General features: G+C 38.9%; 1 protein-coding gene across 5 annotated transcripts; it reads right to left on the bottom strand.

Moving 5' to 3' along the window:
- Window positions 1-15,912: 15,912 nt before the first annotated feature.
- Window positions 15,913-52,292, bottom strand: SPTSSB (serine palmitoyltransferase small subunit B). Of its 5 annotated transcripts, none has more exons than XM_045852110.1 (4): window positions 51,382-52,292; window positions 41,952-42,044; window positions 18,538-18,662; window positions 15,913-16,627 (listed from the first exon to the last, which is right to left on the bottom strand). In XM_045852110.1, exon 4 carries the CDS (start codon window positions 16,593-16,595, stop codon window positions 16,365-16,367), a length of 231 nt encoding a protein of 76 aa, XP_045708066.1. In that variant the 5' UTR covers window positions 16,596-16,627; window positions 18,538-18,662; window positions 41,952-42,044; window positions 51,382-52,292; the 3' UTR covers window positions 15,913-16,364. The 5 variants fall into 5 exon arrangements, with proteins under 5 accessions (XP_045708066.1, XP_045708063.1, XP_045708065.1 ...); XM_045852107.1 differs by lacking the exon at window positions 18,538-18,662 and adding an exon at window positions 35,845-35,913 and having other exon boundaries at window positions 51,382-52,291; XM_045852109.1 differs by lacking the exon at window positions 18,538-18,662 and having other exon boundaries at window positions 41,956-42,044.
- Between the last annotated feature and the right edge of the window lie 19,797 nt (window positions 52,293-72,089).

Genomic DNA, 72,089 nt, shown 5'->3' on the forward strand with positions numbered 1-72,089 from the left:
CCTTCCCAAAGCACACAGTGGGAAGATCATTTGGCTACTTCCAAAGTCAACCTGATCTCATAAAACAACTGCATTAATATTAATAGTAATAATTGGTACAATAAGAATGTGGCTTTTATCTATTTTATCTGTAGGCCAGGCATTGTGCTCATCACATTGCATACTTGATTTCATTTAATCCTAGCAATATTCACACAGCTAGTATCACTGCGGCCTTGCAATGAACAAAACTGAGGCTTAGAGCTTAGAGGAGTTAAGTGACTTGCCCAGGGTCCCACAGCTCATAAGAAGCTCCAGAGTCAGTTTTGTCCCAAGTTTTCTGAAGCCAAAGTCCATTCCCCCCCCGCCACAACTGTTTTGTTGTTCTTGTCATTTGAGTAATCTACTGACCCGTTTCATTTTTGCGTTTACTTAAAGTATTTTCTACTCAGGTGAGTATATGTGCACAACTGAAACACTACAGAAATTATAGAGTCCAATGTTCGATTTAGTCCTTCTCATTTCTGTCTCTCAAAACATTTCTGTCTTCAAAATTTGTCACTGTTAACTGTGGGTATGTCTCCTTCCAGACCCTTTTCCCTATGAATTAATAAATTTACATGTACATAAGCACATACATAGCTATTCTACTTAATGTAAGTAGGGGAATTTTATTTATAATTTTCTTTAACTTTTTTTTTTTTACTCTGGGCTTTATTTTCTACTTTGGACCCCTCCCTACCATAGTGGCTTGAATTATTTAATTATCCTATAGCATATAAACACAGGTATATAATTAGGTATAAAACTTACTTGTGCATCTAGGTGGTACACAACTATAAAACCCAAATAAATTAAGGACCAACAGAATTTCAAAATGAAAATTAAATTACCAGTGTTAATGCAGTGCAATTTAACATGAAATAAAACTGTAGGTGGTTGGATTTAATGATAGAAAGATATTTTACTTTTTATTTGACTTAATTTCTTTAAATTTTGAGCATGATGGGCCATCATTTATTTTATCATCATTATCATCATTATCATTATTATTTTTTTTCTTTTAAACAGTAAACTACCTTCTCTTTTGATTCTATGATAAATCAGTGTAATAGTGCATGCCCCCAAAACCTTAAAATTTAAACAGGACCATTTAACAAAAATATTTTTTATGTATCTCTACAAATACATGTTCTGGTAATAGACCTTTGCAGCTGATTGTTATAGGAGATACATACAAAGAATCCACTTGCCTCCTGAATGGCAATAACAATTATACCATTATCTGTGAATTGCTCTGTATAGCAGGACTCAATTCTCCAACAAAGTCTTCCTTCCTCAAACTATCGTTAAGCTTTTGAATAGCACAGGATGAGGTAATTTGGCCTCCAGTTGACCTTGAGGGCTTGTTTCCTATTTAGGTCTGCCCTAACTAAGCCTTTCCTCATTAGCTGCTGCCATATTATCACACACCGTTATTTTCACGATGCCATATCAAAATCTCAGTTTATTAAGTAACTTAAGAAACTCAAGTTTTAGTCCATGAAAATGTCTTTCGATTTTGAATATCTTTGCAAATCTTAAGATTTATCTTTATAATTGGTTACAACAAATCACCTATGTATTGGGTTAGCCAAAAAGATCATTTGGTTTTTTTCTACACAATGGCTCTAGTAGCTCTTAGTTGTCTTTAACTTCATTCAAAACAATTTTGTTAGATTCATTGTGACAGCTGTCATATCAGTGTGCATTTAAAAAGAAACATCAAAATTGGTGAATTTTTGTGTAGTCATTTTAATATTAAAGATGAAAGGAAATATGCAACATTTTCTGCATACTATGCTTTATCATTTCAAGGAAGGTAAAAATGTAACTGAGACTCAAAAAAAGATTTGTGCAGTGTATGAAGATGTATGAAGAAGGTGCTGTGACCAAATGTATCAAAAGTGGTTTGCAAATTTTTGTGCTGGAGATTTCTGCTAGATGATGCTCCCTGGTCGGGCAGACCAGTTGAAGTTGACAGCAATCAAATTGAGACATTCATTGAGGACACTCAGTGTTATACCACGTGGGAGACAGGTGACGTACTCAAAATATCCAAATCAATAAAGTTATTAATGAAAATGAACAATGTGTCTTTTATTTTATGGAAAAAAGCTAAATGGACTTTTTGGCCAACCCAATACAATAGCAAATATAAAATGCTGTCATTTGGATACGAGGACACACCAGCTCAAATGCATCCAGTTATGCCTATTAACATATAGAAGTTAAATGCTATCCCTTCAAATGATCAATTAATAATAACCTGGTTATAAACATCAGAGCAAAAATTCAGATCCTGGAATTAGGGGCTGTTTGTAGGTATTAGGTAAGGATCCAGTCTGATCCAGAATATACCCTAGTTGTTTTTTCAAGAATATCAAACATATGAACATGAAGAATTAAGATAATCGCCGGGTACTTGTGGATAGCCACCCTGACCCTGTGTAAGTGAGAATTTCCCACTCTCAGAGTCACTGTGCACTGTGTTCTACTTTCTGTCATGGGGTACCAAGGCAATCAAGATTGAGGGCAGGGAGGCGAGAACTGCTGGAGGAGAGAGAAAACAGACCTCACTGAGCTCTGACAGAGTTTCTGTCTGTTGCTGGCAAGGAAGTTAGTTTTGAGAATGGGATACTGTGGTCTGTGTGTGTTTATCCCTTCCCAGCCCCCAGGCCAAGGAGGTATTTCTCCCTTCTGCGATTAGAATTCTTTTCGGATTTTTAGACCTTGCTAGATTGATGCCAACCTTGCAAGTTACCACTCTGCTAAATTCATGCTGTGGCTTGAGGCCTTTCTTTTTCTGTTCTGAGATACACTTGCTCCCTTTAAAAGATCAGAAGGAGAGCCACAGAACACGGTGGTTGTGTGGTGTGTAATGACCTCACAAATGCATCACCTGCTGTGTAACTCACAGCTGGCATGGGTGCCAGAAATGGGTTTTGTTTCTAGACCTTTCCTTAGGATTCAATATGGGTACAGCTCATTGAAAGAAATGTGTCCCCTTAAAATATTACTTGTTTCAAATTAACTGGTAGTTGGAAAAAAGATACAAGAGGTTAATGTTTCCCTTTTCTCACCTGCCTCTCTCCTTCTGTCCCTCCCCTCCTCCCTTCCTCCATTCCTTCCTCCTTACCTTCCCCCTTTTCCTCTCCCCCCTTTCTGATCCTGCTTCTCCTCCTCTCCCTCCCTCTCCTTTTTTTGCGGAAAGATATCCTTTAGGTAGCTTTTTGGACTCAGAAGTGTAAAACAGACGTATTCCCAAGTGGATGAAACTCATTAGGGTCAGAGCTGTCACTAGACAAGGATCTCCAAGACTCCCAGGACTGTGCTCCCCATACCAGACATCTGCCGAGGAGCATACATCACCCCTATATTAAGAAACACTCAGCATTATGTAATTGCAGTTAATAAAAATAGAAGGAATGAAGGAAATAAAAAGCTTAGGCGAATACCATAGTAATAACTTTTGCATGCAAGATCTGTTGATGAATAAAGTTAGTGGGTGAAAGTTGAAGTAGAAACAGGATTATTAGCAAAATCTCAGTGTCTCCCCCAAGGCATTTCTTAATTATGAAGGGAAAACAGTAACTTGCAATGGAGAGGCCCAGCTGATGGTACAGTAACCAAGCGATCAGAGTTAATCTCCAAAGCTACAGCATTGAGACCTATCTATCAATATGGCGTAACTCTTGAAAATGAGGCACTGAGAAGGACATAGCTGTTTAATCATCAGATAAACCCAAACTGAGGGATATTGTACAAAATAACTGTCCCACATTAATTAAAAGTATCAAGGTCATGAAAGACAAGGGAAGAATGAGGAATAGATTGGAAGAGATTAGGAGACAACCAAATACAATGTGGGATCCTGGACTGATCCAGGAACAGCCAACAAACAAACAAACAAACAAACAAACAAACAAACACCTAGAGAAATTCCTATAAGATCTGTAGTTCAGTCAAGAGTATTGTACCATATTAGCCTCCTGGCTTGGATAAGTGTGCTGCGCTTACACAACACGTTCACATTAGAAGAAGCCGAGTGAAGAGAGTATATTTGGAACAGGAAACTCTGTGAACTATTTTTGCAATTTTCTGGCAAGTCTAAAATTATTTCAAAATAAAAAGTTAAAGTTAAAAAACCCAAGAAAAACTCAGGGCAGAGACTTTCTCCTCTTGACAAGGGAAGAAAAGCTTGAAATTTTTAGGACCGTCTTTGGCGGGTCAGGCAAGTGGACGGGATTAAAGACCTTTGGGAACACTTCCGTATTGGAGTTTGGGCAAGGAGTTTTATTGATTTGATTTTGTCCTCTCTTTCCCATTCTCCACCAGAATATCTTGCTTTAACTTGATAAGTGCAATTTGAAAATGGTGTTGTATTTTAAATGTTATCATTACAGAATTCTGAGCACACAATTTTCCCTATTGGGAACTCGTTTTCCACTTTAGAGGGAGAGAAAATGAGTTTTGACTTCCCTAGTTACGTGTGGTAGTCTGCTTTTAGGGACTGTATCTCATCTTTTAAGTGAGTCACAGTTGTATCTAAATCTGATAAAATTAATCAGCAAATGTCTACTCACCACTTGCTGAGAGCTCAGAACATAGTTGCAATTTTCAGAAAGCTTGCAGTTTCTCTGGAGAAACAAGGTGAATAGAGAGTAATCAGGGGATGACCCCAGATGAAGCTCCCGATGAGGTTATGGTGCAGAATCTAAGTGCTGTGGGAGGAGAGGTGCTCAGGGGTTGGAATGGTCATAATAAGTTGCCTGTATAAGAAATTATTCGAATAGCAAACCATCAAGTTGTACACCTTAAATATAGACAATTTTTATATGTCAGTAATATCTTAAAGCTGTTAAAAAAAAGAAATTGTTTGCTCTCTGTCTTGAATTGTGGGCAGAATTCCATAGATGGAAGAGAAGGAAAGGATTCCAGGTTAGGAGAGAACAAGCCACCACTGAAATGGTCAATGACAAACACGGCCTGCTGGGGTGAGCAGTGGACGTTGGCTTGATCGGATCAAGTAGCCAGTAGTAGGGGATGAGGGGAGAGTGAATGATAGACATTCCTAGCAACTAGGTCAAGTATATTAGCCTATAAACCTGCAGCAGATAACAGAGAATCTTTGTATGTTTTGGAATCGGGAGGCTGTTGTAGCAATCCAGATGGGACCTGAGGCCTTGCCAGGTTTGCACCTTCATAGTGGGGTTGGAGAATGTGATGAATATGAGGGAAATGGAGAGAAGTTACAGAGGACTTGAAGGTCTTAGTTGTGGGTGGGTGGATGCCAGCCAGTGCCACTAACAGCAGGAAATTCAGGAGGCAAAGAAATTTAGGGGGGAAAGGGCATCCTTTTGGTATAAAGTCTGATATTGTAAGAGATTCAAGTGAAAATGTTGTAGTAATAGTTTTTTAAACTCATTATTTTGTTCAACAACTACCTGTTTTGTGCCAGGATTTGTGCTGGATGCTGGAGGTACAATAACCTATGTATAGTGTGCGTGTCACCTTCAGGGAGTCTGGTGGAGACTGACATATAGGCTGTGCTTGGAGGGAGGGTGAAAAGGTTCTAGGAACACAAAGGAGGCACGGTTTCCCCAAGATGCTGGGAATATGGGACCATGGGTCAGGCAAAGTATGGTAGATCTGAACATTTCAGAGTCATGAACAAGAAGGAGAAAGTGGAAGCCCAGATTGGCTGCATTTAATTTGGATGAAAGAAAAAAGGCAGAAGGTCACGGTGTGGGTGCTGCTGGGATTAATGCTGAGAGAGAAAGGGAGAAAGGCAAGCGTCAGGGACAGAGGGAGAAGGACTGAAAAAGTTGCAGGAGAACCTGTAGAGGAGTCACAGACAGTGAAGGGACAGTTTCAAGGAGTTGAGTTTGCCGATTGTTTGAATTTTCAGTTTCGAGGGGGTTGTTTCAGTGGAATGCAACAGGCAGCAGTGTGAGAACAAGTAGAGAGGGAATGAAAACATTTGAAAGCACTCATTTGAAAGCATAGTGAAATGAGTTAAAGAAAGCCAAAAAAATAGGAAGGTTATGGTGGTGGGGGCGGGAGGAGGCACCGAGAACAAGTGATGTAAAGTCTTCTCCACTTGTTAACTCCATTCAAAACATTTGTTCCACTGCCAGACACTGTGATCAGTGCTTCGAATATAAACACTTCCTCCTTTATCCTCATAACTTTTTGAGTGAGTATTGTCTATTCAGCAAACATTTATTGGGGACCACTTGGTACCAGTGTTTCAGGGGACGAGGCAACAATGGTGGGCAAAAATAGACACAGTTTTTGCCATGTGGGTACTTACTGTCTCGGGGGGAATTGACATTGAATGAATGTGACACAGGGTGAGTAACTGTGAAAGGAAGAAAGTGTACTACCGTAGGGGACTTGTGGTCCTTCAAACTGGGCTGTGCTCCAGTCCACCTTTGTCCTGAGAACAAAAGTTCCGCTGAACACATTAGCAGAGGAGAGGCTGCGACATCTCTATGAAACATGCTCCAGTCTGCAGGGAAGTGTGCAGATGAGCACACTGGGTTTGCTGGAACTTCTGGGGCCACTCTGATTGTGGGCATCGATGTTAGGTGACTTCAGGTGGAACCTTGTCCTGCTGCCTTCTTGAATCTTTTGACTTATCTAGGGCATCTTTTCGAAGTCAAGAATGGTGCCAGGAGTGAACCCTGAAAGTGACGGAGCTGGTTTAGCACTGAGCCTGAGAAGCTGAATCGGGTTAACCAAATGTCCCCTCCTCCCCAGCCTCCCAGTGGCAGCCTGGAGTTTACAACCTGAAGACATTCCTTAGCAGCCTGACAACCATTGAGTTTCCGGCAGCATTTCCACTCCAGCCTCTGGAATTTCTCACTTGGTCTTGACACCCTATTTCTGTTCTAGCTCTTAATTATTTTCTTTTTGCTTGGATTTTGATCTCTGCTTGTAACCTCTGACTGGTTTCTTATTTTTTCTACATTGGTTTCTGTCTCTGGAGGATCAGGCTTCCCCCACCCTGATAGGTTTCATCACTTTTCCCCAACCTTTACCTACGAATATATGCCCCTTACCTGCACCATTGTATGAAAGCAGATAGACTTTTGAGCTTGGTTTGAGTGTTCTATTATGGTCATTAATCCAGGGTTATCCTGGTATGGGTTGAAGAAGTGAGAAGCCAGTCAGACATTTCTGAGCTTCTAGGTCCTTTCGGGTCTTCCAGGGAAATGTGTCTTACAAGACTGGTATCCTTGCATGACTGTGAAGTAAAGTCACCCTCATTGGGAAGTACTCATTATTATAATGCATTTGAAAAATATGACTGTTCAGTGCAAAGCATGATCACCAAACCAGAAACAAATGAAAGTAGGATTCCAATGTGGTCCCTTTGTATTTTCTGTCTGATCAGTGTGCTTTCCTGTTAGCCCAGCCATCCCTAAACTGGGCCTCAGAGTGTATAAGCGGGAACAGTCCGTATTTGTCTGAAACTCACCAGAACGTAACATCCTTTCCCTTACATGGAGTTATCGGCTCATTACCTTCGATTTATTGAAGAGTCTGAAGCTCTCCACTGTAAGAGGGAATTCTTTCCCTCACTTCCTGGTGCCATGAAATATTTTTTCCTCTCCTAAGCAAGAGTTTTATTAAACCTCTTTCTCCCTTCCAAATAACCCAAGAATATCACCTTGAAGTGACATTTTAAGCCTTTCATGTGTAAAACAGGCTACCATGGTTACAAAAAGACTGAACTTTATTCTTGCAGGCATTTAATGTTTTGAGTTTTGGGACGGGATGGTCAACTCCATTTACAAAACGATGTATTTTGGGGTCTACACAATTGGCAAGGGAGAATATTTATCAGTGAACAAACTGATTTTAATTGCTTACTTTAATGTGGCTAATTGAGATTTATCTTCTCATATGTAACTCAGGCATCACTTCACGGAGGAAGCCTTTCCTGAATGTCTCCACCCACACTCAAGAAGCCTGGGTGGGCAAAGCAGGATGCATGGTCACTAGAAAGACCTGTCTAAATCTCAAAGTGCTTACCCCATTGATTGATCCCCTGCAACCACAGAGCGTCAGTAAATGATAGAATGCAAACGCCCGCCCCCCGCCCAAAAAAAACCCCCAAATCCTAAAACCTATGGTGCAGGGTATGGTTGCTATGGATGTTTAGAAGAAGGTGCCATTTCATCCTGTGGTTAAATGCATTTTCTCTGGAGTTGATGGCCTGGGTTCAAATTCTAGCCCTCTCTCACTGAGTAACCTTGAGCAAAGCTCTTACACAAGCTACGCCTTGGCTTTTCTCATCTGTAGAATGGGGATAATAGTATTTATTGAAGTAGTGTCTTCCTAATGGGTTGCTCTGAGGATTAAATGAGTTACATATGCAAAATGCTTACAACAGTACCTGACACACAGTACAAGCTACATAATTACCATTTATTATCATGGCATGTGGTTGGCCTAGAAGAAGAGGTAGAATTTGAACTGGAGCTGCAGGATGCGTGTGGCTGGGTAAAGACAGCTGTGCACCAGTGTGTGTGCACGTTTTTATATGGCTGAAAGGATAAGCAGTTAAGGTGGGTAAGTAGTTGCTTTCATTTTATTTCTATGGTCTCCATCCATTGCACTGGGTTGGAAAAGTAATTCTCTGGTATTTGCCTTAGTGGAACCTGAACTTTACTTCCCTTCTCCCAGCCTCACAACAGATGCTTATATGCATGTTGATAATGGTATTCTTTCCAGTGAGCTAATGCAGCCTCAGAGTGCTTCTCAACATGGCCCTCAGGGAGGTCCTCTCTGTGTTTGGAGGAACCAAAAAGATAAAAACACAGATCCTTTTCCCAAGTGAGTCCCTCATTTCATAGCAGGGAAACCTGCAGCCTAGAAAGGTGAAGCAAGAACTAGAACTTGGGTCTTATTGCTTTCTGGTAATGTTTATGTTTCCATCATACATGTCAGGTATTTCTTTTTCTATCACACATATCATTTGGTTGGCTTAGTTTCTATTTAGAATGGTTTCTGCCACCAGTTACATTGGTGTAGTTTTAGATGGTTAATATATATGTCTGTGTATATATATGTGCTTGTGTACATATATATGCATATATACAGTTAAAAGTTTATAAATAACACAAGTAAAACTAATGAATCACCAAAGTAGTAGTTAGTAAAAGTGTTTTGTGCACACACCAAAAGAGAGTTTGTGAACTGAGAGCACTCAACCCGAAGCATGGAATAGGGCTCAGAGCGTGTTGTTGTAAAGCATTTATCTAGTGGGGAGGCAGTGACTGTTTTTCACAGTGACTGGTTCCTGTATTAGAATTTTCTTAAATGATAGGAAATTGGTTCGTGGTTACCTCACATCAATTTAGGGAAACAGTTCCAGAGGCACAAGCAAGAAATGACCCAAGTCCAGCTAGCCTTGCAAAATAAGTGAAATTAAGCGTGGCTTGTATGACTAAACTAATTCTCTCTGCTCAGGGAATTTTCAAGGCCAGTCTCTATTGGTTTTTGATTTCTGCACTATCATATATATGGTACATGCACATATATGTAATAAATATATCACATTAAAGTGTATAGCTGAATGTAATAAAAAACACAAGGAAGCAAGGTGTGACACAGGCACCCACCCACGAGATGCCCTATAGCACTGCAGTGAGATGCACGGCCACGAGTGCTCTGCGGCGGTGCTGGCGGCACCATCTGTCTGGCTGCTCCAAATTATTCCAACATGGTCTGGTGCTCAGGGAGCAAATGAAGGAGCCCCACCAGGTTCATCGGCCGCCGAGTGGGTGTACTCAGAGCTTCATGCCCATAAGCGTGAATTGTGATATTTTACTGCTTTTAAATGATGCATGATGAAATGTTCGAAGACATTATTACATGGAATAAAATCCAGCGGGGAGTGTGATATTCTTAATTAGTTAGTATTTCCAGTTCTTAGCAGGGTGTTCCGTATTTTTCCTGAGGAGCTGGAGGGAAGTCGTGTTTGTTGCGATTAAAACTGTATCTAGAGAAACAGTGGAGCCTTGACCGTATCACAGACATGTTCAGGGAACCCAGCGAGTGGGAGCGAGTCGTGAGTGGAGCATCCAGCTCTAAGCTGGATTTTAGAGACTTGGTTAGTGAGCATTCACTGAAACCCTAGTAAACAGCTTCTCCATCTTGGCTGAGCATTAGAATCTCTTTGGGGAGCTTTTTCAACTACCATGCAGGGGGCGGGGGGCTCCAGGGATGGCGATTTAATTGTTCTGGGCAGGGCCAGGCATTGGTGGCTTTTAAAACTGTCAGATGATGCTAATATATAACCACGGCTGAGAACACATGGTTTGATATGTGGGTAACAAATGTATCAATTAGCCTTGTTCTGACTCTCCTCCTTTTTAACACTTCCCACGTGGGGGTTGCTGTGAGAGGCAATGTAGAACAGGAGAGAAGAAGGGACAGGCAGGAGAATACAAGGAAGGGTCAGCAACAAAACCCTTGCTGCTCGTTCGGACTTTAAAAACTCTCTTTATAGGTGCATCAGCCACTTGATACAAATCCTAATGACACATCATGTCTGGAATATGACTCCAGACACCCTGAACTGGAATGGTAAATTTATTAATTTATTCATCAATCTGTTCATTTAATGAGCTCTTACAAGAATGCATGGGGCAAAAAGAAAAGAAAACATGGTCTGTGCTGGCCCGTATACCTGCGTGGGAACTGACATTGCAGCCACGCAGAATGGACTTATGTGGGCAATAGACTTCTTTCTCTCTCTCTCCTTCCTTGGAGCCGGGTTCATTCTCTGATTCAGGGAAGTGTAATTCATGGCTGGGAGAATGGTGTCCCCTTTGCATTATAAGGTGCAAGAGAGAAGCTACTCCATGGTTACATAGGACAACTGATTTTTCGGATACATTGTCTGTTGGCTAGATCAGGGCATGGACTAGTTCCCTTGTTGGGGATTCTTCTCAGAGCTGCCCCTCCTCACCCTCAATCCCTTGTGCCTCCCATCCAGTGGTGAAAATTGAATTTGCAGAAAATGACAGTAAATTTTTCTTGCACTGCATGTAAGAGGGGGCAGGGTGAGGGCCATGAAAAGGTTAAAGGCCTGTGGGACAATCAGAGGAGGGAGTTGGGACGGCCACTGAGATACAAGCTGAATGCCCCAGGGAGGCCACTCCCTTAAACCCACCACACACTGAATGAACTAGATTTTTCTCACCTGAATCTCAGGCAAAGGACCAGTTGATTGCTTTTTGGGACTTTTGTGTATTTGTTGGCTTGTTCGTTTTTATTTATGGACTGTATGACCTTTCTCCCACGCAATGGTGGTCAGTGTTAGGGCCACAAAGGCCGTGGAACGCCAGAGAAACATCAGGTTTCTATCAATAACTCAGAACAGCTTTGGGAAGCTGAAATGCTGAGTCACTAGAATTTCATAGACTGTAGACTTTTTGACTGGAAGAATCTCTGGAGAGACTTCACTCCCTAATTTTCCAATGAGGTTATTGAGCCTCGAGAAATAGTGACGGAGTGGGGTTGGGGAAGGTGTGGGGCAGAGGGATCCTCATAAACTAGGCCATGGTGGGGAGTCATAAAGGCCATGGGGGGATGGAGTGAAAATCAGTTGCCTGGTTATTCAGAAGATTTTTTTTTAACTTGGGCAAAGTGAGTTATTTTAACAAAAGAAAGTGAAACATTAATATGAACAAGATGTAATTTAGATATGGCTCATGCTAGGAAAAAATGTGTGAGATCAGGGAAGTTCTCTGAAGGATAAAGACAGAAGTGAAGTATTGTGATTTTCTTGGAAGTGAGGCCTTTCCAGTATAAACTTAGAAAACAAAAAGATAATGTTTTTTTCTTCTATTTTCCCTCTTCCCTCCTCTCGCCCAGTTTTCCTCTCTCCCCTTCCTCTTTGTAGGGGTTCCTCCCCTTTCTTCAGTCTCATCACTGAGTGGGAATTCAAGCTAAGGGACGTGGGTCTCCCCTCAGTCACTGGTCCTAGTGGTCAGGACTGAATGCCATCCAGGGAATTTACCTGCCCTCTGTGGGTGTGGCTGTGCCAGCAGAGGCTGGGAGGCTGAGGTATAGGGATCTCTCCTCTATTTTGCAGTCACCCCCTGCCCCCACAATCAAACATATAGATCAAGTGATGCCTCTGTTAGAGAGAAACAAAAATGTATAATAAAAAAGAGCAATTTGAATTTTAAATTTCATACGGAATTTCATATGGCTTAGAAGTGTGAATATTGCCAAGGGAATATGTTATTGCTGCTCACAGAAAAGCTACAGAAATAGGCTTTGTTACTACAGTAAAGTCACTATCATTTTATTTTGGAACTTCTTCTGCCTCCTATTTCCTTATAATTTCTAAGGGAATAAGTAAAATTAAACATTGTTCAGCATTGTCTTGCTAATCCACTATGAAATCTTCTTGGTGCTCTTACTTCTATTATTGTTGGCATAATAGTGTGGGAATGAATCAAAAAGAACCCAAACTCTCAAGTTTGTCCTCAAAGACTTTCTGAGATCTGAATGCATGTTGGGAAAGTGTAAGCCCTAGGAGAAGCTGTGCTATGGATATTTTGGTTAGTCAGTTTTGATGATTGAAAGTACCTAGAGAATAAACTTCTATTTCATGGGAAATATTGGAGTCCTTCCTTCCAATCAGAAGTATAAGAACTTGATGAGATATGGTGAAGCTTTAAAAGCTGGAAAAAAGTCAAAATATATAAAGCTTGTTTAATTCAACCTCTCAAAAATGTTCTATCCTTCCTTATGGAGAGCTAATCAGCTCTAGAATTAACTCCTAAAGTGAGGGAGATGTTTCCTTTGAATGGGTTAGATATTTAAAGAGAAAGATTTTGTGCATTTAATGGAATTACCACTTTGATCCAACCATTAAGACTTTTCTGTCCCCAAAATGTGCATCAAATCAGACCATGTAAGCTTGTTTCGAGGTTGCCACCTTGCTCAGCTCTCATCTGCATCAAGTCTCCCTGCTGAGACTCAGGTCCCTGTCCCATCTGCTCTCACACAATAGTCACCAATGTCATCACCTCGCAGTGTGACATCACCTCCCTCTCACACTGATGTCCTGCTTCAAGTCCTGCATTGAGAGAAATTTGCATTTTACTCTAATCCAGCCCCAAAGTGTGCCACTGTCCCCAACCCTCTGTTGCTTTCTCTCCAGCACTCTTGCTGTTTGTTTCATAAGATCTTAGCACAGTTCGCAAATATTTTGTTTGCTTATTTTTTCTTGAGTAATCTTGCCTATAGGGTTGTATGATCCATAAATTCAGGGAGTTTTCTGTTTCTGCTTGTTCATTTTTGTTTCCTAGTGGTAAGCTCAATGAATAGTGTATGGTAGGCATTTTTTAAATAAAAAATTTCAAACATACAGTAGAGAGAATTTTACAGTGAATACCTGAATACCTATTACCTAGTTTCTACTCTGCTGTCTTCATCACTTATCTATCCATCTCTCCATTTCTCTCGCTATTAATACACAGTTGACTTTAATAAATTTGTTAAATAAATGAACAACTCTTTTGGTCAATAGCTGGAAACTGTCCATTCTGAGATTGGCCATTCTGTTATGTTCCTGAGGATGTGTATCTGCTAAGCTCCATACCAGGGACTGGGGTGGACACTGGAGATTAAGAGAAAAGGTTGAATTTCCTGCCTTCCAGGAGCACACACTCTACTAGTGAGAGGAAGACAAAAGTTAGTGACAAAAGAAGAAAGAAGTAGAAAATGGACTTGTGATTTCTTTTTGCACACATGACTTAATAAAGACTGTCCAGTGTTATCTTGATGTTCAAACTGCCTTATTTCTTGGCGTTGTGTGTGTGTGTATTTGGTTACACAAGTAGATAAAAGCAATTGTTGACTTGGTTTAGTGAGTGACAAAGGTTACTGCAAGCCCATTGAAACCATGAAACTTTGGCTCTCTCTCTCTCTCCTTCCCTTCCTCCCTCCTTCTTTCCCTCCCTTCCTTCCTTCCTTCCTTCCTTCTTTCTCAGTTTTGTATAATTTCTGAAGCATGCAGATAATAGAAGCAAAGGAAAAGCATATAAAAGCTGTTTCTAATCTAGGCTAACTATGGTCAAGGTAAAGAACATTTCTGCCTAGTCTAGAAAATCGACAGAGTAGGCAGGGCAGGTAGAGCTGTCTTCTCTTCTGCAGATTGTCCCTCCCCAGCAAACTATATTTGATTATATTTTTTATACCCTGTATTTATTATTTTGATTGCTTAGAGGAAATGCTTACCTTTAAGGTGACATTCTGGGGCAGTGGTTTGCAATATCATTTATTAGGCTTGCTGTGTCTATTCACATTTATTTTAATTCTTATTTATAGAAGGAGGATTTTAAGAAGGTCAGTGCATTATCTTTGTGGTTGAATTCCAAGAATACTTAGCAGGGGTCCAGGTAGTAATAAGGGTGTTGAATCACTGTGAACTGGGAATGCATCCAAGTTCATGCTTTCACTGAGAATCCTCTGTTAAATATTTAAAAGCAAAAACAATCTTTCAAAATAGGTATGTGGGCCTGGACAGCATAGAAATGGTGAGCATAGGAACTGGGTAAGCAGCAAAAGCTGTTTCTCTGACCTCAGCTGTCTCCTAATACCTTTCTTTACCCCTTTTATTTGATAGGGTTCTACTTTCTACCATGTTGGTGACTCCCATTCCACCAGCTTTCATTTGCTCACATTTTTGTTCCATGGGCTTTTGTGTGACAAACATTTCAGGGCCCAGGTGGTCCTGACCTGGGTTTGCTTCCTTGCTTTGCCAGTAGTATCTAAAGACCTTGAACAAGAAATGTACCTTTTCCAAGGTCCAGGTTCCTTACCTGAAACTGGGAGACGTTATACCTACTTCAACATGTAAAACGTGTTCACTACAGAAAAGACCCTTGGTAAGTGTTAGGTGTATCCTACCATTTTAAGATTAATTGCCACATTGGATTAGTAAGAAATGATAATTTAGGGGAGAAATATGGACATAAGCACCTAGATAGTATAATATGAGGAATAAAGCAAATCTGGAGGTGGACATTTTATTTATAAAATTAAACCTAATTTTATTTTGCAAAAACAATAAATACATGTTCCGATCTGATTTATCTTCAAAACATGTATTTTTTTACTTTTTGTTTTTGGCAAACATGCAAGTTAATTTGGCATGCCAAACATCTTTCTCTCCAGCTCTTTTTGGAAATTCTTTTTTCATAACACAAACAAAGGTGCAAATATTGTCCAAAAACTATTTACATATTTACCCTCCAATATTATTAACATTAATATTTATTGGGAAGAAAGAAAAACTACAATGCTTGATCTTTGGCATTCACATATGATTCAGCAGCATAATTAAAAACTTATAATGTTTTTAAGATAAACACTTTGAAGGAAATTTAATAAATCTCATTTTTGCTCTACAAAGGAGCCACTATATCAAAACATTTAACTGGAGCTGTTGAGTTCCTGCTGTTAGAATATTACTTCCAGCCTATTTATTAGCTTTTCTTCCTGTAGCCCAATGGCTGCTACCCCTTTGCTGGGTGACAATACAGACAAAAAGCAATTTATTTTTTCTTTCCCCTCCCAGTGTCATGCAAGGTAAGACAACATCACGAGTTACCACATCTGAATGTACTTTGATTATATTTTTTTGTTTCCTATACTTAAAATTATTTTGTAGTATAATACTTACTGGATTATCTAAAATCAACATTGTTGATTTTAAATTGTTATAAAGCCAGGCATTTAGAGGCATTTGAAACAATTCATGAACCATGTCTGAAAGGAGGTAATTGCCTCCAGGCTCTTCTGTTGCACTTGAAGTAAAAGAATTTTAGGTATCAGTAGTTTAGTAAAAAACAATACTTTAGGGGACCCATATAATTTATTCACATCTTTATATTGTAAACAAGGGTATGACACTTTTGACAGTAGCCTATGAACAAATTTTTAAAAATATATCCTTTAGTATAGAATAGGTATCAGGGGAGCATTTTAAACATGATTCTGGTAGGTCTCTTATAAGCCTACTTTCCACAAAAATTTTATATGAAATTTCCTGATTCAAAGAAAATTTATTTAAGTTGAGAAAATATGGTATGTGAGGTAAGGCCATTGTATTATCTATGGTCTGATGCACAATGTAATGTGTACAAAAGAACCGAAAGAAACAGCTATCTCAAATTTCAGGCAGGATATAAGGGTGCATAGAGAAGTGAGAGCTTTTTAGGTCAGATAGTGAAAAAGGACACAGTATTCAGCTAGAACAAAAAAGCAGCATAAACATGTGAATGCCAATTCGGAGAATGCAAACAGGATCAATTAGAAAGTGAACTGTGATAACCACACATTTTGGAGAAAAATTCCCAAGCCAGGCGGATGTGGATTGGAATAAAAACGTAGGCAGTATACACCACCATAGCGAAAATGGTTAGTAAGATGGTATTGAACATGGATTGCTCCCAAGGCTCCAAGACAGCACAGCAACTAATGATTTGGTATTGATAGTAGAGCCAGGAGAAATAGTCTTTCACACGCTTGAAATCCATCGTTGGCTCCTTCAAGCTGCAGAAAGTCTGTCCTGTTAAAGAAAGCAACAGATTAGGAGAAAACTAAAATAAGGAACCAAAAAAGAATCTCCTTTGATTTTCATGATTCCAGTATATTAAAGCGTTTCAAAGAAGGTTAACAATCATTGAATGGGTTAATATCAATATTATATCAAAGTATGCACAATGTATCATAGAAATTAATAATATTGCCACTAATAATTAATAGTAGATAGCAACATTATTAATAGTAACATTCATCTGAAATGATAATTCCTAGTAATAATTCTAGTAATATAATATCTAAAACTTGAGACTAACCACATTTTCTTTAGCCATGTATACAGAGAGAGATAAACATGAATTTTCTATTTCTTTCAACATATAATCTGAAAAAAGATTTAAAGCACTGTGTACCCAAAAATAAATTTAAGGTGGATAAAAGACTTAAACATAAGTCATGACACAATAAAAGGCCTAGAGGAGAACATACACAGGAAAATCTCAGACATTCTACACAGCAATATTTTTACTGATATGTCCCTTAGAGCAAGGGACATAAAGGAAAGAATAAACAAATGGGACCTCATCAAAATAAAAAGCTTCTGCACGGCTAAAGGAAACATCATTAAAATGAAAAGAGAACCAACTATATGGAAAAACATATTTGCCAATGACACCTCGGACAAGGGTTTAATCTCCAAAATATATAAAGAACACACACGACTCCACTCCAGGAAGACAAACCACCCAATGAAAAAATGGGCAAAAGACCTGAACAGACACTTCTCCAAGAAGGACAGAGGGCCCAGAGACACATGAAAAGATGCTCAACATCACTAGCCATCAGAGAAATGCAAATTAAAACCACAATGAGATACCACTTCACACCAGTAAGAATGGCCATCATAAACAAATCAATAAACAACAAGTGTTGGAGAGGTTGTGGAGAAAAGGGAATCCTAGTGCACTGTTGGTGGGAATGCAGACTGGTGCAGCTACTGTGGAAAATAGTACAGAATTTCTTCAGAAAACTAAAAATGGAATTGCCTTTTGACCCAGCAATTCCACTGCTGGAATTATACCCTAAGGGCCCTAAAACACCAATGCAAAAGAATCTGTGCACCCCAATGTTCATAGCAGCACAATTTACAATAGGCAAGTGCTGGAGGCAACTTAAGTGCCCATCAGTAAATGAATGAATCAAAAAACTGTGGTACATTTACACAATGGAATACTACACAGCAGAAAGAAAGAAGTAACTCCTACCCTTTGGGACAGCATGGATGGAACTGGAGAGCATTATGCTAAATGAAATAAGCCAGGCAGTGAAAGACGAATACCATATGATCTCACCTATAAGTGGAACCTAATCAACAAAACAAACAAGCAAGGAAAATATAACCAGAGTCACTGAAATTAAGAACAACCTGACAGTAACCAGAGGGGAGAGGGGAGAGGATAGTGGGGATAAAGGGAGGAAGAGTTTTCAGGAACAGCTATAAAGGACACATGGACACAACCAAGGTGGAGGTGGGTGTGTGATCAGGGGAGAGAGGTGGGAAAATGCAGACAACTGTACCTGAACAACAAAAATTAAAAAAAAAAAAAGAATTGTGTACTGAAGAGAATATAACAAGTCCGAGACTGCTATCTTTAGAAGGGTCTACTTGCAAGTTTGGCCCTTGGCTGGCATCTGGGATCTTGGGTTCTGGAATGTTCTCTCCATCCTCTAATGGTTAAAAATGATTCACTGTGCCTAGATTGTGCAAGCACTGTAATCGATGGTGAACACCTGCTTTATTCTGGGAGTCTGAAATTTTGCCCATTGCCAGACAGAGGGTAGCTGCATAACCAATCCCAATAAAAAGCTTGGTTCTGAGTCTCCTTGGGCAGAAACATTGTACATGTTTTGCTTTTGCTGGTAGAGAAAGGGGCATACCCGGTGTGTCCACTCATGAGAGGGAGAGAGAATGGGAAGCCTGTAAATGGATTTGTTCAGACTTCACCTCTGTATTCCTTCCTTGCTGATCCTGTTGAGTATCCTTTCACTGTAATAAGCTATAGCTGTGAGTAAAAAAAATATAAATATATATATTTTATATATATAAAAGGATTTATATTATATAAATAAGATTTATATTAATTATAAATTATAAGGATTTATAATACATATAAATCCTGTCTTTCTAGTGAGTCACTGAGCATGTGGGTGGTCTTGGGGACCTCTGAAAAAAATGGGAAGCTCAAAGTATACCTTTGGAGAGTCATTTGTTTTTTTGGATACAGAAATTTTGAAAGCTACATAACATGATTTTTTAGTCTCAGATAAAAAACTTATAATCATGTGTAAATCATCCTAGAAAGAAGAGCATGCATCCTATCTTAAACTGATCCTTGGGAAGACTTTGCAGACTTTCAGAGACATTATAGGTATCTATGGGTAGGTTTCTATGGGAACACAAGGTGACCTTTGTGCCTGCTTTGTTTGCCTCTAAGAATAATGGTTGCCACATCATCTAAGTCCATTTTGATAACTTTGGCTATTCAAATAACAGCTAAAATTTTTGGAGATCATTTCTATCTTCTGATGTGAAAGTGTTTCTTACTTTCTTTGAATCTCCTTTGAGTAAAGCAAGATATTTTTGCTCCATACTGTGGACTTCTTAGCCTTTGAGGAGACTCTCACGATCCTAATGCCTGGCACAAAGATGACCATTGGTAAATACTTGATGAATGAATGAGTAAAGCAATGAATGCCAAGTAACTAACTTAAAAAAGTAATTATAGATCACTCATAGTCTCAACTTAAATAAGATATGGTTCACTATTGTTGACTTCTAATAGCTTGGTTTTGATAAGTCACACTTTCTGATAAGGATAATTTCTACAAAATCTTAAAATGGAAAGTCTGTGTTAACAGGTCATAATTATCTGTGATAATGGCCAAGATAATTCAAATAAGCAGATAACACAACTGAAGTTGTTTTACTTTCTTATGAAAACAAAAGTCAGCCTCCCATCTTTCTGCAAAGCCAGAGTGGGAACTAAGTAACTGGACTGAAATGCCTTGCCCTGGTGGGTGGAACTCGGCGTTTGTTTACTCCTGGCTCTGGTTCCACAGAAAGAGCAATGACCAATAGCATTGGTCTTGAAGGAGAGGAAAGAGAAGAGTGATCTTTTTAGTAGGAGAAATTCTACAAGCAACTGAGATTTTCCACAGAAAATTAGTTCTCACTGTTTGAGCTTTTAGGCCATCCCACTAGACAACTGTATGTTTCAAAACTGAACCTAATTTAAAAAAATCTCACTCATGGCTACCCACACTTGCTTCCTCTTTATTATCTAGAAAGGGTTTGGGGTGGTGCGAGGCAACTGACCAGGAGCATGAGAGTACCTTCCTCAGGTGTCAGGGTCCGGCTGTGCTGGGTGAGCGTGGGAGAGTGATGGCTCAGACAGGGAGAGAGCCTCCACTCAGGAAGCTTGGGCCAGTTGGGGAGACAGGTAGCAATCAAACAATCAAACAAATATATAATTATCAACTACATTATGCCCTAAAAGGAAAAAGCAATCATAAGAGGCTGTGGGAAACCTGATCCAGTCTGAGCATATCTCTGAGGAAGAGATATTTGAGATAAGCTCAGAGGGATGATTGTGAATCTAACAGGGAAATAGGTAGCCAGGTGAGGAGAATGGCCAAGAGAGAGGGATCAGCTTGTGCTTCTGCAAAGATCAGAGGTGGGAAGGAGCTCGGTAGGTGGTCAAGGGGAGCAGGTAATGGAACATGGAGATCTAGTGAGGGAGGCTGGGAGAATGAGGAAACTGAAGAGGAGGGAATGGTTAGAGTGAGGCCTAACACTGTAGGGCCTGGCTGGATAGGCTAAGTATTTGGTTTTTATCCTGTGAGTGAGGGGCACTCCAGAGGTTTTTAACAGGGGAATGCTGAGGGGATGAAGCTTTAAGTTCCTATGGACACATTGCCTCCCTACATGAGTCTAAAGCCATGCTGAAATGATTTTGAGTAATAATCGTCTAGAAAAAATCTATGCCTCCGCTCTCTTATGGATGTTACTTACTCAGAATCCACTGTGTACTGAAAATCTGTTTAAAATAGTCTTAATACTCTTTTCAACTTTATAAATAAAATAAATTAGTCATTTAGAAATAATGACTTTTTTCTCTATACATTTGAGCTTTGAAAAATGCACAAATTAATTGCCTGACCATTGCTTTCTGTTCTAAAATTAAATTTCTTGCTTGAACACCTCTGATGGACACCTTGATTGCAGCCTTGTGAGAGCGAGGACCCGAGACAGGGTGCTCAGCTAGGTTGTGCCCAGATACCTGAGCCACGGAAACATTCATTACGCCAGAGGTGGATACCTTGTAAGACCTTGGACACATACTGCTAGTGATTTAAAGAATTAAGATTAAAAAACATTCTTTTCTTGCCAGTTTCTGTAGTCCCCTGTATCATTTTCCAGCCTTCTCAGTAGCCATTTCCAACATGTAAAAAGTGCTTTAGATGGTCACATCTCACTTTAATCTCATGAAATCAAAGAGTCAGTCAATAAAAAGCATTGATTTCCCCCTTTCCTTGATTCTTTTTCCCCCTTTTTGATGACAAGCAATTGTAAGGATTATTTGTTCATTGTTTCTTATTATGAAAAGGCGTGAAGAAGTGAGTTTTGTTGTTGGTAAGCCATCTGCTACATGCTATTGTTAGAATATGAATTATATTTAGGTTCTATGTTTGCTTAAACTAGCAATTTTCAACCTTTTTCATCTCATGGCACACATAAACTAATTACTAAAATTCTGCAGCACACCAATAATTATATATTTTTTGTGGATCTGACAAGAAAATAGGTATAATTCTGATTCATTCACAATGGATGGCTATTACTCTGTTGGCTGCTGCCATTTTTTTTATTTGACAATGTAAGGGAAAAGAGGTCAGTGCTCCTGAGTAAATAATTAGGTATTACATGTTTTAAAAATTCTTGCACACACTGGTTGATAATCACAGTCTCAAGTAATATATTTTTACTGCTTTTTAAGTCTGTATAATCCCTATGGGACTACATGAAAGATTAAAAAAAACTATTTTGGACAATTTAAGATGAGTAATGTGGGCAGGAGAATTTATTAATTCATTAAACAAATGTAATTCATTAAACAAATGTATTTTGAGTATTGCTGTGTGGTTTCTTCCGAATAGTAATGGCTACAGAAGGAATCATTCTCATTGCAGACAGATTATGCTCTTCTAGGCAGCAGCAAACTGGACCACGAAAATATAGGGAAGGGAAAATAATTTTCACTTTACCTTTCTAAGTTTTTTTTCTGGCTAGCCTAATAGTTAAATTGACATGAGACAGATTAACAGGAGAAAATATCCAAATATATTATGTAGGTACATACGGGGGTTCCACAAGAGTATAGGGCCTGAGGAAAAATCAGACATTGGCTGTTTGTATGCTCTTCTGGACTAAGGAGAGGGAGGCAGGGGCCTGGGACTTCAGATGAAAGGCAGGCAATTCACAGGTAGACTAGGAAGGGCAAACATTTGGTTAACAAGTTGTTGCATGGCCACCAGACAGAATGGGACATGAAGTGGAGTCTAACAAACAGACTTTGCAGGTTCCCTGTCTTTCTTGCTTAATTTGTATTATGCCAAGTAACAGCTCCTTTCCTCTAAGAAGATTTTTCTGAGTTCCTTCAGGCTGGTAAGGGGGAAGGTCAAAGGTCCTTTCTGAGTCTTTTGTGTCTTAAAAATAACTACCTTAAAATAATCAAAAGGCAAACTCTGTTTCCCCTCATAATAGATGTGCGGTTAATGAGGGACCAAGAAGGAGCACTAAATGGGGGAAAGGACATGGAAAAATGCTAAGGAGGAAGCTAGGAAATGAGGCTGAATTTTGAGAAATAATGATGAGATGCCACAAAATCAACTGTCCATAGGTAACTAGAACTAGATGACAGCAAACATTTTAGTCCTATTTTTTCACAATGAAATGTGAAATTAATTTTCCCACTTTCTTAAACACCTAATGCTATATCCCAGCAAAGCTAAACAAAATATTAAAAATGTTTATTCAAGCATACCATAAATCTTGTTTTTGATTGTGATTTTTAAGAGATGGTTCTCCATATATGGAAAAGATAGAAATGTTTTTTATTGGTTTCTTTTTAAGTTTTCCTCTAAACTTGAAAATTTAAAAAAATGCTTTTAGATGTTTGAGGTTGTGCGTTCAAAGGTGGTGCTGCCTAAGTAGGCTGTGGTATATCTTCAGGATATACCTCACACAGGAGGCTGTGTGAGGACATCCTCAAGTAGATGGAAGGGTTAGAAACCATGAGATGCACAGAGCAGTTGAAGCTCCTGTAGGAAGCGGGGGCTTGGGCAAAGGTTGGCATTGGTACCTAGAGGAATGATTGTGAAGCCTGAGGAAAGGCTTTCTCTGAGCCATTGTTTTAAAAATGTAATCAAGTCTCCTTCTTCAGGAAACCCAGTGTAGTACCACATTCTAAGATGCTTAATGGATTTGATTTATCAAAGTTCCTGTAGTAATAAAAACAAAAAAATATTTCCATAGGATTATTTGTAGTATAGAAAGTGCTTTCATTGCATTTGCATAATGTAGAATATGAGGTTGGGAACAAAGTTAGACATTGGTTCAAGTCCTGACTCAATCACTCACTGGCTCTGTGACCTTGGTCCAGTTACTGAATTGTTCTGAGCCTCAGTTTCCTCACTTGTAAAATGGAGATAATAATCTACTGTTTAGGGTTGCTGTGAGATTAGTGCAAACAAAGCATTAATTTAAGAATTTGCATATGGAGGAGATACATAAGTAGAAAGAGAATCTAACTGGAGAAAGACATTCCTCTCTCCTCTTCTTCCCTTTATTTATCAAAAGTAATTATTAACAGGCTGATAATTGCACTAAGAATTGGAGGCTGGTGATGGGAACAGTCATGGCCATTGCCCTCAAGGACTACAATTCAGCTGAATATATCTCACCAATGTATGCTTTAGGCAATACTTCCCACATATATTAGGAAGCTAAAGTGGAATCCAGGAATGGTAGTGGCTGGATGGACTAGAGATCGCCTAGACAAAATCACGTATTTGAAAAAAATGGAGGGAGATCCAAGATGGCTAAAGAATAAGTGGAAGCTACAGTAACCTCCTCCCAGGACCAATATGGAATTACAACTAAATTGTAGAGAAATCATCTTGAATAACCAAGTAAACACTAGCTGGAGAGAAGCCTTATAACCACAGATGGACAGACAGAAGAAAACACTTCCCACAGCGAAATTGGTAGGCAGTATGGAGGAGATGTGAGAGGGCTGGCTGGGCTCCCACAGGTGGCAGCTGAAGTGCTAGAGGGATATTTCAGTGGCCAGGGTGTTACCCTGAGAAGAGTGGGGTCTAAACCCCAAACTGGGATCCCCAGCCTACAGCACCAGAGCCAGAAAGAACCCCAGATAACATTCAGCTGTGAAGAGCAGAAGGGGTTCCATCTGTCAGTGAGAGGTGGTTGGAGACACGGAGACCCTCTTAAAGGGCCGAAGCACAAACTTTCATTTGCAGTCACTTACCCTTGGTGCCAGCAAATGGAGGGAAGAATGGACTAGAGATGCTTGAGGAGAGAGTGCGGGGTTGGGGGCTCTGGGGACAGAACTGAGAGAACAGCCCCAGGATCCATATGCTGAGTCATTTCCCATGCTGTAGGAGCCATCTCTCTCAGGCATAGCACTACTCTCTGAATGGCATCAGCCTAAGGGGAAGCATTAGCCCCAACCACAGGAATTACTCTGCCCTACCCTGTGGTCCTTAAGCTATGGTGAATACAGATTGCTTAGATTAATAAACTAATCAGTTTAAATACTTGATTAGTTTAACATCTAAGGCAGAAAATACAAAGAAGCAGCCAAATGGGAAGATAATTTTCCAGGAGAACTAGATTAATGGAAGTAAGCTATTTATCAGAGAGTTTAGGGCAATGATTATAAAAGATACTCAACAATATGAAAAAAGACATAGAAACCATACAAACATCAGTAGAAGTAAAGAATGAAATATCTGAAATAAATAATACACTGGAAGGGAGAAAGAGTAGGTTAGATTAAGCAGAGGATAAAATTAGTGTTTTGGAAGACAAGGCAAAAAAAACAATCAGGCAGAGCAACGAAAACCAAAAAGAATTTTAAAAAATGAGGAGCTTAAAAACATCCTGAAAACATGAAGTATAACAACATCCTCATCATGGGAGTACCAGGAGAAGAAGAGAGTGAGTAAGGGATTGAGAACCTATTTGAAGAAATAATGACCCCAAACTCCCCTAATCTGGTAAAGGAAAATGTCACACAAATTCTGGATGCTTAGTGAGTACCGAACAAGTTGAACCCACAGAGGCCTACACCAAGACACATCATAATTAAAATGATAAGGCTTAAAGATAAGGAGAGAATCCTAACAGCTGCAAAAGAAAAGCAGGTAGTTACCTACAAGGGAGTACCAATTAGACTGTCATCTGATTACTCATCAGAAATATTTCAGGCCAGAAGGGTGATGAAAAGCAAGGAACTACTACCAAGGATAATTTTCCCAGCAAGGCTATCATTTAAAATTGAAGGCAAAATAAGGAGCTTCCCAGACAAGAAAAAGCTGATGGAGTTTGTTAACAGCAAACCAGTACTGCAACAGATGTTAAGGGGCCTGCTTTAAGAAGAAGGAAAAGAGAAATGGGAAAAAAAACAGAGGAAAACAGTCTAACAATAAAATGGCACTACATACGTATATATCAATAATCACCTTAAATGTAAATGGCTTAAATGCTTTGACCAAAAGACAGAGGGTAGCTGAATGGATAAATATACCAGACCCATTTATATGCTGCCACCAAGAGACCCATCTGAGACAGAAAGATACACACCGACTAAAAGTAAAGGGTTGGAAAAAGATATTTCATGCATATGGAAAAGAAAAAAAGCTGGGGTAGGGGTACCTATATCTGACAAAATAGACATTAAAACCAGGTCTATAGTAAGAGACAAAGAAAGACACTACATAGTGATAAAGGGAAGAATCCAACAAAAGGATATAAACCTAGTAAATATTTTCACACCCAGCATAAGAACACCTAACTATGTAAAGCAAATCTTTATGGACATAAAGGGACAGATCAACAGAAATACATAGTTGGGGATTTTAACATTCCATTGACTTCAATGGATACATCTTGCAGACAGAAAATCAACAAGGAGACAGCAGCCTTAAGTGACACACTAGATTAAATGGATGTAATAGATGTCTTTAGAGCATTTCACCCCAAAGCAGGAGAATATACATACTTTTCAAGTGTACATGGAATGTTTTCTAGGATAGACCACATTCTAGGACAAAAAACAGGTCTCAATAAATTTAAGAAGAATGAAATCATGTCAACCATCTTCTGTGACCACAATGCTATGAAACTAGAAATCAATCACAAGACAAACACTGAAAAACATGCAGAGACATGGAAACTAAATAACATGTTATTAAACAGTGAACAGGGTAACAATGAGATCAAGGAAGAAATCGAAAGACTTCTTGAAACAAAGAAAATGAGGACACAACAATCCAAAATCTGGGAGACATAAGGAAAGCAGTCCTAAGAGGGAAATTCATAGCATTACAGGCCTATCTCCGAAAAACAAGAAAAAGCTCAAATAAACAATCTAATTTCACACTTAAAGGAACTTGAAAAAGAACAACACACAAAGCCCAAAGTGTGTAGAAAGAAGGAAATAATAAAGATTAGAGCAGAAATAAACAAAATAGAGTCTAAAAAAATACAAAAGATCAGTGAATCCGAGAGCTGGTTCTTTGAAAAAATAACAAGATTGACAAACCTTTAATCAAACTCATCAAGAAAAAGAGAAAGGACCCAAATAAATAAAATGAGACACACAAGAGGAGGAATAACAACTGATACCAAAGAAATACAAAGGAGTATAAGAAAAACATTATGAGCAATTAAATGCCAACAGACTTGACAACCTGGATGAAATGGATAAGTTCCTAGAAACATACAATCTCCCAAAAATAAATCAGGAAGAATCAGAGAATCTGAATACACTGATTACATCTAATGAAATTAAAGCAGTAATCAAAAAATTCCCAACAAACAAAAGCCTTTCACCAGATGAATTTATAGGGAAATTTTTACCAAACATTCTGAAAAGAACTAACACATCTCCTTCTCAAACTATTTCATAAAATTCAAGGGGAGGGAAGCCTGCCAAACTCATTTTATGAGGCCAGCATGATCCTAATTCCAAAACCAAATAGAGACACTATGAAGAAAGAAAATTATAGGCCAATATCATTGATGAACATAGGTGCTAAAATCCTCAACAAAATATCAGCAAATTGAATATAGCAGTGCATCACAAAAATCATACAGCATGATCAAGTGGGATTTATTCTGGGAATGCAAGGATAGTACAACATGTACAACTCAATAAATGTGATTCACCACATAAGCAAAATGAAGGATAAAAACCACATGATCATATCAATTGATGCAGACAAAGCTTTTGATAAAACCCAGCACTGTTTTATGACAAAAACTCTCAGCAAAGTGGAAATTGAGAGAACATACCTAAACATAATAAAGGCCATATGTGACAAACCCACTGCCGGTATCAAATTCAATGAGCAAAAACTACAAGCATTCCTGTTAAGATTGGGAAGAAGACTGTGATGTCTGATTTCATTTATCTTATTCCACATACTACTGGAAGTCCTAGCCAAGCAATCAGACAAAAAGAAGAAATTAAAAGGCATCAAAATTGGAAAGGAAGAAGTAAAACTGTCTTTATATGCAGATGACATGATACTGACACAGAGAACCCCAAATATTCCACCAAGAAACTACTAGATCTAATAAATGAATTCAACAAAGTAGCAAGATACAAAAATAATATCCAGAAATCAGTTGTAATTTTATATGTCAATAACAAAGTAACAAAAATGGAAATTAAGAAAACAATGCCATTCACAATTTCTACAAAAAGAATAAAATACCTAGGAATAAACCTAACCAAGGATGTAAAAGACATGTACTTGGAAAATTATGAGACACTGAATTGAAGATACAGATAAATGGAAACACATACCATGTTCATAGATTGGAAAAATTAACATCATTAAAATGTTCATACTACCCAAAGCAATTTATAGATTCAGTGCAATTCCTATCAAGATTCCAATGATGTATTTCACAGAACTAGAACAAATATTTCAAAAATTTATGTGGAACCACAAAAGGCCCTGCATAGCAACAGTGATCCTGAGAAAGAGAAGAAAGTTGGAGGAATCATGCTACCTAATATCAAACTGTACTATAAGGCCATAGTAATCAAAACAGCCTGGTAGTGGCATAAAAACAAACACATACATCAATGGAACAGAATAGAGAGCCCAGAATTAAACCCACACATTTAGAGTCAATTAATATTTGACAGAGCAAATGAGCACATATAGTAGGCTAACAGTAGTTCATTCAATAAATGGTTTTGGGAAAATTGGACAGATACATGCAGAAAAATGAAACTAGACCACCCTGTTATACTACACACCAGAGTAAATTCAAAATGGATCAAAGACTTAAACGTTAGACCATAAACCATAAAAATCATAGAAGAAAACAGGCAGCAAAATTTTGGACATTGCTTGTAGAAATCTTTTATCAGCTATATCTCCATAGACAAGGGAAACAAAAGAAAAAATAAACAAATGGGACTTCATCAAACTAAGGTTGTTTTAAAGGTTTTATTTATTTATTTTTAGAGAGGGAAGGAAGGGAGAAAGAGAGAGAGAGAGAAACATCAATGTGCAGTTGCTGGGGGCCGTGGCCTGCAACCCAGGCATGTGCCCTGACTGGGAATTGAACCTGTGATGCTTTGGTTCACAGCCTGCACTCAATCCACTGAGCTATGCCAGCCAGGGCTTCAAACTAAGGTTTTTGCAAAGCAAGAAATCATCAACAGTTTAAAAAGACAACCCATAAAATGGAAGAACATATTTGCTGATCCATCTGATAAGGGGTTAATATCCAAAATTTATAAAGTACTTATAAAACTCAACACCCAACGAACAACCCAATCAGAAAATGGTCAAAGGACCCAAAGAGACACTTCTCCAAAGAGGACATCCAGAGGGCCAATAGACATATGAAAAGATGGTCAATGTCAGTGATCATCAGAGAAATGCAAATAAAAACCACAATGAGATACCATCTCACACCTGTCAGAATGGCTATAATCAATAAATTAAAAAAACAAGTGCTGGTGAGGATGTGGAGAAATGGGAGCCCTTTTGCACCATTGGTGGGGATGCAGATTGGTGCAGCCACTGTGCAAAGCAGTATGGAGATACCTCAAAAAATTAAAAATGGTTCTGCCTTTTGACCCAGTGTCCCTACTTCTGGAAGCATACCTGAAGGAACCCAAAACACTAATTTGAAAGAACCTAAGCACCCCTATGTTCATGGCATCATTATTTATAATCGCCAAGATATGGAAGCAGCCCAAATGTCCATCAATAGATGAGTGGATAAAACAAGTATGGGACATCTACACAATGGAATTGTACTCAGCTATAAAAAAGAAGAAAATTTTACCCTTTGCAACAGTATGGATGGACCTGGAAAACATTATGCTAAATGATATAAGCCACTCAGAGAAGACAAATAACACATGATTGATTTCACTCATCTGTGGTAACTAATGAACAAACTGAATTAACAAGCAAAAGAAAGACAGACTCATTGGTGTAGAACAAACATCAGCTAGCATGGGTGGGGAGGTCAGGGGGTGGAAGGATTGAGCAAAGGGAAAAAGGACTCGTGGACATGGACAACAGTGTGGTGATTGCTGCGGGGAGGGAGGTATAAGAGGACTAAATGGTAATGGAAAAAATATAATAATGATTAAATAAAAAAATAAAAAAAATGACTGAGCGTATGGGCTAACATTGAATTGGTTAATGTTAATTAAATTGGTTTTTCAAACCAAATTGAAGCAATGGGACCAAGTGGAATACATCCTGTATTTGTGAAGTGACACTGGATGAAAGATGTAGAAATTCCCATGGAGGTTTTCTGTGGTCTTTGAAGACTCAGAGTTGAGCAAAGACAATGGGATCAGGCGTGTAGAATATCTGGAAGACCTCAGCTCCACCCTCTCTGTTTCTCCAGACTCTTCTCCCCCTTTACTCCAGACTCTTTCCTGCAGTCCCACAGTCCCACAGTTCAGATTCTCCTCTAGCTGAATGTATGAAGGCTAATTTATTGCAAATGTTCCTGGGAACCAGCAAAACTAAGGTTCTTGTTAGTAATGTTCATCTTAGCATGGATAAGAGTTTTTTCAGATTAGGGGAAGAAGAAGGAGAAGGATGATGAGTTTGGGGAGCCAGAGGGATAGACCGAGTCCTAAAGGGAACCTGTGAATGGACAAGGACACTAGGACAGTGGAAAATAGCAAGGACTTGGAAGCCCACGAAGAAGTTATCTCCCAATTGATTGGAGAGTAATAGTCTATTTTTTTTTTTATTTCTGAGTCTCACTGCTCTTTTACCAACAGGTAATGATTTTTTTTTTCTCTCAGTAGATTTGTGTACAGTAGGGAAGGATACAAAATTTCATCTCCTTTCCCAGAACGAGCGGGAGAAGACCTGGGACTTATGATCCACATTAGTCAAGGGGGAGGGCTTTGTTCTGGCCTGAATGGAGACAAAAGGTAAAACAAATAGAGCAATAAAAACATCATGTGTTCGCACGAACCCATTTGTGACTCACAAAATGAGAGTGCCATAAAGGGAACATGCAGGGAAGTAATGAGAGTAGAGTCTGGGTGTGCTCAGCAGGTCCTTGGTGGTTGTTTTCTGTCCACAGTAACAGGACTGTTGGGAAGTTAGGCAACTGTAATGTATGATGAGTAGCAGATGTTTTGGTAGGGTCGCACTTACCTGGGGAATATTTCAGAAGAGTTGGTCCTATAGCCCTCTTCCACTTGAAAAAGTATTCCAAATTATTGGATTTTTCCAGTAAGGCACTTCCCTTTCTGAACTCTAGCTAAAAAGGAATGTTCCCTCCTTGGGAAAATAAAAACACCAGGAATTTCCTTCTAAAATGTCAGAATCTGGGGCTGAAGAGAAAAGGCAGAGAGACCTACAACTGATTTTGGGTTAACTTCTTCTGAACTTATTTTGTTATTCTACATCAATCACTCAGCTTTTTTTGTGCTTCATATTTGGAACCTGAAAATCTGAGAAGTGAAAAAAGTGTCCTACTGTTGCACAATGAGATGCTGTATCTAAAAAGGGACTGTGTACTCAGAAGTAGCATCCTTTGGAAAGAACTCAATATGACTTACTTAAGTTCAAACCTTCCTTAAATTATACTATTTATTTTAAAAAGAAGCAGAGGGATTTCCTTCCAAAGAGTACAGTATGGGAAGGGGGATTAAAAAAGAGTAAATTTAGAGTGGAGAAGACTGATAACCCTATGGTTACCAGCCAGCTGGTCCAGGACCACATCAACACGGACAAATCACTTTGATAGTATGTATCCATGATATCCTGCTGTGACAATGGTGCTTTATCTTGGTGGTCTTCCTCCCAATAGCCTACAACCTCTGTCTAATCATGGGGGGGAGGAAATCAGGCAAGTTCTAACAGAGGAGCATCCTACAAAAATCCTAAGCAGCGCTCCTTAAAATTCTCAAGGTCATCAAAAAGAAGCAAAGTGTGAAAAACTGTCACAGCCCAAATGAGCCTAAGGAAGCATAACTAAATGTAATGTATTATCCTGAATGGAACCCTGGAACAGAAAAAGGATAGTAGGTAAAAACTAAGGAAATCTGAGTAAAGTATTGGCTTTACTTAATGATAGTGTATCAAGACTGGTTCATTAATTGTAACACATGTCATACTAATATAAGAATGGGATATAGGGTATATTGGAACTTTCTGTACTATTTTCTCAAAATTTTCTCTGTAAATCTAAAACTATTCTAAATAATAAACTCTATTAAATTTTTTTGAAGGCAAAAAATTAGGAAAAAATTTAAAGTCCAGAGTTATCCCCGTTTCAAACTCCAGTGAACTTCGCTTATGTTGTTGTGACCTTCTGGAAAACTTTTCTTAAAAACTCTTAACAGAGTTCAATAATACCCTGCCATGAAGGACTGGCTTTCAAACATTTTTAAACACAGTAGAGAGCAAAAGTACATTTCACACTGTGAAGCAAGGCACATACACACACACGCATACACATAGCCACATAACTAAAATAAATGTCTCAAAATAATACTCTGAGGTGCATGCTGATAGTTTCTTTTCTACTCTGTTCTGTTTGAATTGTTTCTACTGTATTCTATGTTATTCTCTTTTTTCATTAAAAAATACCTCCATTGTGAGCTACCACATCAATTTTTTAATCTACAAATTGCAATCTGTAGTTAGAAAAACCTTACTTTAAGGCTTAACTCAGATGCCACACTATGATGTATCTGCACTGCCCAGTATGGCACCCCTACTCACATGTGGCTTATGGCTACCCTATGTGACAGCATGGTTATAGAATAATTCCACCATTGCAGAAAATGTCGGGCAGTGCTGTGGACTCTGTCTCTTGCTTGGACTAATGAAATAGCCTGCCAGTGTGTCTCCTTTTTACGTTACAATCTCTCATGCTGCTGCTGGAATTAGCTTTCTAAAGTTACAGACACTTCTCTGCTTGAAACCTTTCAGTGGCTCTCCATTTCCTATGAAATAAAACATTCATTCATTCATTCACTGATTCATTCATTCATGGTTCTCTACCTCTTTAGCATCATTTCTGAACTCTCCTGTTAAATGTCATTCGCTCTTAAGCTTCCATGTTTTCATTCCTTTTTCTTTTCTAGAAACATTTTCATCTCCCTTTCTCTTCCAGATAAAATCCTTAAAATACTTTTAAGAACTAGCTCCTATATTTTCCTTTCTGGAAACATTCTCAGGAGACCACCCTTCCTAAGGAAAATATATTGCTTTCTTTAATGTGTTACCACTGTAGCATTGTTTCAGAACTTATACTGTATTATAATTAGCCATGCACAAACTGTTTCTCCTCTAACAGGAGAGGCCTTTGACTACTGGGAACATGCCACAGTCATCTCTCTGTCCCCAGTGCTTGGCGTGTGCACTGACTGGTGAGCTGGCCGGCTGGTGGACTGAGTTCTCAGGTTGTTGAGGGCAGGGACCATACTTGCACTTATTTGATGTTTCCATAGTATAATCTGAGGCACATAAAGGGTGCTTATGAATTATTTTTCTCTGCTTTTAGACAATTCATTCTAGATTCTTTTCTGCACATCCAGTTACAATTTTTCTTTTTGTAAGATGAAAGGGAACTGGTACTAAATCATTTTTTAATATAACAAATGCTTTTCTACTTTCTCACACTGTGAAAAGTTCATGGACTCTGTGGGGAATTAAGGAAATAAAACACTTGTATAGTGGTTTTAAATTCTATTAAAATGGCTTTTACCAGTGCTTACTCTGTGTGAGTAATAATTTAAGACTGGTGGGTAGAAAAGTGGTTCCAATGGGAAAAAATTCCAGGATGGGAATAAGACCTGAATTCTACTGAAGCTTCTTCTTTTCTTATTCTTTCCTTTTCCTTACTTTCTCCCTCCACTTACTTTTATCTTCTCTTTATTCTTTTTTCTTTATTTCTGTTCATTCATTCATTCATTCATTCATTATACTTTGTGTCCTTGCGCAAGTTCTAAAATCTTTTTGTGTTACAGCTTTCCTGTGTAAAATGAAGACAATTGATAATTGCCTCCGAGTCTGTCTCAGTGATGTGGTAAGAAGTGTAGAGATAGGTTTTGAGCTCTTTGGAAGTAATAGTAATAGTGTTTATTGTTGTTTCTCATAAATCAGTACAACTTTAAACTATTTGCAAGACTTTACTAAATTATAAAGTAAAAAAGTCTTTGTGGACTATTCTATAATGGTTATTTCAATAATGGAGTGCTTTGTATGTTTTATAGGGAAAAAAACCTTAGCCATTTTTTATGTTTGCTAATTGAATTCCTAGTACAGTAGAAACAAAGAAACCAGTGCCTATATATAGCCATTACCACAAACACTACTTGAAAGGCCCTACAATCTCTGAAAAAATTTTCAAATGTGCCTTGGACAGGGCCACCAGATAGCACTTGTGGGCTGTGTACTGCCCACAAGGACAGTCATATGTGATGGTTCTTGTCTTGGGGAACTAATTGAAAACTGCTTCTTTATTGTGAATCAGTTCATGTGATTAATGGCAAAACCTCCTGTGAGAACTGAGCACAGTATAAGTTTATTGGCTTCAGAGTTTCCAGATATCTTGCTCTAAGTTTTCTGTGAGTGACTACAATATTTTCTGGGCTCCTAAAAGGTTCCATCCTTGTTTAACACTTTCCTGGGAATTTTCTTTCCATCTTAGAATACTCTCCAGCCATCCTTTGGTAAGCAATTTGTCATGCTGATACAGGGTGAAATTAGAAGTCAGACCAGAAGTGATGGTCTTAGAGTCCATATCTTTAGAGGGAGCTAAGAGAGCCAACTTAAAAAGTTTATAATGAGGACTTCTGGCCAAGATGGAGGTATAGGTAGACACAGTGTGCCTCCTCGCACAACCAAAATAAGGATAACAACAATCTAGAAACAAAAAACAACCAGTACTGACAGAAAATTGAACTGTATGGAAGTCCGACAACCAAGAAGTTCAAGTAGACACATTCATCAAGACCAGTGGGAGGGGTGGAGTCAGGCGGCTGGCTAAGAGGGGTTGCAGCAAAGCAGTGGCTGGCAGACCCCGGGTGTGCAAGGCAGCGGCTAGCAGGCCTAGTGAGGTGACGGATTGTGAAGGGGTGTGGAGCATAAGGCAGCTGGCAGACCTGGTGGTCCCACATTCTTGCACAGATAAGCCAGATGAAACTGGGGAGGGAGACACAACGCAACCCAGAGCCCCAGGGTGGGGAAATAAAGCCTCAAAACACCAACTGAAAACACCTGTGGGGGGTTGAGGTGTGGGAGAGACTCCCAGCCTCACAGGAGAGTGCATTGGAGAGACCCACAGGGTCCCAGGATGTACACAAGCCCACCCACCCAGGAAGCAGCAGCAGAAGGGCCCAGTTTGCTTGGGGGAAGCAGGGGGAGTGACTGAAATCTGGCAGAGAGTGGAGCACTCCCCACTGGTCCCTCTCTGACCCCGCCCCCACATACAGTGTCACAACCCAGTGACTGGGGTGCCCCGCCCTGGTGAACACCTAAGGCTCCGCCCCTCACTACCTAGCATGTGCGTCAAAACAAACAAAAATGGCCCAAATGGAAGAACAGATCAAAGTTCCAGAAAAAAAATACAGCTAAGCAACAAAGAGGTAGCCATCCTATCAGATGCACAGTTCAAAGCACTGGTAATCAGGATGCTCACAGAACTGGTTGAATTTGGTCACAAATTAGATGAAAAATGAAGGCTACACTAGGTGAAATAAAGGAAAATGTACAGGGAACCAATAGTGATGGGAAGGAAACTGGGACTCAAATCAATGGAGTAGACCAGAAGGAAGAGAGAAACATCCAATCAGAAAAGAATGAAGAAACAAGAATTCAAAAAAATTAGGAGAGGCTTAGGAACCTCCAGGACATCTGTAAATGCTCCAACATCCGAATTATAGGGGTGCCAGAAGGAGAAGAGGAAGGGCAACAAGTAGAAAACTTATTTGAACAAATAATAAAGGAGAACTTCCCCAATCTGGCACAGGAAATAGACTTCCAGGAAGTCCAGGAAGCTCAGAGAGTTCCAAAGAAGTTGGACTCAAGGAGGAACACACCAAGGCACATCATAATTACCTTAGCCAAGATTAAAGATATGGAGAGAATCTTAAAAGCAGCAAGACAAAAGGAGAGAGTTATGTACAAAGGAGTGCCCATAAGACTGTCAGCTGATTTCTCAAAAGAGAACTTACAGGCAAGAAGGGGCTGTAAAGAAGTATTTCAAGTCATGAAAGGCAAGGACCTACATCCAAGATTGCTCTATTCATCAAAGCTTTCATTTAGAATGGAAGGGCAGATAAAGTGCTTCTCAGATAAGGCCAAGTTAAAGGAGTTCATCATTACCAAGCCCTTATTATATGAAATGTTGAAGGGACTTACCTAAGAAAAAGAAGATAAAAAACATGTACAGTAAAATGACAGCAAACTCACAATTGTTCACAACCACACCTAAAACAAAAACAAAAAGAAACTAAGCAAACAACTAGAACAGGAACAGAACCACAGAAATGGAGATCACATGGAGGGTTAGCAACAGGGGAGTGGGAGGAGGAGGGAGGTGAAAAGGTACAGAGAATAAGTAGCATAGACTGTAGGTAGAAAATAGACAGGGGGAGGGTAAGAATAGTATGGGACATGTAGACGATAAAGAACCTGTAAGTATGACCCATGGACGTGAACTAAAGTGTGGGTGGGAGGGGGCGTGCAGGGTGGAGGGGTGTCAAGGGGGAAAATGGGACGACTGTGATAGCATAATCAATAAAATATATATTTTTAAAAAGATAATAATGAAACAAAGCCAGAGAAGAAAATCAAACAATCATAGGGCAGTTAAGGAACTTTATGCAATCATGAAATATTTGGACAATTCTATATACTCCTCAGAGAGGAAAAACCAAATCATTGTAAGTCAAAGCATGTTATTGCTTTTAGGTAACTAAGTTATTCTAAGTTTTATAATCTTATACATAGAAGTGAATTACTGAAATGTACTAAAAAGAAAAAGTCTCACCAACAATTTATCAATTTGTTGGTACAGTGTCGGTTTGGGTTACATGAAGAGCAGAGTGTTTTTGTGGCTCTCTGATCCCCTTACTGCCTCTCCTTTCTATTAACACTGACAAAAGCGGAACAGTGGGAAACACGTATTTCCAGTTCAGCTATCAACTGAGGCCATTGGGCAACACGGCACGTGTTGAGTAACTGTATATTCAAAGCTGTAGTTACTGTTTTGCATTTTATGACAGACTCCAGAGGGATTTATGAATGAAGGACCTCTGGCTTGGGAAAAAACTTGGAACTTGACTTGAGCAGAATTTTCATTATAATTTAAGAACTACTAAATTCAGATTAGATCCATCTCAATGTGTGGCAATCAAAAAGAAGATACATATTTTGAAACTGAAAACAGCAGCAAGTACATTAATGCTGAGTAGATGTTATAAATAGGAAGAGAAATTTGTAACGGGGGTATGATATATCTTGTCTTGTTCCTACTGATCTTTCATCTACTCAGAGAGAAACAAAGCAATGACCTCTGTTTATTTCTGCCAATATTGGAGGGGAGAGTAGGGCTGCTGGACCGAGTTTTTAAACTATAATGTCATTTCTTAGAATAAACTCTTTATTACTATTTTATTCAGAATAACAAAGAAAAGAAACCTTGCTATCCAATAAGGAAAGAGGAAAGAGTGTAACTTCTGGGTAGCCTTTTCTTTCGGAAGATATTTTCTCTGAGGATTACCAAGTTGTTTTTAGAAGTAAAAAGAAAACAGCTGTAACACTAATGGTGGCCTTCAAGTCATTCAACATTATTTTTACAAAGTCATTAAATGTACACGATGTTAAAGCAGCATTATTCACAGTAGCCAAAAAGTGGGAGCAGTCCAAATGTCCATCGGCAGATGGATGGATAAACAAAATCGAGTATATTCAGACAATGGAATATTATTCATCCTTAAAAAGTAGGGAAATTCTGATGTGGCAAACATGGAAAACCTAGAGGACATTAGGCTAAGTGAAATAAGTCCCAACAAAGATAAATGCTGTATGATTTCACTTACCTGAGATATCTAGAGTAGGCAAATGCGTAGAAACAAAGTAGGATGCTGCTTGCCAGAGGCTGGAGGACACAGGAAGTTGGGAGTTGTTGGATTGGGATTTGGCGTTTCAGTTTTGCAAGATGCAAACACTCTAGTTGCCCAACAATGTAAATATGCCTAATACTACTGAACTACATTTGACAATGGTTGAGAATAATAACCTTTTATTTTATATGTATTTTACTAGAATTAAAAAGTTAAATGTCAGTGAATAATTCTAAAAATTATGAAGGACTGAAACTGCAAAATGTACTTACAAATAGTCTGAGTGATATTTTTAAAAAGCCATTGAGATTCTTAGTTTTTAATGGGGCATTACTAGCCTAGCAAAATTTCATAGATGTATTGTCCAAAGCTGAGTAGACAACCCCAAAGATGTCCAAGTAATAATTGTGAACTCCCAACTGGGGTTCTTTCTTCTTGGGAAAGTTGAGAACTACCAAACTATAAACATCCTTCTGAGAGGAGGGTTGACATGTTTAGGTTTATTCTTGGCATCTGTGAAATTCCAGTAGCTTAATTTTCTATAGTATTTGTGGCAGTTATAAATTCTCTGATATGCCTATCTGCTTTTAATAAGGATGTGAACTAAGGGGCTCATAAGACCCCAACACCCACTGCACTTAAAAGGGAGTAAGAGTGAAAAAGTGGCTAAATCGTTCAGTTGAAATTAGTTTTCTGTCTTTACAAACCACTTTCCTAAAAACTGTGTTCTATGTGTATTGTAACAAGTTCTGCCTTTTTCTTTTCACCTCTCGCTCTTCCCCATCAAACCCACAATGTGGTAAATGAACTTACTTGCTTACTGTTTGTTTCTAAGGGCTTGGTTTTCTTAGGAGCTAGAAGCCAGACCGTGAAATAGGAAAACTTTATCTCTTCCCTACCTATTGTCATTATAATTGATGTAAAAAGTCTTCAGAAACAGAAGACATTTTTCCAAGGATGAGTTTGAGGGTGAGGAAGGTGAGTTACTACTGCAGTGCTGGTTTGTCAACGGCGTACCTGCTGAGCCCTGTTCCCAGGGTTCTGTTAAAGGTGATCTGGCTGCTTAGGCAGCTGGCCAATCAAGACTCTTCCAATAGTATTTTCTTATATTACTTCTCTGTTTTCTTTGTAATTATTTTGGTAACACTGAATGCATTTGCTCATAAAAGTTTTTGTTCGTGTATTTTTCTGTCCTTCATCTTCCTTTTCCTCTTTTTCCTCCTTCTCATTTTTCTGGCTTATTCTTTATTTCTTATGCCACTGTCCGAAAGCTTCTGGTGATGAGTTCAGTATTTTTCACATTTTGGTGGCTAGCAACATTGATCTTTCAGAGGTGTGATTTTTGTGACAATAGTAACATGGGCTGTTGCTTTTCCACTGCCCTCACTGACCTGCTTCTGTATCTTATTACTACTTTTAGGAGAATGAGTGGAGAGCTAGGCTTACTCTAAGGGTCAGCAATGGACGAAGTGTTCTTTCTACCAGCCCACAGATGTAGGGACATTTCCCTCCTTGGCTGATTAACATTCGGGGTGAGGTGGTTTCTGAGTGGTGGTGGGGGGAGGGCAGACGAGGGAGGAGAGAAGCACAAGGCAGGAGTTCATAGGGTTATGTCAAAACTTGCTTTTAGGCAATGAAATTATGTACTCTAATTAGATTTTGTAATCTTGTATTTAGAGGTGAGTTACTTAAATGATGAACTGTACTGAAAGAAAAAAGTTTACTGACAATTTAGCCAAGTAGCTTTCTCATTCTCCTGGGAAGAACCGTGTGAACATGCTGTTGGCTTCATTCTCTTTTGCCTTCTCCCAAGCACATGGCTGGCTGCATGCGTGCTTGCAGTGACAAGGGGAGAAGTGCTGAACTCCAGGCTTGTTCTTTTAGATGGGTAACAATTGTTTATTTCCTAAAAATGTTCTTGATTCTCAAGTAAATGTGCAGAAGGCTCATGGCAACTGAGCATAGTAAGAACAATATTTTCAACCAACAGATTTTGTAATCAATAGAACTACAGGCCTCCTGGGAGAGATAAAATGTTCTTTTCCTTCTTTGAGTGAATATGGGCTTGTTTATCAAGAATAACAGAAGAAATATCCTAAGACATAAAAATATTTGGATTAAAAATATTTGCCACCTGCCACCCCCCCCAAGAAAAGATATGTCCACATCCTGGAACCTGTGGATGTCATCTTCCTTGGGAAAAGGTCTTCATAGATGTAATTAAGTTACAGATCTCAGCAAGAGATCATCCTTGGATTAACCAGGTCAGTCCTAAATCCAATGGCAAGTGTCCTCAGAAGACAGACATGGGGGAAAAGTCATGCAAGGACAGAGACAGAAACTGGCATTATGTAGCTGTAAGCCAAGGACCACCGGGAGCCGAGAGAAGCCGGGACAGGCCAGGGAGGGTTTTCCCCTGGAGCCTTTGGAGGGAGTATGGCCCTGTGGAGTCTTCATTCCAGCCTTCTAGCGTCCGGGGCTGTGAGAAAGTAAATTTTTCCTTTTAAGCCACAAGAGTTGTGGCACTTTGTTACAGCAGACCTAGGAAACACATTTAGATCTCTTCCTTAAAAGCACTAGAGTCTTATAATTCAGAACCCTTCAGGGAACAGATGGAGCATTTATTAAGAACCACTGTGGCAGCACTGGCTAGCTGCTTAACTTCAATGATTCCTAATTTTTTAAAATTAATTATATTTATTGAGGTGACATTGGTTAATGGCAACATATAAATTTCAGGTATACAACATTATAATTTGGTATTGGTGTACTGTACTGAACATTCACTGGCAAAAGTTTAGTTTCCACCTGTCAGCATATATTTGAATCCCTTTACTTAATTCACCCCATGGTGAACACATGGGGAGCTGGGTGAGAATCCTGGCAAGAGGTAGCTTGGAGAGTAGTGAAGCTCTGGCTCTGGATTCGGTCTGGGTTTCACTGGCTAAGGAGCTCCACTGCTTGGACTTAATTTCCTCAGTTGGAAAATAGGAATGATAATAGAATTTCACACAGTTTCTGGGAAGATTAAAATGTATAAAGTATTTGGAATAATGCATAAGAAGGGCTAAAGGAATGTTAACTGTTATGATTATTATACACTATGCTAATACATAATTGCTAAGGCAAAGAATAAAAGAGAATGAGATTTTGTAAAGGCAGAACAAGTGAACTTTATTAGTTATTACACTAGAAGTCACTTTCAGAGAGATTTTTCTTCTGAATATTTATTCAGTTTTGGCGTGGCTGTCATAAAGGAGATAAAAATATATATTTGCTCATTACAGAGATGGGGCTCATTAAGTTTTTGTACCTTGCTATTGTCAAAGCCAAGGAGGAAATAATACTGGTATTCAGTCCTGGATTCTCTCACTCCAAAATGATCTATCACACCACACTGCCTCCTATAGCAATGCTTTCCGAATGCTAACTATCCAAGAAGTATTTTTTGAATTAATAAAATTAAGCCTTGTTATCAATAACTTTAAAGTAATATTGGAGCTGCCCAAACTATTTTGAAATGAAGAAACTGTTGTCAACCATTTCAGAACCATAAATATCTTAAAAATTATAGCAAAAGGGAAAAATTAAGAAACAATCATTCAAAAATAAATCTATATCTTTTTGTTCACACCCACTAGTCTTTTTTTCCACTTGCTGGAGATTTAATAAAAATGGGAGGGCAGCTAGTGGTAATCTAGTTTTTTAAAAAATTCTATTTCTCTTTTTCTTTCTTAAAAATAAAAGAAACAGAAAGAAAATGAACATCCTAATATGAACACTGACCATCCTCACTTTCACTGTTACCATTTTTAAAGAAAAGTTTTCATTTATTATATTTCTCTCTTAATTTGTCCCATCTGGTTAACTAATGACTTATGAACACATTACTCCTCTCTTGCATCAAAGGTCTTCCAGAATAAGATGCTGCTCCATTTAAATAAAAGATGAAGGGTGCAGAAACAGAAGCAGCCTTTAAACTAACAGACTCATAAATAAGACAGTAGCTGGTGCTATGCAATCCTGACATTGGCACTTGCACTGGAATTGGCTGGAGGTTCTTAACCTGGAGGCCAAAACTTGGGAGGTGGGGTGAGGGATGTCTAAGAACTCCTTGAAATGTTTGCAAATTTTGCATATACAGTTCTCTGGGTAAACTGCAAAGGAACCTACAATGAATGTAAGCTAAGAACCAATGTTTCAAGGCCTCATTACTAAAGCTAAAATTGCCACACTTTCCTCCTTTGTGTCACCTTAAATGCCATTACAATATCAAGTGCATAATAAATGTTTGTTGGCTGCTTAAGTGAGAACCAGAAGCTTCATCTTGTTGACGATGGTGTAATCAAAAGGGTCAGATTTCTAAAAGCAAGACTCCATGAAATAATCAGAAGAATTTACCTGCCTAGGAGGGTCCAGGTTTGAATTCTCGTCTTTGCTCTTCCACAGAATGATCCTGGGTTACTTTGCCTCTCTGACTGGCTGTTTCTTCATCTGTAAAGTACACATTTGAATAAACCCAAAGATACTTTCAAATTTAAAACATGTTCCTTGTAAAAGATTATTAAACCTATTAGATGGGTGTTCTCCCACAACATTTTAGAATGTGTAATAAATACAAGGCATGACAACCTAGCCTTATTTTAAAAATTATTTTTAGAAAAGGTAACATTTTGAGGATTGCCTAGTGACTTCCCAATGTTCAGGAAGGACCATAAGGTGTCATATTACCACCTATGGCAAGGTAGAGAGGGCGCCCCAGGTAGGGCAGAGAGATGAGGCTAAGTGCCTGCCCCTTGCTTCTATCAGAGCAGCCTGCTTTCAGTCTTGTTTTAAATAGTGGGCTTCTGGGTAATATTTTGTTTGTAGAAAATGTTTCTTGATTTTAATTAGTCTCTGTTGATATCGGTGGAGAAAACAAGAAAAAGTAGATTATGTTAATCACTGAATTTAAAAATCTGTCTTTAAAAAAGCACTTGGAAACAGTCAGAAACCCTAGGGATTGTCTCTTATTTTGTTATTTATTAGCTTGTCACATTAGGCAAGTCAGATAGTCTCTCTGAATTTCTGTCCTCAGATATAGAATGATGATAGTATCTTATTCATGAGAGAGTTGTAAGAATTAAATAAAATAATTCTTTGAAAGTGTTTTGAATTGGGAAAGCATCACAAAGATGGTGAGTGGGTCTTTAGTGGGGAGCCCGAGGGCTATGTACTTTCTCCTGATGCTTGTAGCATTTTTGTCCACCTGAGTTAAGTCGCAGAAAGTATGAGATCAAATTGCAGATATACCCAAGTTATGGAGTGGAGTTCTAAAAGACCAGATTACAGAATGACTAAGGGTAAAACTTTTGAGGAAATACAAAGTCTTGTTCTTTACTTCACTAAGTCAATTATCCAAGGGAAAGACAGGGGAAAATGTGGCCCATGAGCAGTTGAAGTAAAAAACACTAAGAAAGGAATTTTACTTGACTGCAAGTTCATTATGGGTCAACAATGTTGTGGTATGGTTGGCAAATAAACAAACAAGTGATCCAGTCATCTTAGTTCATTTGGGTTGTTATAACAAAATACCACAGACTGGGTAGCTTATAAACAACAAAAGTTTATTTCTCACATTTCTGGAGCCTGGGCAGTCCAAGATCAAGTTGCCAGCACGGTTGCATTCTGGGGAGAGCCCTCTGCCCGGTTTGTAGCCAGCACCTTCTTGCTGTGTCCTCACACGGTGGGAGGGGCAAAGATATCCCTGGAGCCTCTCTTATAAGATCACTAGCCCCATTTATGAAGGCTCCACCTCCCATCACCTCTGGAGTTAGGACTCAACATATGAACTTTAAGGGGATACATTCTGGCCATAGCACCAACATTATTTGTTTACAGAAGTACAGTTCCATAGATGAGAAAAGGGGGCTACAGCTCTTGGCTTTGATTAGCATCCTTCTCCTAGATGTTGAAGTCAGTCCTCCATCAGGTGGAGCGCATCCCTAGGGAGCTAGATGGAGAAAGTCTGGAAGGTTTCCAACGGGAAATGTTGACAGAAGATTTTGGGGGAGGAATGTGTCATGGAGGTCTTAAAAAACCTAAAAGGTTTTAAGTGGTATTATAGGCTGTTGTAGAGGGGAAGGTTTGGAATTGTTTTGTTCTCAGAGGAGAATCTCAGGAAAAACTTTAAGTAATAAGAGCTACCTAAAGGGAAAGAGGTTGCCTGGTTGAAGCAGTGAGAATTCTGTTAGGGAAACTGTTCAAGCAGATACTGGCCAACACCTTCTGAGGGTGCTTTTATCACAATTATTATTTGTTTCTCTTATTTGCTAGTGTTGACTGAACATAAATGGATCGAGAGGCTTTAGCTAGAAACAATGATGATTTATTCAAGGGTCTTAAGAGTTTGCTAACTAGGAACATGGCTAGGTAAAACCTAGAACCGTTCTGAAGAAAAAGAAAAGTTATAAGTTCTTGCTGTAAAAGTCACATCCTTGAGAGTAATCAATCTCGATTCTTGGTCCTTGTATTGATGCAGGAGAGTTATCAGCCACATGTCGGGCGGAGAGGATGCTAGACACCAGGTGGGCTGGTCAGGTGAACATTTTTTCCCTAAATCCTTTAGGGGCTGTCACAGCATTATCTTACAGGATTTATACACATACAGCTCCAGGCACAACTGGAAGGTTCAAAGGTTTAAGTTCCCAGGCTGGTAAAAGCAAGAATAAAATTGTTTTTCAAGCCTCGACTGACTTGATTTTAACAATTTAGCAGCTTGACCATAGAAACTCCCATTTTATTTCTTCACTCTGTTCTTCACTACACGCATTTTATTTCCTCTCCTTCTAAGAGATACCTTTTAGGTGACCCTATTGAGCCCTTCAGAGACTAGGATGAAGGAAGCTGAAATGGTGACCCCGTTGGTCTGGAAGACAGAATGTGCCGAAGGCCATCGGGGACCGTATCACCTGTTTTGTGTTTGCACCAGAGTTTGTTTCCTGCTCAATGGAGGAAACTTGTGGAAACAACAATTTTGTCTTATATTATAAACTAATTTTTCTGCCCATCAAAACTAGAACTAGGCCAACCTGATTGATTTTTTCTTTGTTTAAAGTTTTAGGCAATGGAACATCCTATTAAAAATGTAAGGGCCAAGCTATCCCTGTGGAGCAGATAAAGCCTTAAGGAATAAAAAGAGTTGGTAACTGAAGTATTAGGGTCAGTTACATGTTCTTTCTACGTCTATTTTTTTCTGTCAATAAAGTGACAATAAGCTAATTTTACTTAAAAATTACTTTTCAGTGGGTGAATAAAAGAGAAGCGGTTTATTATCCTTACAAGATAAAAAACACAGTATTTCCCCCATGGCTGGGGAGGAGGTAAGTGAATTCTCTCCAGCAGAAGTAGAAGGAAGTGTTAAAGTTGCCGGGTTTGCATAGGTGGGTCGCAGGTTGGCATTCGTCTCATTCAGGAGGTAATAGGTAACTAACGCATATGAGGAAGTAGTGTGATAATTCTGACTCAAGTCTTACACAAAAAGAGGGTTATTAGATTTTCAAAAGAAACAAAGATAATGTAGCATGCAAGTTTAGATAAGACTCGACTTCAAATAAAGTTTTATTTTCACTTTTCTTTCTCCTTCTGCATCAGTGAGCACTTACTGGACAGAGACGAACTGGTGCTTGGAGTGTCTGCGGGATGTGGGTGCGAGCACTGTGGAGGCATCGTACTGCCCCCGAAGAGGTGCTCTGGCTGTGCCACCTTGAACTTTTCCTTTGTTTTCTCTTTCTATTTTTTAAAAAATTTTGTTGTTCAGTAACCTACTTTTGCTCATTTCCAAATTCTCTTTTTAATCTTTTCAAGGATCTTGAACTCAAAGTGATAACTTTAGCTTGAAATTCCTAATAGACAACCTTTGATCTTATAATAGAACTGAAAGGGCAGGGATGCAATATTTGAATAGCATACTGTCACCAAGGAAACTGCTATTCTACATAGGTAATAATAGATGTTTATTGAGCAACTCTCAGAACTTCACTAACCACTTTATATGTATTACCTAATGCAGTTCACTTCATAACACTATAATGGAGGCGCTATTTCTCTACCCACTTTACAAATGAGGACACTGAGGCATTGGGAAATTTAAAAACTGATCCAAAGTCTAACAGCTAATGTATAACACACACTCTTCATTACTCTGCCAGACTGCCGCTCTATGCAAAGAACTCTGGTCATAATCTGGCAAAGCATCCATCCATCCATCTGTCCGTTCCTCTAATCAAATAGTCAACAAGCGTGTAGTAGGAGCATAAACTATGAACAAGACTGACAGGCACCCTCCTCGGGCCGCTTTCTAGAGAGGAGAAGAGACAGCTATGCAAGCATCTGCACACAGTGTGGTAAGTGCTGTAACATCACTTACTTAGCACTTACTTATGACAGGGAAGCCTAGTGCACTGGGGCACAGAAAGAGGCTCTAACCCAGTCGGGAAGGGGGTGTTAAGACAGGCAGGTCAAAGAGTTCTTGTCCTCATCACTGTGTGCTTCAACTATTTTGTAGCAAAAGGCATACAGTGTAACCTCTAGAAAGACAGGGCTTTGAAGCAAGGTCCTCCTCTGTGTTGCTCCCTTCCGGCCTTCCACATCATGGCTGCTCAATTAAAATGTGCTGAATAAATGAAAATTCTAATGCTCCATAATAACTCCACTATTATAGGGTGTCTTTTAACTTATTTCTAATGACTCCAAACATTCTTCTTCTTTTTGAAAAATTGATTTGAAATAGAGAAAGAGATCAATTTGTTGTTCCATTTATTTATGAAAATCATTGGTTGCTTCTTGTGTGTGCCCTAACCAGGGATGGAACCTACAACTTTGGTGTATCAGCACAGCTACCCCACCAGGGCTCTGACATTCTTAAATGCTTCTGCTGTAAGCCTGAAATAAATATTACCTTTCGACTTAAAAAATCAAGTCAGTGCTCCCTTTTAAGCCATTTTCTCAAAGCTCTATTCCAGGAAAGCTGCCACACCCATTATATTTGACTAGAACAATATGTCCTCAAGGATCTTTTAAAACAGGTGCCCTGACTAGAGATTTTGGGACAGCCTGGGAGAGTGGAGACTCTGGTTGCTTTTCCCCTTCTTCTTTGCCAGTTAATCTGTGGGATTCCGTGCTCTATTCTGTAGTGATGAAAGATTCATTCTCTCTTCACCTTTGCAGGATGGCTTGGAAATTTTTCTTCCCCTCAACCTCTTCCCTACCTTTTCACTCTTCAAATGGTGTTAATTTTGGGCAAGTGGTTCTTAATTACTTACTACACAATCCGCTGGCAGGCTACAAGAATCCAAGGCAAAGCAAGAAAGGCCAACAGAAAACCAAAAGCCCAGGCTAATGATTTCCCTCAACAAGAATGTTTGTTATCTTAAGGTGGTGTTTTATTTAGGTTGTAGCTCTTGGCTGTAGAGCAGGTATTACATTTATATCTTCCTTGTGCCAGCTTGAAATGTGTTGGAGCTAATGTAATATCTTCCTTAGTGAGAAACACCAAATCCAAGATAGCAAAATACTGCTGATGGGAGGGGAAACCGAAGCTCCTGAGGGGAGGAGTTACCTGGGAGCTGGTAATCCTTACCGCCCATCCCAGAGTCACATGGCCAGGTTGGTGTGCAGTCTTTATGTGACATAATCACAGAATTTGACTTTCCAGCTTGATGCCACAGTTTAACACTGTACTTCATTTGCTTCTCTGCTTAATTTTGCTCCAGATCCTTAGCTCCTTCTCATATGCTGTATCATTTACTTATTATTATGATGTTTTATGTTTTAGGTGTTTGACGTCCACTCTACAATTTAAGCTCCCACAAGAGCAGGACATTTTGCCTGTTTTGTTCATTCACCCAGGGCCTAGGATTGTCCTGGTGAAGGGTAAATGTGCAGTAAATATCTGTTGAACAAATGAATTATTAATCCTGATTAGAGCAATGTTAATAAATAATAACTCTGATCAAGTTTTTCCTAGATGTATTTAATTTCTAGACAATAGTTAGACATTTAAAATTATTCTACGGAGATCTTCTAATTGGACAAAATATGACGGTCACAGGACCATCAACTGGAACTTAGGCCAGAAACCACCCAGAACCCATGTGCATCAGCACGGTAGCCTCTCTTAAACATAGTCATGGAAAGATAAGCCTGTGCTGGTGCGAATGGAAAAGCTGGAGGTTTCCTGGTGCAGACAGACTTACTGGAATCTCTAAAGCTAAGGGTAAGGTTTGGCTCAGTGTTCTTGTAACTGGTCCTGGCATCAAGTTCAGGTGCTGCTCACCACCCCCGTGAAACTCAGTCACTAATTTTGTATTCCTATTTTTGGACAAAGCATTATCATCCCATTCCAAAATTGTTAGTACAGGATCAGACAGTTCATCAAAACTCAAAACACAAAAGGCAAATAGAGGAGTATATTAATTATTTGAGAGTTTTCTTGTACTTGACATTGTTGTAATCACAGGAGATGCTTCCCAGCAATGACATGCCAGTATGCTCCGAGGACCTTAGCGGCTGCTCCAGCACTCCCTTTTTTCCAAGACTCCTACCTCCAGGGCCAATCTAGTGGAAGTGAAACTGGGCTAATCTGAGTGTCAGATAACCTCCCTCTCTCATCCAGTGTGACCTCTCTCAACAACTGTCCTGCAGAGCTGAGAAAGGGCTATACATATTTAGAAGCAGAAGGAACAACTGACCTCACTGGGCTTAGATTAATATTCTGAGTGAGTGAGTCCAAGAAGATAGGACATTGCAAGCAAATTCTCTATAGGACTATACTAATGACATTTGACTTTTTAATTTAATTTAATTTTATTTTTTATTCTTTATTCTAGTACAGTTGTTCCAGTGTTTCCCCTTTACTCTCTTCCACCCAGTCGCACAGAAGAAAGCTTGAGCAGGCATGTAAATGTATGCAAATCATATAGCTGTGTCACATCTGTGCTACACTTAATTATTTCACATATTTCATGTGACCCTTGGGAAAAAGCCTTATATAAACTATTGATCTAGTGGTACATGGGGATTCATGAACTTCAAGTTATAAACCCAACTGTTTTTCAAAATACCTTGGATAATTTATAAAAAATACAGCTCTATTGAGATGTCATTCATATACCATAGAATTCACCCATTTAAAGTATGCGATTTAGTAGCTTTTAGTGTACTCACAGTTACGCAGCCATCACCAGTCAATTTTAGACCATTTTCATCACCAGAAAAAGACACCTCACACTCTTTAGCAGTCACTCCCCATTCTTCCTCACTCCTCCCCCTGCTCCCCGCCACCCCCCGCCCAATTCCAGCCACAGGCAAACATGAATTTGCTTTCTGACTCTTGGTTTGCCTCTTGTGGACATGTTATACATGACATTATATGACATGGAGTCATATAATATGTGGTCTTTCACTTAGCATAATCTTTTCCATCTTTATCCATGATGTAGCATGTATCAGCACTTCATTCCTTTCTACTGCTGAATACTATTCCATTGTTCCATTCCATATCACATTTTAGCTATCTATTCATCAGTCAATGGGCACTTGGGTGCTCTCACTTTTTGGCTAGTTTGAGTAGTGCTTCTGTGAACATTTGTGCACAAGTTCTTGTATGGACATAGGTTTTCAATTCTCTTGGATACACACACATATATATATACATTTACACATATATACCTAGGAGTAAAATGGCTGTGTTATATGGTACCTCTATATTCAACTTTTTTGAGGAACTACCAAACTATTTTCCATAGCAACTCAACATTTTATAATCCTACCACCCATATATGATGGTTCCAATTCTTCTACCTCCTCTCCAACAACTGTTATTATATATATTTTTTATTATAGCCATTTGGTTGTTTTTAAATGGTATCTTGTGGTTTTGATCTTCATTTCCCTAAGAAATAATGATAGTAGGCACATTTTCATGTGTTGATTAGACATCTGTACATCTCCTTTGAAGAAATTCTATTTCTAGAGAAATGTCTAAAACTCCTTGCTCATTTTTAAATGTGTTTTTTTTTGTCTATTAGTTTTTGGGTTTCCCTTTTTCTGCCTTAAGAATGAGGGATGGTTGGAAGAAGAAAGCCTCAGCCCTCTCGCCTGCTCTTGACTAGAATAGTTTCTGCAACACAAAGCTGGGGTGGGTGAGATGCTTGTGGCCTGCTTTTCCCAGATACACATTTTATATGTTACAGCCCTGGACTGGGATTAAGTTTGAGAGGGAGCCCTCTGTTCTTAGCTGTACCTACTGGAAGTGGAGTCCTATCATACCCACCTGGAGGAAGGCAGGGAACTGGGTTGTGGCTCAAATGCTACAAACTCTTGCTGTTATACTGAAGTTTAGTACACTGTCTTGAATACATTTTCTTCATTTGTTGCATTCTCTGAGGATAATATCTAGAAACTAAATATTGTTTATCCATAATTTTCACCAGTTATTGTGTTGCTAAAGAGTGGGTTCGTGTAGTTCCTCATACCAGCCTTCTGGAGGTTTAGTCCCATTTGGATACATTTTAATGAAGATTTTGCATCTTATGTACTTGGTGGTAAACAAGTTTGTGCTGACGTAGTAGATATAGAGTTAGCAAGAACAATTGTTACAGAAGTATTTGCAAATTCACAAACAGTGGGTTAAGAAAACTCTTTGAAGTTGATGACTGGTTGACTTTCAATGTAATATCCAGTGAAATTCTAGACTGCCTATGCATTTGGTTTGACAAGCCATTTGTAATTAATTGTTATTAAATAGTTGTATGGAAATATTTGAATAATGGGTATGACTGCATTGCATATGAGAATTTGTTGTTACTCAAGTAATCTATGTGCAAAGCCATCACAACCATTGAAACAGTGTTCAAAATGATGCTATTTTAAAAAGCATAGGAATAATTATAATGTGGAAAACAAGTCATTAATACCTCACTAGTTTTAGGCAATAACCCAAAAAGTTCACAAGCAAAACTGACCATGTATTTCTTAATTTTTTGTTTCATTCAAAAGAACTACTGAGCCACAAAGTCTTTTAGAAAGACAACTGTCCGAACTTCTCCGATGCATTTATTTGTAGTTTTAGGGTAAACATTTACATTTAACAGTTATTCAAAATCTTTATCTGGTTGTGGGCCGAGCTCATACGTTAATTGCCAAATGCCAACCGGTTGAATATCATGTTAGCTGAATCAGACCTGGAATCTCTGTTCATGCCTATCCATTCCTCTCTCCCCCATGGCAAAGTTAACTGTACCTCTCTGTTGGGGTTTAGAGGTCTGGTTTCTTACAAATGATCAGTTAAACAATTTTGAGAAAATATATACTGCTTAATACTTATGAGAAAATGTTAAAATGTGTTCCTTGAAAATTCATCACCCTTGGGGCAGTTGACTTGTGTGCATTATTGTCCGAAGTAGCATATGGGCAAAAAGTATTATATTGTAGAAGAGCATGAAATTAGATAAAGAGGAATACTTTAAGAATGAAACTGAATAGCTCCCAATGATATTTCTCTGAATAGTTATTAATGCACTACAAAAAGATAAGTCATGAAAGTCATTTACAAAGTAATTTTTTTTGGCTTGGAAAGTTACTATAATAAAGTTTAGTTTCTGTTGAGTGAAAGTGCATAGTTTCTAACATAAAGGCAAATGGAAAAACCCATCCAATTCTTAAAATTTTAGTGCAGTTAAATAATAAACTGATAAATTGCATTAAAGCTCAGCATTATTTTACCCTAGAAAGGCAGGAATTGTATCCTACCAAAACTACCTTTCAAGCAGATACTTTAGAAGATGCTTACCTCCTGGCTGGGTGTATCTCTCTGCAGGTTAGGTGAGCACCAACGCTTTGGCGCCTCTCCAGACGCTGCGAGCTCCCCCTGCGCTGGCCGCCTCGGAGCTTGTCAGAGTTGGGTATTCGGCCCGTGGTCCGCACTGTTGCCAAAACTCCAATTCTGCCAGACTGATCACGGCGATTAATTATTCACAAAAGGAAAACACTCCCACGAAAACTTGTGTCCAACTGCACTGCTCCAGTGACTCCTTCCAGAAGAGAATGCCGACTGCACCACTCCCCTCCCCCTTTGCTCTTCGGTCCCAACTTCCCACGCACTACCACTCAGTCCTGGGCGATCAGGCTCGTCCTCGGAGGAATGCAGCCCAGCGACTTTTACATTTTTAAATGTGCTTCTCTGCGGCTGGTTGGTACTTCTCCCCGGATCGGCCTTTCAGGAGAGGGCGCTTTCCGGATGCTGGGGAAGCTGGGGCTCTGAGAGCAACCGGGGAGGCTTAGGCGTCGCTGTCACCTCCGGCTGCTGCAGTAAAACCCCGAGCGCGGCGGGGATGGGGAGGAGGGGATAGGGAGCGCCCTACCCCCCAGCTTCGGGCTGGGAGCCCCGACACTACCAAAGGGGCACGTCCTTTGGTGGGGGTGGGGCAGATAAACTGGAGGCGCAAGTTGGATGCTTTGGGGCTGTAGCCTATCAGCCCACGTTAACGCGCCTGGGCAGAGATCTGTCCGCAGACTTGGGCAAGGGGGCGAAACCCTGCGGACACCGAGCAGGGCTGTGGAGTGAAAGTCAGCAGCAGGCTGCGAAGTGAGCCCAGGGCTCCAGGCCGGGGCAGCAGTCTGCTGAGCAGGTATCCCACTGCATTTTTGGTTAAAAACCGAAGAAAGCAAATCCTTTCAGCGCCGGTAGCTAGCCAACTTCCCCCCCCCATCCCTCCAGCCTGCCACCTTTCTTTCGCCCAGTGGCAGGGCGGGGGGGTTGGTTAATCGTTGAAAAGCTGGACTCCCCTGGTAGACAGATGGAAGGATCGTGCCCAGGGAACTTGTGTGTGCTCACTCACAAGTGGAGAGAATTAATTTGGGCTCGGACTGCAGCTAGAAGGCAAATTGGGGAAAGAGTGGCGCGGCGATGCAGACACGGCACCGGTTCCCCCGGCTCAGCGCCCCGGCGGGCGTGCTCAGCGCTCTCGCTCAATGATCTTCCCGAGGAGGTGCGGACGCGAAGATCATCTGTCCCTGAAATCCGCAACCAGAACATCATCGATCCCTTCCCCGCCGAGGGAGACAGAGTGCTTAGATCTAACGCCTTTGCTGCTTGCGGAGAGCACAGAGGCCCTTGAGGCTCTCCACCCTGAACATCTCCTTAGCCCAGACTCTTTCTGCCCAAGACCCAGGTGTGCTCAGGGGCTAAATCGTGTTTTGGGCGACACCCCACAGCCCCCACTGCCTAATGAGGAGGCACTGGACTTTCGTGGCCACGGTTGACGGGAGTAAAGCGCGAATTTTAGCTATTGGCAGGTTTCTGCTAATTTTCACAATGTTCTTCAAGCAGGCTCCAAGCTGCTGGTGCTAGTAGAGGGGGACTCACGTTATTGGGCAGGGATTTCTCCATCAGAAGGGAGGGTGTCCTCAAAGGAAGCTGAAGGTGGTTGGGGCCAGGGACGAGAACCAATAGAAACTGAGCACCTTGGAGCCGGTGTTGGCAGTTTTCCATCGTTATCTTTGCCTTCTCCTGTATCTAAGTATTAGCAACCAATGCTAGTATTTTTAAAATTTCTTTATCGCTTTTTGTTGTTTACGCTCCTTATCTCCTGGTTTCTCCTGACAAACCTGGTGATGTTGGCAGGACAAGGATGGTCGCCCCCACTCGGAGAGATGAGGAACTGAAAACCCGAAAGTGACTTGTCTAGGGTCACAAAACCTATTTTGTGGTAGGGCCGATACTGTTCACACTAATTTGTAGGTCTCATCCACTATCGAGTTTCTCACTTGATTGTGACATGTGCCCCCCCACCCCCACCGCCCCCATGTGATTGCACTTTTGCGGAAGTATGGAAACAAGTCTGACTTCCTGCCAAAGGTTTGTGGCATGGATATGAGACCTTGCAATTACCCCAACCAGAGGGTGGGAGAAACTGGTACAGGAGGCAGAAGTGTCCAAACGATTAAAACTAATCTTCAATGACAATATGTGATACAGCCATACACAGATACACCTGTATGTGTGTACCTTTGTACCCCCAAGTGGAGAATATATGCTTTTCCTATGCATATGTAGAACATCCTCAAAATTAACCAGATCACCAAATAAGGATGGACACATTTTAAAAGGCAGAAATCCTAAAGGCTACATCACTCATCAAAATGCAATAAGGATAAAATTAACAACAAAAATTTCCTCTGATATACAACTGGAAATTTTTAAATGCTTTAAATCTAGATTGAAGAGAAGCACAAATGAAAAATTATAAACTCTTTATTTTTATTCTGGCATAAACTATTATTACTTTCCTAGATTAGAACTTTTTGTACTATTCAATAGAATCCCAAAAGTATTTGAAGGGACTGTCACACATTAATGAAGTTTACATAAGGTAGTCTTCACTGAGTCACCAGTTACCTATGTACCTTCGGCTAAACCAGCTAACTTCTCCGGAAGTATATCATAGTTAAACCAAGTACTTGGATAAATTCCTGGAATGCATTAATCAATGAAAGGAATCAATATCAATTTACTTCTGGCTAGCTTAAGGAAAGCCCATTAGTAATCTTATATTTACTTTATTTTCTCAGAATAAGTGGGTAATTCTGTCTTCTGTAAAATGGAAAATATTTTTCCCCTTTCTGTTACATTGTTAAAGAGATGAAACTGGTATCCTCCATTAGTATCAATTCTTTTGTTTTGGTTTCCCTCTACCAGTGTAGAATTTTACTTTCTTCATTAGTTAGAACTGTCAAGTTAAAAATGAAACAAACCAAGAAAGTTGTATGGCTTGGATGTGTGAACTCTGTCAAGCTTCAAAAGAATACTAATAATGATAAAAATAATGACTATTATTTATCGAACTACTACCACCAAGTTTTCCTTAAACCATCTCTTTTTCTCCATATAAGTAGGACCTTTTGACAAGATGGGCACTTTTATCTAGTTTTATAGACAGTAGACCAAGAATCACAGACAATGTAACTTTTTGTGAGGTGACACAACTTCAAGATTTGGACACCAAAACTAGAACCCTATACTCTGTTGACTCGCTTTGGATGACTTCTCATGTATCATTTTCCTGAGAGAAGGTGGGTACGTTGTCCTGAGTAAGAGAACAGATGTAGGGTCAGATCTCCGTATTTAAATCCCAACTTGACCACTTAACCTGTGAAATTAAGTTGTGGACGAGGACAGCTTGCTTACACCTCCCTAAAAGCCTCAGTTTCCTCATCTGCCATAAAGGATAATAAACATGTTGAATTATTTAAGTTAATAAACAAAAAGGATGAAGAGGGTGTGGCTCTGAGTAAAATATCCCATAAGTGTAAACTACTTTTGTTGTGAGCATTCAGTGAGATTATAATGCATGTAAAGCAGTGTTAACCTTAAAATTAAAAAAAAAAGTGAGAAGAAATCAAGCATTTTTTTGTGATGTCCAAAGAATTGCAATTCTGGGAAGCACTGATTTGGGCAGAAACCTAAATCGTGTTCCAACAATGGGGTGAAAGCAGAGGGGTTTTTATGAAAAGAGGAAGGGAAATAATTTTATAAATAGAAGAGGGGAATTTATCTTGGTAGTAATAAGCTAAATTATTTGCTAGCTATACATGGCTGTTTACTGATTCTAAAGAATTAATTTGCAGTCCTTGTAGTCATGATGTCTGTTTTCCTATTAACTCTATGAAGTTGTTTGGAATGCAGTGTTGCTTTAGCCTGGTTTAAAGGTTGTTTTGCCCAGTTTCAACATTCTAAAGCATCAAGGAGTGGGCTGTGCAAGGCAGTTCCTATGCAAGGGCGCTCCAACTCCATTTGGAAAAGGCTCTGTTTACTCAGCTTTTCACAGCAATTAGCTCAGTGTCTGCCCTTAGAAAATCCTTAATACATCTATTTTACTTTTTAAAATGCTTTATTTTTTATAACATATAAAGTTTTAAACTAGTCTTTCAGGACTATGATTAGTTTCTCCTTCCTCCCTCCTTCCCCCCATCATTCTCTTTTTCATCCTCTCCCTCCCTATCTCCTCTCCTTCCTCTTTTTTTTTTTTGTGCCAAGTACCTGTGACTTACTCAGCTGTATTTTCTAGGAACCATTCCCCCCCCAAGGAGATACATTGTTTACCATAATATTCCAGACCAATATAAAACATACTTTAATTCAGTATCACATATTCAGAGACAGAACTCTTTACTTCCTCTATTTCTTTAAAGATTTTTACTCAAATAGTAGTTGATAAAAAATAGAAATATTTGGGTTATGAAAGTAGACATTAGCTTAGAGATAAAAACTTCCTATTTTATGAGAGACAGATTAATAGATTAGTAAATTGAAGATAACAATAAAACTAAGTATTTGAAATAGAGATGGGTCTAAAGTGGCTGGCTGTATTAGTCAGCATTCTTCAGAAAAACAGAGTGTGTGTGTGTGTGTGTGTGTGTGTGTGTACATTCTATGGGGAGTGGTAGAGATAGAGATAGAGAGGTAGATTTAAGGGATTGGCTCACTAGATTATGGAGGCTGAGAAGTCCCAAGATCTACAGTTAGCAAGCTGGTGACCCAGGAGAACCATTGGTATAAATTCCATTCTAAAAGCTGGCAAGCTAGAGACTCAAAAAGTATTGATTTTTCAGTTTTAGGGTAAAGTCAGGAAAAGACTGACACCCAGGTCAACATTCAGGCAGGAAGAGTTAGTTACCTCTCATTCAGAGTTTTTGTTCTATTTGAGTCTTCATCTGGATGAGGCCCACCCACATCGGAGGGTAATCTGCTTTACTCAGTCTTCTACTGATGCAAATGCCAGTTTCATCAGAAATGCCTTCACAGACACGCTCATAATAATGTTTGAACAAATTTCTGGGTGCCCCATGGCCCAGCCAAATTGCCATATAAAAGAGATTATCACTGTGGCCAAATATCTTGAATGAACCAACTGTTTTACTTTGGATTTTAACATGTAACTGCATATCTGCCCAGAACAAACTTCCTTTGTCTGTCTTTGCTACAGGATTCATTGCTTCTTTTCAGGCTTTTGATAAGCAACAATCTTCTCAGACTTCTATTCTTATCCTTAATTAGTCAGAGTAAAACTCTTCAGCTATAATGATAGCTATGTAATGAGAAAGGGACTTCCATCCACTTATTGTCTGTCCCCCACTGAGGTGTCACCATCTTCAACAAAACAATTTTCTCTGCTCTTATGTACTATGAAAATTCACAGCTGCTCTAGCATTGTTACGTTCTTCAGTGGAACATTTGGCATTCATTGTAGAGGTATTGTTTTAATTACTGTCAAATTAAACTTTTGGGTCAGGGTTGCTATTAAGGATAAAAAGAACAAACCAGAAGTAAGAAAATAAGGCAACAAGAAAATTCAGATGTCAAGAGTACGCAACAGGAAAAGAAGCTTATGGAAACACGCGGCAACCAGAAATGCAGCCACGGTCCTTCTGGTGTAGTGTGTCCCAGTCTTCAGCATCTGATCTGGTGACCTGCATTTGAAATTGATAGACAGCTTTATGGGAGACATCAGGGGCCTTATGAGAAGCATCTCACAAACCATGTAATATTCACTATTCACCTCCTTCTTAGTAGGACTGACTTTTAAAAATCAGGCAGATCACAACATGTCTTGACTGTGTGAATTAAAGCAGAATCTCACCATAAATAATGACCAAAAGTTTATATTGATCTCCATCTTTTTATTTTTTAAATGGCTGTCATATTTTTCTACTTTCCATTTTTTAAACAGCATTATGAAGATATAACTCACACACCATACAATTTACTCATTTATATGATACAGTTCGGTGATTTTCATTGTACTCACAGGGTTGTGTAAATATCATTGCTGTGTAGTTCCAGAATATTTTCCTGATCTCCCTGCCCCACCAAAATCCCATATTTTATAAGGAGTCACTTCCCACTCTCTTACCCTCACCTCTAGACCTAGGCAACCACTTATTAACTTTCTGTCACTACAGATTTGCCTATTCTGGACATTTCATATAAATGAAATCATATGATCTTTGTGACAAGTTTCTTTTATTTAGCATAATATTTTCAACATTTATTCATGTAGTGTGTCTCAGTTATTCATTCATTTTAATTGCTGAATAATATTCTATTGTGTGGCTATACCACATTTTAATTTTTTATTTATTTTTTTTTAGTTTTTTTCTTTTTTAAAAATTACTTTATTATTGTTCAATTACAGTTGTCTGCTTTTTCTCCTCACCCCTCACAACCAAACTCACTTCCCTCCCTTACTTCCATCCTCCTCCTTGGTTTTGTCCATGCGTCCTATATAGTAGTTCCTGAAAACCCTTCTTCCCACTGTCCCCTCCCCTCTACCCTCTGGCTATTGTTAGATTGTTCTTAATTTCAGTGTATCTGGTTATATTTTGTTTGCTTTTTTCTTTTGTTGGTTATGTTCCAGTTAAAGGTGAGATCATATGGTATTTGTCTCTCACTGTCTGGCTTATTTCACTTAGCATAATGCTCTCCAGTTCCATCCATGCTGTCCCAAAGGTAGAAGCTCCTCCTTTCTGCTGTGTAGAATTCCATTGTGTAAATGTACCACAGTTGTTTGATCCACTCATTTGCTGATGGGCACTTAAGTTGCTTCCAGCACTTGCCTATTGTAAATTGAACTGCTATGAACATTGGGGTGCATAGGTTCTTTTGCATTGGTGTTTTAGGGCCCTTAGGGTATAATTCCAGCAGTGGAATTGCTGGGTCAAAAGGCAATTCCATTTTTAGTTTTCTGAGGAAATTCCATACTGTTTTCCACAGTGGCTGCACCAGTCTGCCTTCCCACCAACAGTGCACTAGGGTTCCCTTTTCTCCACAACCTCTCCAACACTTGTTGTTTATTGATTTGTTTATGATGGCCATTCTTACTGGTGTGAAGTGGTATCTCATTGTGGTTTTAATTTGCATCTCTCTGATAGCTAGCGATATTGAGCATCTTTTCATGTGTCTCTGGACCCTCTGTGTGTCCTCCTTGGAGAAGTGTCTGCTCAAGTCTTTTGCCCATTTTTTAATTGGGTTTATCTTCCTGGAGTGGAGTCATGTGAGTTCTTTATATATTTTGGAGATCAAACGCTTGTCCGAGGTGTCATTGGCAAATATGTTTTCCAATATAGTTGGTTCTCTTTTCATTTTAATGCTGTTTTCTTTGGCCATGCAGAAGCTTTTTAATTGGATGAGGTCCCATTTGTTTATTCTTTCCTTTATGTCCCTTGTTCTAAGGGGCATATCAGTAAAAATATTGCTGTGTGGAATGTCTGAGATTTTCCTGCCTATGTTCTCCTCTAGGCCTTTTATGGTGTCATGACTTATATTTAAATCTTTTATCCACCTTGAATTTATTTTTTATATGATGTAAGTTGGTGCTTGAGTTTCATTTTTTTGCACATAGGTCTCCAGTTCTCCCAACACCATTTGTTGAAGAGGCTATTGTTACTGTATTTTATGTTGCTGCCCTCTGTGTCAAATATTAATTGACCATAGAGACTTGGGTTTATTTCTGGGCCTTCTGTTCTGTTCCACTGGTCTATGTGCCTGTTTTTATGCCAGTACCAGGCTGTGTTGATTACAGTGGCCTTGTAATACAGTTTGATATCAGGTATTGTGATCCTTCCTGCTTTGTTATTCTTCCTCAAAATTGCCGCAGCTATTTAGGGTCATTTTGGTTTCATATAAATTTATGAAGTGTTTGTTCTATTTCTGTGAAATATGTCATTGGTACTTTAATAAGGATTGCATTGAATCTATACATTGCTTTTGGTAGTATGGACATTTTGATGATGTTAATTCTTCTAATTCATGAGTATGGTAGATGCTTCCATTTGTTTGTGTCTTCCTTAATTTCTTTCTTCAGTGTTGTGTAGTTTTCTGAGTACAGGTCTTTTACCTCCTTGGTTAGGTTTATTCCTATGTACTTTATTTTTCTTATTGCTATATCAAATGGCATTTTTTTCATGATTTCTGTTTCTGATGTTTCATTGTTGGTGTACAGAAATGCTTTTGATTTATGAGTATTGACTTTGTATCTGGCTGTTTTGCCAAATTCATGTATTAGGTGGAGTAGATTTTTGGTGGGGTCTATAGAATTTTCTATGTACACTATCATACAATGACAGTTTCACTTTCTCCTTTCCAATTTGGATGCCTTTTATTTCTTTTTCTTGTCTGATTGCTGTGGCTAGGACTTCCAGTACTATGTTGAATAGGAGTGATGAAAGTGGGCATCCTTGTCTTGTTCCTGATCTTAGTGGGAAAGCTTTAAGTTTTTGTCCATTGAGTATGATTTTGGCTGTAGGTCTCTCATATATGGCCTTTATGATGTTGAGGAATGCTCCTTTATTCCCACTTTGCTGAGTGTTTTTATCATAAATGGGTGCTGTACCTTATCAAATCCTTTTTCCATATCTATGGATATGATCTATACCACATCATACAAATATAAAAATATTTTTATATTTATATTTTTATTTTCAAAGACTTTTTAATTTATTATTTTTTAGAGAGGGGAAAGGAGGGAGAAAGAGAGGGAGAAAAACATCAGTGTGTGGTTGCCTCTTGCATGCCCCCTACCAGGGACTTGGCCCGCAACCCAGGCGTGTGCCCTAGACTGGGAATCAAACTGGTGACCTTTTGATTTACAGGGTGGCACTCAATCACTGAGCCACACCAGCCACGGCTATACCACATTTTATTTATTCATTTATCATTTGATGAACATTTGGGTCATTTACACTCTGGGGTTATTAAAAATAGTGCTGTTATTTATGTACACCTTTTTGTGTGGGCATATGTTCACATTTCTCCTGAGTGAATGGTGAGGTCATATGATAACTCTATGTTTAACTTTTTGGAGTACAGCCAAACTATTTTGCAAAGTGGATGCACTATTTTACATTCCCACCAGTAATGGATGAGGATTTCAATTTCTTCATATCTTGGCCAACACTTGTTTTTGTGATTTTAGCCATTCTAATGGATGTGAAGTGATATCTCACAGTGGTTTCAATTTATGTTTTTCTAATGAATTAATATTGATTTACATTTTTCAATGAAACCATTGCTAAACAAAGGTCATGAGACTTTACTCTTACATTTTCTTTGAAAAGTTTTAGATTTCACATTTAGGTGTATGATTCATTTTGAGTTAATTTTTGCTTATGGCATGAGTAGGTACTCAAATTCATTCTTTTGCATATGGATATCATATTGTCCCAGCACCATTTGTTGAAAGACTGTTCTTTTTCCTTTGAATTGTCTTAGCACCCTTGCCAAAATCAACTGGCCATTTTTATGGACTGAACATTTGTGTCCCCAACTTCATGTGTTGAAATTTAAGCCCCATTGTGATGGATTACCAGTGGTATTTGGAATTGGGGCCTTTGGGGGATAATTAGGTCAGGATGGTGGAGCCCTCATGAATGAGATGAATACCCTTGTGAGAAGAGGCCAGAGAGCTAGGTTTCTCTCTTTCTACCTAATGAGGATGTAACAAGTTCACAGTCTTCAACCTGGAAGAGGGCTCTCACCAGAACTCAGCCATATTAGCATCCTGATTTTGGACTTTTAGCCTCAAGAACTGTGAGAAATAAATTTCTGGTTTTTATAAGCCATCTAATCTATAGTGTTTTGTTATAGCAGCCCAGTCTTACAATCGTATGTAAGGGATTATTTCTGGGCACTCAATTCTGTTCTACTGACCAGTAAATCTAGCCATATGCCATACCATGCTGTTCTGATTACTATAGATTTATAGGTTTTCTAACATTGTTCTTTTCTTTGAAGATTGTTTTGACGATTCAGGATCCTTGCATTTTCATATGCATTTTAGAATTATTTTGTCAATTTCTGTGAAAAAGGCAGCTGAAATTTTGATAGGGATTTTTATCCATTTCTACAGATTGAATTTGTAGACATAGTTCCCAATTTTTGGGAACTATGTAATATTAACTATGTTAAGTCTTCTGATTCATTAACACAGGGTATATTTCTATTTATGTCTTCTTTAATTTTTCAACACTGTTTGTAGTTTTCCATGTGCAATTCTTACATTTCTTTTGTTAAACACATTTTCTAAACCCCAAATATGAATAAAGCTTAGCAATGTCCAGGAACTATGTCTTGATCAACCTTTCATCCTTCATTCCCTACTTAGTGTCTTGAATTGTGGTTGGCAACACCTGTGCTTATTAAAGCAAGTTGAGAAAATACTTGTTATATATATGGGAAGTTCATGATATTATTTTCTTTTTACTACAACATTTCATTAAGAAAACAGGAAAAGTACTAACCACATTTAATAAGAAGAAAGTTAATTGACAGATAATATATTGAGTCTAAGAAGGTTAATTGGCATGGCCAAAGATGCTCAGTCTATGTCAAATATAAAATTAGGGCACAATTAAACATTTCATCCTAGTATTGTATTAATTCTAAAAGCTTTTAAGCCAAGAAGCAAATGGAGAAAATTGAGAAAGAAAAGGGAATGGCACTAAGTGATTTTTATTGAATTATATTAAAAATGCATATTGTCATATCATCTACCTCCTTTAGGGTTAAAAGGAGGGTTTCACTCAGGAAATATGTTTCTTTCATAAACTTGTAAGTTAGCAAAGAGTTTGGAAAGCCATTTGCAGTTATCTCCATGCCACATTTCAGTGACTCATTGATGTGAGGGCACAAGAATCTTAACCTGAAGTTAAGGTCTGACTACCAGAGATTCAATTGAAGATGCAGCAAAACTTCTAGACTCTATTTTCTACTTATGTTTTGAAAGTAGGGATCTTTTTACAAGATGACACCTCCTAGAATGTTGTCTCTACTTCAGGCTTAGAATTGAACATCCAGTAAAGCATTTGGCTGAGCATTCAGTAGAGAAGCTTGTGATGGGATGAAACCAGTGTTACATCACTGCAATTGAAAGGAGAGCAGGAAATAGGTGTGTAACATTTACTGAGAACACCCATCAACCAGGAAGACATTGTCAAGGTCAGGAGACCAGATGGACCAAGAGGAGAGTGCTAGACCTGGATGGTAGATATTTCTGATTACAGAATTCTCATTGGAAACTGGAAAGGAGGACCACCAAGAGTTTCTTGATGATGAAAACAGGAGGTGCTTTAAGATGATGCCTTTTACCTAGGGAACCAGGCCTGGTGGCCCAGAAGACACCACTTTGGTTGACTGATGCTTTTCAGGTCTGAACTGGAAGAATGATGTTTTCCTGGGCCCAAGATGAAGAACCTTTCAATTAGAAGTTGTTAAAAAAGAAATGACCTAATATTCCAGGAAGTATTCCCCAAGGAAGCCAGGTCAATGCCTGTGATAATGGAGTATTTTGTTCTCTATTAGACTATGTAAATAGAGGGACAGGGGACTTCTGACATGGGAGTGAAACACAAAAGAACTTGCAGATGAAGCTTTCAACCACACTTTCTTATTTTGTCAGTTGTCTGAGAGTCACACCAATGAATATAAAGGAGAGGTAAATATTTAATGGAGGCCATAAAATAAGACCATGGCCTATGTGAGTGTGTATTTGTAATTCCATTATATGCAAATCATTCTAGAGGTCCACGAAATTTGTAATTTTGGTGAGCCACAAGCTTGACTTCTGAATTTCAGGTTGGAATGGAAGAGCAGATTGCTTAGTTAGAAAGTGATCTAGCTAGTGAAAAAGAGGTGATCTTTAAGAAGTTGTAGTTTTTGTTTGTTTTGGTTTTGTTTTTTAATTTGCCAGCAACTCTGGTGGAAATACGTAGTAGGTAATATGAATATTTACTGTAACATATGTGAACTACTTGGGTTTTACCTCAAGTTAACCTCATCTTTCACTAACATAGATAATGGAGTTTATATGGAGGAGATAGAAAAGTTTCACATTTCTTTTTAGGAGTTTTTTAGCACTTACAAACACTAGGACAGTTTTGTCATGAGGTTGCATTTCCATAGTAAGTATCCAAGTCTAATTAAGGAGAAGATTAAATAAAAATAAGACTTCGGTTATTCAGGTTAGTGTCAAGTAGGCTCAGAGTTTCTTAAAAAGAAAAGAATCAGATTATTGTTGTTGCTAAGGAAAGCAGAGATACAATTTTGAGTAATAGGTTACCTACATATTTTCCTCAGATTGTTGTGTGAACAATAAATGATCAGTTCCAGGTTATAAAAGTGGAAACACTATTTTTACTATGGTGGCTTTTGGCTGCAACACGTTGCTGTGAAGAGTACTCAGAAGTCTCTTTAGGGTGTCTTTGGAAACTACAAATCCAAACATAAATCCTTCTAAGGACCAAGGATATTCCAGGTCCCAGGAGAACAGAGCCAGAGTGGGACTCATTGCTTCTAGCAATCAAAGATCTGGTTTTGAGGAACAAATAACAGGACTGTGAGTCTGGACCCATGGTAGGGCCTGATGGTGGCTCTGAAGCTGCTAGGAGTCTTGGAGCACAAGTTTTGGTTCTTTGATTTACACAAGCAGGGCCAGTCATCTCAGTCAGCAGTATGTGAACATTTGTGTCCTCCCTGTTGAGGCTTTTGGCTCTGAGACTATCTCTAAGTTTAGAAACTGCAGAGGTAAGAAGTTACTATCCTTTCCCCATTAGCCCCCCTCCCCATAGACATTTTAGAGATGAACAAATAAATAAATGCTAAGCCCTCCTTTTTACTTTGAAATCAATAATAAAGAAGGAAGGAGCAATTAAGAGTAGATCAATAACTGAAATAAAATGAGCATTTGGAATTTCCCTTTATTTTTGAAAAATGTCTTGTATTAAGACACAGTATTGTTTTTTCTTTTCTGCTTCAGGTTTTTATTCTTTATACTGAAACAATCTAATAGTTTTGGTTCACTATATCTCAGTGATGTTACAGTTTATTTGCACCAAATCTCCTATACTGAGATTTTTACTTTCACCATGCCGTTTACTTATTTTTAAATTAATTTATTTTTTAATTCAATGATTGGTTTTATACACATGGTCAGGCATTCCCAGATACATACCCTCCTTCAGTGTGTACTCCTCCTCCAGGTCTGCAGAATCCTGTTTTTCACAAATCCATCTTAAAGTTATCTTTCATGGAGGCTTAGAACCCGGTTTTCTGGTCTTAGCAGATTTCAAGGCAATTTTAGTAGTAATTATAAAAATTTGAAGTTTTAAATAAGACTGGAGCTCATTAAAAATGAAGTGGAGACAGTCTTAAGGGAGAGCTATGAAATTTTCCAATCAAGGACCATAAAAGTGAAAACTCCAGGTTTTTTTTCTTTCTTTTCTTTTTTCTTAAAACACATAGACAGGCAACAGTATAGTGAGTACAAGAGGGACAGAGGGGTCAAGGGAAGTAGGAGAGAGTAAAGGCAGGATAAATGGTGACAGTCGGAGGCTGGACTTGGGGTGGTGAACACATGATACAATATACAGATGATGTGTTGTAGAATTGTACACCTGAAACCTGTATAATTTTATTAACCAATGTCACCCCAATAAATTCAATTAAAAAACCACTTAGAATGCATTTGGTTGCATGTTGTGAGGTTATATATAATGGATAGTCGATTATGCTAATACTATTTGTTAAACAGTTCATTCTTTCCTGATGATTTAAAATGACATTTTTATTAGTCATTATAGTCTTCTTATACCTATGTCTGTTGCTTGACTTTATTCTACATTACTGATTTATTACCTTTTGGACTCAGGTGTACACTATTTCGCTAATCATATTCCTTGTTTTATGATATCCTGTCACCATTGGTTTATGAATTACCTGGATTCTTTTATTTAGTGGGTTTGACAGTTTAATAAACACCTGCAAATTCAAAGAAAAAAGAAAAGTAAAAGGGAAAGAAAAGAGAAGAAAAAGAAAAAAGAGCTTCAATTCTGCATCATGACCACTACGGGAGAGGGGGAGGAAAAGAGTGGGAAAATGTGGATGGGGTTGTTGGAAGGTAGTTAGGAAGAGATGTAAGCAGACAGATTTCCCCTGAATGAAAACTGAATGAAAAGAGGAATAAGAAGAGGCTGAACTAGGGAGAGAGACACGATAGAGAATGAGAGATGGGAGGGAAGATTTAGTGTCAAATGCACTCAGGTGACATGCGTTTTAACCATCCTAGTAAACATTACAGTTTTATTTGTGTCCTCCTGTAATTAGGGGAGATTTCTGAACTCCTGTACGGCCTGTGAAAGATGAAATGACCATTCTTACCCTCCCTGTATTCCTTTAAAATATTACTTGAAGCTCTTACAGTTGAATTTTTGTTTGTTTGTTTGTTTGTTTTTGAGGATCTAATTAACATTCTTTGCAATGCCTGTCCTCTACAGCTATATCAAATAGTATTCCTGACTTTACTGGGAAATACCTTTTCTACTTGTATCTACTAAAGCCAACACTTATTTTCTCCAAGTCTAGCTATTTAATACATATGCAAGGCAAATTTAACACAAAAGTGGCCTAAATGATTTTCTGTAGGTTTAGCTATCTGGATATTTAGATTACCTGACTATCAGAAAGTTGGTGCCTATCGATGTGATGAATAAGATGATGTTGGTAAAGGAGTCTTTCCCATGGCCTTGCACCTTAGCAGGTGCTCAGTAGTTATCATTGGGTTGGCCAAAAAGTTTGTATAGTTTTTTTCATAAAATAAGAATCACATTTTTCAGTTTCACCAATAGCTTTATTGATTTGGATATTTGAGTATGTCAGCTATCTTCTGCCTGGTATAACATTGATTGTTCTCAATTAATGTCTTGATTTGATTGCCATTAACTTCAACTGGTCCACCCAACCTTGGAGCGTCCTCCAGTGAGAAATCTCCAGCATGAAACTTCACAAACCACTTCTGATGCATTTGATGTCACAGCACCTTCTCCACACACTGCATGAATCTTTTTTTTTGAGTTTCAGTTGTGTTCTTACCTTCCTTGAAACAATAAAATGCAATATGCCAGAAATGTGTATTTTCTTTCATCTTCAATATTAAAACAGCTACACAAAAATTCACCAATTTTGATATATTCTTTTACATGCATGCTGATATGATGGCTACCACAATACAATCTAACAGAACTGTTTTGAATGAAGATAAAGACAACTAAGCACTGCTAGAGCCATCTTTCAGAAAAAAAACCAAAGGAACATTTTAGCCAACCCAATAGTTTTCTTCCTTAACAGTGAAGTTGATGATGGATTTTTTTTAATTGGCAGGACTATAATCTAGGATTAAATGGGTTAACTAAAGCTTTAATGTGCATTCTGAGTAGATATATGTTCATATGTAAATAGAGCCTTGCTAAGATCCAACTAAAGTTAAAATTTCAAAAAGTTTACACACTCATACACACACATATATAATTTTTCTCCTCCTGAAGTCACAGATTACCTTTCAGAATCACTTGCTCAGAGGCCTCCTGCCTTCTATCCTTCTAGCTCCTGCCCCTACCCTGGGAGCCAGGTACCTGGAATGCCATCTTTGCCAAGGATGTCCTTCATCCCACCTTCGTATGTCGGAGCCCAGCCTGCTCCTGTCAGGGAACACATTAAAACAGCTCAAGGAAAAGGCAGGTCAGGGTGCTTCCTTGAGAACCCAAGAGAATTGCAACACACAGGAACTGAGACCCTGTGGGGATTTTTCTTCCCGCCCCCAGCATCCCTCTGCACATGCCAGTGCTCTGTTCTCTCTCTCTGAATTGCTGTTTGTGAGCTGACCAAAGCCAGTGTGTTCAGCCAGAAAAGTAAGTTATTCAGGTATCCAAACATGGCAAACACCAATAGTTAGAGGTGGTTGAGCACTATCTATTCTCCTACCCTTGTTGTCAGAACACAAGGAAAGTGACCTGTGCTCCCTGGCTGGTGTGGCTCAGTGGATTGAGTGCTGGCCTGGGAACCAAAGGGTCCCTGGTTCTATTCCCAGTCTAGGGCACATGCCTGGGTTGTGGGCCAGGTTCCCAGTAGGGTGTGTGTGAGAGGCAACCATACATTGTTGTTTCTCTCCTCTCTTTCTCCCTCCCTCCCCCTCCCTAAAAATAAATAAAATCTTTAAAAAAGAAAAGAAAGTGAGCTGTGCATACATTTTGTCACGTGCAAGACACTTAGTTAAGCATCAGTTTTTTTCTAATGATTTCTTGCTTCTATTTACTTAAATCCTTTTTCTGCACATCTCTTCTCACTCTTCCCTTTTGGCAACCATAAGCTTGTTCTCTATACCTGTGGGTCTGTTTCTGTTTTGTTTTGTTTTGTTTATCCATTTTTGTCTTTTTAGATCCTACATGTAAGTAAAATCACACAGTATGATTTATCCACTGTATGACTTATTTCACTTAGCATAGTACCCTTTAGGTCTATCCACATTGCAAATGGCAAGATTTCACTCTTTTTATTGCTGAGTAATATTCTGTTGTATACATGTCCCACATCTTCTTCATCCATTGATCTATTTATGGACACCTAGATTGCTCCCATATTTTGTCTATTGTAAATAATGCTGCAATGAACATAGGGGTGCATATAGCTTTTCAAATTAGTGTTTGTTTGTTTACTTGGGATAAATACCCAGAAGTGGAATTCCTGGGTCATATGGCAGCTCTATTTTTACAACACTAATATTTAATTTAAGGTTTCATATTTGCATCGAGGGCTTCACACATTTTAAGTTTCCTCTATTTTGAAATGTCCTTTTGGTATCACTAGCAAGTATTTTAGGTATAAAATTCAGTTCCTTCTAACCTGAAGCCAAAACTTGTGCATTACAGCTTCATGGGAATTTCAGTAAGAGAACAAGTCATTTAGGTTTATTCTGGAAAGTTTCAAAATGTTTTAGTAACTATGAATACATAAGATGATCTCGTTCACCCATTAATGTATCCAAGGAGCATTTATTGAGCGCCTATGTCCTGATGTGCCCATACTGGCATACAGTGGTGACAAACACAGGCTGACTTCCTCCTTTCATGGAGCTTTTATGTTTGTGATGGTAAATTAATTGAGTAGTCTTGACTACTTTCCAAGGCTGTTTTAGATACTACAGTTTTCAAAGATTCATTTGTAATAAGAATCATATCATGTGAACAATAGGCCAGGGAGCCAGGTAAAGTCACTCTGAAAGACAGAAGTCTTGAAGATCTTTGTTTTTATCTTTTTGAAGACTGTCATATTTATGTCTTCTAAGAATATTATAGGAAAGATTCTTGCAATATAGGCTGGTAGGGAGTTAAACTATAAAGATTTCTAAGGCCCCATTCATATCTATGATTTGGTGAACTGGTAACAAACCAAGGAGGGTGTCTTTCCAAAACGACCCCAGGAAAACACAGAGACCCCTTTACAAAATGCACGTGACTCTGTGTAGCCGCAGTGAGCTCTAATGAGCTGGCAGGCACGGGCTCTGTCTATCATGGTATTGACCCTTGCTCATCCTTTATCATGTTTTGCAATCTGGAGACTAACAGAATGGTATTAGAGAGCTCTTATTGATCTCTGCTTCTCACTGTGACTGGAGCTAGAGACTTGTTAAGCTAAATGAGCTCAGCTGAGACTCTGGCTGTCAATGTTTATGCAGAACCTGCATATTAGCTTGTGGGTCTGCAGTGGCTTACTTCTGGCCAGGCATAAACATTGTACATGCGCAGTTCAAACTGGGCTTGCTAGTCATTTGATATATAAAAGTATGCCCTTCTATTTTTGAAATATAGCAACTTTTGTTTCTTGCATTACAGAAGTAAGTAAGTTTAGCATTTATTCTTGCAAAGTATTTTTCTACTTAACATTTGGTAATATATCCTCATTGTCAATAAGTAAAATTTGACTTCCTGTTTTGTTGGGTGGGCAGTGCTAACTTCAGTTCAGTGCCCATTGTGGTTGGAGATCTTTAAGCAGAGGCTTTGTAGGGGTTAATATTATATGACAGTGGTTCTCAAGGCATGGTCTTTAGACTAGTAGTAGCATTAGCTGTACCTAGGGACTTGTTAGAACTTCCTCCTGCTCCAGGTGGTTCTGATACATGCTAAAATTTGAGGGCCCTGTACAGGAATATGAGCCTTAGATCAATCATTCTTTAGGAGGAGGAAGAGGAAGGAGAGTATCAAAACAGTTGGGTTTCTTCTTTTTCCAAGCTCACACACTCTCCTTCCTTTCCTACGCCCCTCCTCCTCCTATTACTGCAGAGTGAGTCATGATTCTGAGACTCTGACACATCCTTTGGAGGCGTTGGGGTGAACCATTGTACTAGGTGAATGAAATTTTCTAAGAGACAATCATGAAGGGGTCATATCCTGACCTTATACTTTGTAGGATACTTGTTTAATAAAGATGTGTAAAGTTCCGTTGTCTTCGCCTCTGCTGTTGATATACTGATAGCTCCAACTGTTCTTGTGAGTTGGAAATAGGTGAACATGTCAGCTGTTTTATAATCTTGGACTAGCCTCTGGTTGCAGACCTTTCCCGGGAAATTTGAAAATGTTTGCACTCTTTTCTGAAATAAAGGTTTTAATCATATTGTATAATGCCTTGCACTTCAGGTTTCTCAAAGGTAAGCCCCTCTGCCCCCTCCTTGACCAGCATTGAGAAAAGACAGTGAAATGGCTGGCATGCCTGTGGGGGCACAAGTCTTGGCTCCGCTATTTGGCACATGTGCAACCTTGAGAAAGTTCTTTTACTCCTCTTGGTCAGTTTCTTTATACATAAAATCAGGCTGGTAATAATGCCTACCTCTTACCAAGTTTTGAGCATTAAATGAGTTAATGCATGCTAAATTCCTGACACTTTATAAATGCTCAATAAATGTTAGATATTACTATTATGACTTTTGTGTAGTGAGAAAATAACCTACAACTGTAAAGATAACTAATCTGAACACTAGGTAATAATGGAAAATATATATAGTCTATCAAGACAGAGTAAAGAAGGTATGAAGTCAGACACCCACAGGTTTGATTTTTTGGTATGTATCTTATGGTGAGTAATTTAGCTGCTCATAGACCTTGATTTTCTTATCTGTGAAATGGAGAAAATGCTATCTGCTCTGTGGGGCTGTTGTGAACAGAAACAGGAACATTTTGGAAGAGGCTGGTACACTTAGTACAAAGGCCATTATTCCATTTATTGCTGCTTGCCTTCCTTAACTAAATTTTAAATAGCAACTTCCCTTTCCTATGGAAATCTAGGGAGTCTGGTTTAGAGGGAATGTGTATATGCTGTGGAATCGCCCATATGCCAATTTGCTATTAGAATATGACTCATTATTTCTAAATTTAGTGTTGCTTGACTTGTATGCTATTTGCTTCTCTCAGAAATCCCTATGTTCAGATCTAGTTATAAACTTTGGATAATAAAAGAAAGCAACATCAATGAACTACATTTTTGGGAACCACTGCAGGTCCCCCACACAGGGATGTAAAGAGGACTTCACTTGTTGGCGAGCAACCATGGCATTTTACATTTGTACAAAACTCTTCTACTTACCAAGGCTTGTACATTTTATTTTCCTTTCAATTGAGGTACTACTTTGTTAAACAACAACCTTCAACACTGAAAGTTGTCTTCAAAGAAAGGGTTTATTGAGCCACGTGCTAACCAGAAATAGGACTAGACCCTGGGCCAGACCGTGTGAGCCACCAGCAATAGGCCTGGTTGGAAAAGATAAACATGTCTGCTCTCCTGGGGCTGACGGGGCTCTTTTATATAATGAGTTTTGGGAGAAAGATGTAAGTTATTTTTAATGAATTTACATTGGATATAGATAAGGGGGGGTGTGTGGGAAAATGTGAAGCATAATAAGTTCTGGGATAGGTGAACAGCCCATAAGGAAGAAGTATTTGATAGTTCTGGACTAGTTGTGGGCAACAGTCTGGAAAGTTGATGCGTAAGCAAGCTGCGGTGGTGACTGGCGGTTAGCTATTCTTTCTAGAAAACAGCTGAAATAGCTGCCTGGAAATTGATTCAGGGTTTGAACATACATTCATAAATGTGAGCCATTCTGGACCTCTTAACTGATTAACTTTCCTTGTCTCTCCCACTCTCTAGCCCGCTGTAATTTAATTTAGGACAAACTAGAATTTTTCTCTCGTCGACTTGCATATGGTGCAAGGCATAGATATCTAGTGTGCATTCAATTAGTCCTGACAAATGCACACACTTCTGTGAAGGTATAAACATTTTCATCACCCAGAAGGTTTCCTCATTTCTCTTCTCAGTCAATTCCCCCAACCTCAGTCCCATCCAACTGCTATATATTTCTATCATCCTGGGTTAGCTTTTCTTGATAGAAAACTTTATATAAATTGAGTCATGCAGTCTTTTGTGTCTCTTTTTTCTCTTAGTATAATGCTTTTGAGAATCACCTGTGTTGTTTATATATCAGTAATTTGTTCCTTTTTGTTGATAAGTAATATATTATTGTATGAATAAACCATAGTTTGTTTACCCATTTTCCTGTTGAGGAATACCTGGGCTGTTTCCATTATTTCTTTTGATCAACAATATAAGGATGTTGGATAGGTAGA

Source organism: Phyllostomus hastatus, unplaced genomic scaffold (assembly GCF_019186645.2).
Source record: "Phyllostomus hastatus isolate PE091 unplaced genomic scaffold, TTU_PhHast_1.1 phas_contig_86, whole genome shotgun sequence".
NCBI classification, from domain to species: domain Eukaryota; kingdom Metazoa; phylum Chordata; class Mammalia; order Chiroptera; family Phyllostomidae; genus Phyllostomus; species Phyllostomus hastatus.

What these genes read in the sequence shown, in the direction of transcription:
- SPTSSB (XM_045852107.1), bottom strand. Translation starts at nt 35,869, where the DNA reads ATGTTTTTTATCTTCTTTTTCTTAG. An exon ending in TTTTATCTTCTTTTTCTTAG is followed by an intron (nt 16,628 to 35,844) that starts GTAAGTCCCTTC and finishes TTTCTTTAACAG; the next exon opens with GACAGACTTTCTGCAGCTTG.